Source organism: Lygodium microphyllum, chromosome 28 (assembly GCF_053477565.2).
Source record: "Lygodium microphyllum isolate KBCC chromosome 28, Lygodium_microphyllum_v1.1.10, whole genome shotgun sequence".
Lineage (NCBI taxonomy): Eukaryota > Viridiplantae > Streptophyta > Polypodiopsida > Schizaeales > Lygodiaceae > Lygodium > Lygodium microphyllum.
In genome coordinates, this window is record NC_141162.1 from 36,813,321 (window position 1) to 36,885,409 (window position 72,089).

The following is a 72,089-nucleotide window of genomic DNA, read 5'->3' on the forward strand; positions in this document are numbered from 1 at the left end:
ATTGAGCACCACAAGAGATAAATGTCGAGGCATCATTACCACATAGAGCTACATCTCTACCTAAGAGAGATAGTTCACTAAGGAGAAAAGCATTTTAACCATTTCTATTTTCTTCATTTCTTTTCTATTTCAGTACTATTATTTATGTTTGTAGTACTAGGATATTCTTTCTTCACAGAATACTACCTAATTTCTAGTTTCACATGCACATCGTTTACCTTTTAACATGAGAGATGCATGTCGTTGTATGTCTTGGTTTGGTCTCATTGGCCACATTGTCCTTTTAGAGACATTAATATATACTTCTTATTCGTATTCTTATTCCGAGAGAGAGAGAGAGAGAGAGAGAGAGAGAGAGAGAGACAGATAGAGCTGGTGGTAGGGTTCTTAGCCTACATATTTAATAAAGCCATGTGCAAAGGCCTCCTAGAGAGATAGAGCACAAACACTATTGTATCTATTCTCAAGTTAGGAGATCCTCCTCTACCCAATAACTATCAAACTATTATGTTTGAGCATAATTGACTAAGTTATATGCCTCCATTCTTGAGTAGGAGTTGAGCATATGGATGAAGATGTGGAGCCTCAGAGGTAGAAGGACTAGTTGGCAAAGGTTTCTCTACTTTGGATCACATCCTCACACTCAAAGTGATCATTGTTGTGGATATCTACAAAGCCTTTGATACAATGCTTAAAGACAATCTAATACATAGACTACATGCTATGAGAGTGCCTAAGGAGCTCAACTGGGAGATTTTGGCACTATATGAAAGGATTGTTGGTAGAATGTGGATACCTGAGGGCCTTTCAACACGTGTTTTACCATCGGAGTGAAGTAGGAATGCCCCCTCTCTTTGATGCTATTTGGCATGTACATTAATGGGATTGTTGATTACATATCTTGAGGAGACAAAGAAGCCTAGCTACCACTCAGATACCTCTCCTATTATATGCAAGCGATATTGTATTGATAAGAGTTAATTCTCCACAAGGACTATAGAGACATTTGGTTTAACTACACCCTTATGCACTCAACAATAGGCTATCAATGAACCTTGGCGAAACCAAGGTGATGATGTTTCACACTACATAGTGAGTTATGCTATCAACACCTAAACTCATATGAGCAAGTGTTGGAGTATGTGGATTCCTATACATATCTAGAGTATTGTTTACAAGTCCCACTTTCTCTATGAGAAAGGTAGCTAATACTAGATACATAACACTAGGTGGTTTGGAAAGGATATGCTCACAAGTGCAGTTTCAAGAATTGCACACTAAGATGTGGCTTTTTGATACACTAGTCACGTCCACACTACTCTATGGAGTACATGCATGGAGACCCAATCGTAATCATTGCAACTAATCTAGTTCTACCCAACTTGAGTCTTCTCAACATCTTGCCAAAGAGGGTGACACTTTGTGTTGGTATGCATAGATATTAGTCTAGTTAGAGATACATGGCTATAGCATGGACAAGCTACCCCCCTTCTAGTACTCCCTTGATGCAACATCTCTTGCCTTAAGCCATTTAGAGATATGTAGGGTTATCAAGATGGATCTCACCCAACTAGATACTAGGAAGACATGGTTGGCACTAGTACAAGAACTAGGACCATGATGGCTTTCTACAAAGAGCATCTTCTCCATACCATGGATAATGGTTTTATTAACCACCGAAGATACATGGACAGCTCTCACATGGGATTAGATGTGTTATTAGTCAATTGCATACTAGTTAGAGGTTGAGACTAGGAGGTAAAGATCCATACCACCAGAGAAGCTCATATGCCAAATATGTCAACTAGAACTGGAGACAAAGAGCGTTATAATTGCCACTACCTAGAATACTACAAGATCCAAGGCCATTTCCACTATCTAATTAGAGATGGAGTTGGACCACTATCTAAAGTCATGGATTTCACTAATCAACAATGCATGGGTCTCTTCCATCTTATGATACAAAGACATCAAGATACAATCCTCAAGAGTACATTAGCTCTAGGATATGGAGACTCTACCTAGAGATAGCTTGCAAATTTCTCCACAAGGGAAACTTAGGAGGTTTCAACACAATCACAACCTCAATCATTATACATACACATGGAATAGTAATTGATTGAGCAATCTAGCTTAATCAATTAAATGTCCTAAATCCCTACACAAGTATCAACAGCACTCCGATAGACAAATACAAGAGATTATTGGTTAAGTTAAAGCCAAGCCCTCTACATCTTCATGACATTGCATCAACTAGAGCTCTTTATTTATCGACTAAAGTACTCCATAATTATAGCTTTTAGATTTCTTGTACTATTTGTTACATTTTATTTATTATCATTTTCAAACAATTATATTGTCATACAAATAATTATAACTCATGGTCTCATAGGTCATTTTGGACTTTTGTAGACATTAATACATCATTTCATTTCATCTACGCTCACGCTTCCATGTACCAAGTGTAATATAAAATGCACAACTCAATATTGCATATTCTAAGCATTGTTAGTTTTGTATTACAATCACCAGTGTTTCCTCTTATGTCGTTGGCATTATAGCCACACCAAAAAAAGAAAACCAGATTTGACTCAAGTTGCAAGTAGTACCATGTTGATATTTTACAATGGGCATTCATTATGCTGAAAATTGTCCATTCTTGAGACATCTTCAAATTTTAATAACAATTGTAACCTTTCATCAAGGCTTTTGTTGTGAGAGATTATGTGTAATCTATCATAAACAAGGGAGAAAGCACAAAATTAAGCACTCAACTGACTTTAAAGAGTTGCAACATCCCTTACATGTGAAAGTTGTACCATTATCTACTCACAGTATGCACAAATGCTTTTTGGCTTGCCTTCAAGCTACTATTTTTTTACCATTTCAATAAATGTACAAAGGATTGAGCTTTGGTTTCAAGTCTGTGTTGGATGTTTACGTCATTGTTCTCATGTGTAAAAAGAGATGTGATATGAAAGATTGTATCAAGGTTGATAATGAATTATTAAAGAGGTGTATGTTTGAGTATGGACCACTAACCTAAATGCATTCTAGGTTTACCTATATAATAGATAGAAATTTACTTGTCTTCTACATACTAAACATTAAGTTCATTGTGCTAGGTGAAATGAACAAAGAGCCTTGTACCAACCTAACAAGCATGTTCACAAAGCTTATGCAAAGCAACTTCCCATAAGACCAAAAACAATGCACATGACCAATATTAACACGTCTATGTGATACTCTTCAAAGCTCATCCATGCAACATGGCACAAGCTATTTTTATTTACCCAAAGTCACTTTATTTTTTACATGCAATTTTGGAGAAACTTCCAAGGCCACCCCAATTCATTAATACTAGTTGCAAGGCCTATCTTCACCCTAAGCACTACACTTGGTTGTCTCCTTTTCTTGGGGTAAAAACAGAAGTCTTACTCCTCATTCATAAAAGAGGCATCAAATGTAAATCAAGTTATTTAGAAAGTGTAGACATCGGATATTTCATAACACACTTGGATCTTATTTTTAAGAATATGCCCAAAATTCTTATTTTAATACCTAGTGCTTATTATTAAGAATATGCTTTTCAAAGTTCCTTGTGACTTAAGACATTTTTATAAAACATACAAGATTAAACAAGTGTTACACGTGTGTACGGCATACATGTATTTTTTGTGAGCAAGTGTGTGCGCACACGTGCATGTGCATATGCGTGCACACGCATTTTAGGATGAGTATGATTGTTACAAAGCATGAGCCACTTTTCTTAAACCTTTAGTCAACACCCTACAAGGCTATAAGTGTCTAATAATATATTGCTAACATTAAACATGCAATACTTTAGCACATCAAACTAATGACCACAATGTAGCTCTACAATCAAGTTTCAATAGCCTACAACTATTGTAGGCCAATGCTACAACAAATAGGACTACAAAAAATTTTGTTGTTACTCATCCATCAATTTAAATTATGTGTTTCAATGGAACAATTGACAATCTTTAACTGCATGAGAGAGTGTGTGTTGTATTAACATCCTTTAAGACGCCTCAAATGCACGTAGGACAAAACAAAACACATCAAGATTTTAAATATGATCCACTTTTTAAGTGCCAATTACACAAATGAAGAAAACCCAACTAATAAAGCTACAAAAGTTATTGAACACAAAATTGACCTAAAGCAACTTAGTGCTTATGCTTTCTAAATTCTTCTATGATGGCTTCATTGCCTTGATAAAATGCCCACTTACCCTCTTTCCTAGCTACCTTCATCTTACCAATTTCATTTGGTCATGCTTTGTCTATAGGTTTAGCTATGATCCACATTTAGGTTTCCTTAAAAACATTTTAATTGCTTTAAAGCTTTAACCTTATTATTCATGTCTCCAAACACCAAAGTTGCTTGATTATTCATCTCTCGGTAATACTCCAAGGTAGCACCCAAACAACCCCTTACTTTTCCAACAATGGTCTTATTTGGTCTCTAGCATGTACAACTTTGAACATACTTGGGAGTCTTCATTATCTAGTTCCTCTTGTGTTTCTTCATTCCACATATCAAGGAGGCCTCTTAGACATGCATGGAATCCAATCTCCTTTTGCAATGTAGCCTCATTAACTCTAGGCAAGCTATAAAAAAGAACTGTGAATATGAGGACTCGTTGATAGATTAGGAATGAAGCTACAAAAGAAGGTTGAAGCTGGAGATAAGGGATTCATCCAAACTGTTGCAGGAGACAACTGATAGTTGAAGCTAGCAACTGGACGACCCTGAGCATGATTGTCTGTGCCAAGGGATGATTGACAGTTGAAGCTTTGTTACATTGATGGTTGAAGCTAGAGACTGGAGCACCAAGTATGGTGACTGCAGCTGTACTAGTCCATCTGGCTACAATGATTGGCTGCGACGTGTGTGTGTGTGTGTGTGTGTGTGGGAGGGAAGCTAGGGTGACTGAAAAAGGACGCCTCAACCAAAGGGTACTGTATTGGTCTGCTATCCTCTTCTTGATGTTTGAGGGACCTGCATCAAATCTAAATGACATAGATGCAGGGACAGGGTGGACGAAGATGAGAGTTTGATTAGGCTCTCCACAGTCATGTACATTACAAGAATCCCTCTCTTGTAAACCAACATGGCAACTGATATGAGATCCCCAACTATAAGATTCTAGGAAAAAGAACTGTACACCTACAAATGGTAAAAGAAGCCACACCTGTGGAAGAGTCTGGAGAAATTGGAAGACTACAATTGATTTTAAAAAATCAGTAGAGGCTTCCCATGTCATTTGGCAGCTATAAATGAGAGGCTTTTTGCCTACAAGCTTGCACTTGGAGTCTTGGCAACAGGCAATGAGAGTTGCATCTTGGCCAGGCGGCATTATACACAGTGTGTGTGTGTGTGTGTGTGTGTGTGTGAGGGAGACACATGGAAAGAATAGCGTAGAGCCTTTCTCATTTTCAAAACTGCTTCCTGGCATCCTCTTCTCTTTAGCTATGGCCAAAAACCCTCAATTAAGAAAAAAACTTCATGTGATAATCCAGAATTGCTTGCGGCAAACCAGCAGTTGCTCTTTGGGGTGCAGTTCCCCATTCACATATATGTTATGCACGCCTACATTCCACAGAAACTTAGGAGCCAGTGAGGCAGCTGCTTGCACAGCCGAAGAAGAATCCCGAATGATAACAAAACCCTGCCCACAGAATTAACAGATAAGCATCAGCCAAACCCACAAACCTCCCCCGACCCCTGCAGGTCATTGTAACAAGAATACTTTTCATCTTATAGTTGCCTGCACAGCTGAGGACATTAAAGACAGATATCTGTGACAGAAAATCTTGCTTCTTTTTTAGTATTCATAGACTTCATAAACATCCTTCAATTGCTCTACTAGCATCTTGTGAGGTCATAGTGCTTCACGAATTACAATTCATAAATTGTTGGAAAAAACAATGAAAAAGAGCCGACATGCTGATTCAGCTGCACTAAGATTGTGATATAGCTTGAGATTCATCTGTGTTTTACAGCAAATTCATGTTTCTAACATTATCAATTAACAAGCTCACAAAACTGTATGAGAGAAGTACAGGCATTTTTTAAGGCAAGAACAGAAAGCTCAATGGTGTCAGGAGCTGCAACAATGGAAAGACTATTGTGAGAGTGACTGCTATGAAGCCGAAGCTAAATGTGTCAAGCAGCTATGCATGGGTTAGCCTAACAAGAATTCAAGTTTATCTTTGACCAAAATTGACGTCTGACACGGGATTTTTCACCTGTGGGCAATGAAGCAATATTGTTTTCTAAATGGCGCTTGAAGAGTGCAACCAATACCATTGTGCCATAATTGGGCCGCAAAGTCACAATCTTTCAAGAAGTAGCATGGGTACTTCAGTAGCTATTACGCCATCAGCAAAATAACACACCCCCCTCCCCCCCCGCGTGGGGAAAAAAGAGAAGAAAAAACTCCAAAGCAATTATATTCGTGAATAGAAATCAACCACTATCGAAGGTCTATTCATTGAATATGACCTCCGCCATCTAGAGGACCATCACATCAAGCTGGTAACTCATGCAAAGCTAACAAGCAAAAGTTTCTGAGCAATGGAGGGCAAGCATCATAAGAGTTACTCAAGGATCCATGCATTAGAATCAGCCATTCTTTAGAATATTGCACCCATCCTTAGGTCCAAAAGAAAGCAAAGTCCGCAGGAATTAATTGCATATCAGAATGCTCAATGTGATTGCCTTTAATACCAATTCCTATGCCAAATGTAGGATGGATTTTGCAGAGGCTAATGTTGCCCAGTACTACTTCACTACTTAATATCACTTCATTTGAAGAAAGCTCATTTTTTCTGACTTGTCCCTACTATGTACATGCACCCTCTCCCAAAATTAATAAGGAAATCATGCTCATTTATCATAATTGTTTCCAATTATGTTTGATGTGTTTTGGACACCATCATATGTGATAAGTCTTTGGGATATAGTACAATGTCTCGACAGGCAGTGACTCTATAGCCAAAATTCCTCCTAATTCACCAAGCCACCAATAATTATGAAAGGTGAAAGTACCATTAGTAGCAGGAGTAAAGACTACTAGAATCCAAATGGAAAGCCCAATCATGAAAAGAGTAAGGAAGCACAACTTACACAAAGGCTTCTTATACAGCCCATACTAAGGATGCACAACAACCTGAGGATGATGTGGTCTGAAACTCATTATTTCTCAAAGCTATTCTTTCAATAGAAGAAGCCTCAACGAAGAGATAATCACTATAAATCCTGTATTTTCCAAAGATACAAAAGAGAGGCTAATAGTTCAAGATTTCTTAAAAGAGAAAACGTGCCAATTATAACTCCTTTCTAAGAGCATCGAAATCCTCTACTAGCCCACTCATTGAAGAGTTAACTATTAATATACAGGTTTACTTCAATTCCTGTAACTTCCTGAACACTCAAACTGCAGTTTTCAAGAAGTTTGGACCAGTCAACTAGGGGATTAAAATAGGTCAAAATGCTAGAATTTCTCTCTATGAGCAACCCAGCATTGCCAGATTGGACCCCTACTCTTTACCCTCATATCATACTAGGTCATACTTATAGTGAATCATTTTCTTAAGCTGTTTTGATCAGGGTTTAGGTGAAGGTTTTATTTTGTGAAGGCATCAGACTCTAAAGATATCAGATACTAAAACATGTCAAAACTCCTAGATACAAGCATTGGAAGACTTGTGCAGCTTGATGAGAGCATGATATAACACTTACCAAAGGACGCAGCATGCGATCCATTTCCAACAGAACATCCACCATTTGGCAGCCTCTTTTTTTTGCTGATAGTACTCGAAAAGCATGAAGAAGGTCATAGGTGCGAGGATATGTTGAAAAAGGCTCACACCTGCATTTATCAATCAATGACGTCTCTCCTTAGAAATTCAAAATAATCATCAGACCTGCAAAATGCAATTAACAGAGTCCCTCCCAAACATTCTCCTTAGACCATTGTAAAAGCAAGCAAACATTTCAGTCATGAAAGTTGAAAAACTTAGAAAATACATTTTGTCGAGTACATGTATAAAGGTACACTTGTATTGTCTTCAAGCGCTAGACCGGGTGGTTCCAACACTTCCTTGTGGAAGTTGAAAGCTGAGGCTAACCTTGACACCTACGACTGTTGGCAGTTCTTCACAAGCCTAAGCCCACGACCATTCATCTCCCCAATGATGTGCTTCCAAACATCAGGAAGAACTATGGGACAGGAAAGATACCCAAGCCAGGTCATTCCTTTACCTTCACTGTATTGATTCGGTTCTTGTTCACGTGAAGCAGATGAAACATGCATCGCAAGTTTAGGTAGTAAGGTTGCAAAGTTTCCCTATTGCTAATTGCAGGTGCACAAGAATCATTGTGTACTCTAATATATAGGCCAACAATGAAAAAACCAATAGTGCATAAAAACCATGAATGCAACCAGAACAGGAATCCACCATCAGAAAAACAACAGATAAGCACCAACTCACACACTCCAAACTATAAATCAGCAGGTACCCCTCATAACATGGTCATGGCTAGTATCAAACCATCACATACCATGCGCTCAACATTGATCCATAATGCCACCTAAATACCGATCTTCAATAAGGTCTTTCAATTAGCATCTTTGTATCTACTTTGTACCTAAATCAGCTCCTCAAAATAAGGTGCTCAAAGTACTTTCAGCAAGTGCAAACAACTAAACCTCCACTAATCAATGGCTCAGGTATAGGTACTAAACACGTGAAACCAAGCGTGTCAAACGACAACATCTGATGAAGCAAAAGAGAAATAGCTCAAGGACGAGTAGTAATCACACAAGGCTGCTCATCATTGAATAACATCTCAAAGCCCATAACAAAATAGAGTAGGCATCCATAAATCTCACTCACATTACCTAGTCCTGACTCCTAGATCCCCCTCTTAAGTCCGCATACTTCCAGGCTAGTAAAGAAGTCGACTAAAGACCCGCACAAAATAGGACTCGCATCTCCATGTTGCTAAATGAAGCCAATGTAAGAGCATCTGCTAAGGCATAGCATACACTTGCTATCTATGTCCAATACCAAGCTGAAGCCCCCGTCAAAGTGGAGAGTATATTCATCAAAATAAAGGAAAATCTAAACTCAAGCCATTTTAAGTGCCTAAAGGGATGTCTGGCCATGGACATTGTCCTCATAGAGTCCCCCAAAGCCATCAAGAATGAAAGCAAGAATAAATAGCCAAATATCCCCAAATCTGGCCAACCTAAATCTGGGGCCAAAAATATGGCCGACCAGCATTTGGTAAAAATGCCAAAAATGCTCAGAAAAAATCTCTGAACAAGTGGACAATGTCCGACAAGTGTAGGCAAGCTGTGGAAAGTAGTAACTACCCAAGAAATCCACACAATATTGAGTGTTCTAGAATAAGCTACCTCCTCCATCAAAACAAGTGACAGAAAGGTTAGAGCTCCGAAGTCCTCATCTAACTCAAACTAAGGCTCACACATAGGAGATGACAAGGCATAACAAACATGATTTCTCACATGCACATGGTAAAGGGAAATTGGAGTCTATAGGCAAGATCCTCGACTCTTTGTATCACTTGATAAGGACCATAGAATCTATACCTATTTGTTGTGACTGTGGTGGCCAATGCACAATGAGGTTCGATATTCAGCAATGGCAATGGCAATGGCAAAGAGAAAGAGAGAAAGAGTGAGCAGCAGTAGAGAGTGAGAGAGAGTGAGATGCACAATGTGTGGGTACAAAGAGTTGTACCTGTTTTAGGTTTTTATGATAGTTATATGTAAAGTACAAGTGCTAAGGGTGTGTTCACACCCCAGCACATATAAAAGGCACGGTGGCTCTTTATTCCCAACAACCTCCTACCTAAAAGATTGAGAAAAGAATCAGCTAAGTCTAAGTACAAAACCGAAATACATATACTATCCAACTCCCATCATTTATCGACGATGAGCAAACCGCTCTGCTAGAAGACCCTTCGTGAGAAGATCTACAAGATTATCATCTATATATACCTTGACAAGCTCAGTGTTTTTGCTATCAAGTACATCCTTGATGAAGTGATATTTCACCTATATGTGTTTCATCTTTGCATAAAAGACATGATTTTGTGCTAGCATGATAGCACTCTAACTGGCACAATGGAGGATAGGAGTCTCAATAATGCCAAGCTCTCCCAACGTGAAAGCCATGAAGCCTCTTTGCATGCCTCAAGGGAAGCCACATACTCTGCCTCTGTAGTAGACAATGCAACACACTTCTATAGCCTAGAGATCTAAGAAACCGCTCCCCCTCTGAAGGTGAATACATACCCTAAAGTAGACTTTCTGCAGTCAACATGACTAGCATAGTCTACATCCATACAGCCAACAGCAAATGCCTTCTACTTTCCAAAACATCCCAATGATTTCTACCAAGATATGCCATGTACCTGCTAACCACCCCACCTCAAATGCTATGTCAGGATGTGTACCAACCATAGCATACATCAAGCTACTCACAGCTAGTATATGGAAACTTGGCCATTTCAGCCTTTTCATCATTAGATATAGGGCTGCTGCATTGAGTTTCACATATGGATGCAATGTTACATCAATTGCTTTCCCCTCTCCCCCCCCCCCTCTCCATATTAAAACATTGCAAAATCTTGGATACATACTCTTGTTGTGATAGATAAAGAAGATCTTTCGATCTATTCCTGAGTATACGCATGACAATGATGTGATTTGCTTCACCAAGATTCTTCATATTAAAATTGCTATGTAGGTTCTGTTTCAATGTGTCGAACGCATAAACATCCCTACTACCAAAAAATATGTCATCCACATACAAAATCAATATAATAAGGCTGCCATCTACTACCTTTTGGGTATATAAGCAATGATTCACTTGACTTCTTTTAAACCCTTGAGACCATATGAATGTATCAAACTTATGATACCATTCACGCAATGCCAGTTTCAGCCCATACAAGCTTTTGTTGAGTTTACATACCATATTTTCTGGCCACATAGCCGCAAAACCTTCTGGCTATTGCATATATATATCCTCATGCAGATCAGCATGTAAGAAAGTAGTCTTTATATCTATCAATATGAGTTCCATATCTTCGCATGTAACCAAGCACAATATGGTTCACAAAGTAGTCATTTTGACTACAGCAGAAAATATTTCATCAAAGTCGACCCCATGTTCTTGCTTGTATCCTTTTGCAACAAGTCGTGCTTTGTACTTTGGCGAGGAACCATAAGTGACCTTTATCTTGTAAACCCATTTACATGGTAGGGCTTTCTACCCCTTGGGATTTGCCCCAAATCCCAAGTATCATTCTTCTTTAGAGATTCCATCTCTGACAGCATAGCTTTATGCCATTTCTTGTTGTCCTCTCTGTCCATTGCTTCCTTGAAGCATGAGTTTACCACAATCTATCAACATGACATAATCTACAACATAATTTGCACCAAGAACAAACCTATCTAGCTGTTTGGTATTTCAGATCGACATTCAAACCCAATGATCAATGTTTGCTAGCTGTTCAACCTGCCAATCTACATTAGCAACTTCTTGTTCAAACGGTTCAGCATGCTATCCTGCCTGTTCTAACTGTTCCAGTGGCACATTTTCTTGTTGAAACTATGATATATCATAGGCAACTTCTTACTAATCAATTTCACCATCATTCCCTACATTTATAGGGTCATTTACAAGAAGTATTTGCTGATGTACAGTGGGCACTCTTTGATGTTCTACTGGTATTTCTTCTCGGAACACAACCCTTCTCACTTCCTCAATCTTTTCGGGTTGTTTATACATGTCATCTTCCCAAAAGATAATATCATTGCTACATACAATTTTCCTTTTCTCGGGATCCCATAATTTATACTCCATTTCTCCCTCATCAGCATATCCTAGGAAAATGAATTTACAGGACTTCGGCTCCAATTTGCTATGTTGTTCCTTGCGTATGTGTACAAATACCTCACAGCCAAAGACTCTCAAATATATAGCAGCTAGAAACATCAGAAACGTATTTCTTAAGTTTCTTTCAAGAGGGAGTAAAATAAGAAAAGTGGGTTTTTTTTATATAGGGATTTTTAATAGATTTGATTGGAGAAATAGGTTCTAAACCTCTATGAAACTCTCTCTTAAACAAAGAATGGCTAATTGAGCTTGAGTCATAATAGAGTCAATTGAGAAAAATACATTATATGTTACATATCCATGATCCATTATTGACTTGTCACTTATGTCAAAGTTAGTCTTTGGACAAGCTATACTATGGTTTAGAACTCAAATATTATGATTCATACATATCATACAAAGAAAATTGAAATTAACATGTAAATAGCCTATCTATAATATGAATTGAGTCAAGTTGCAACATCATGATTCTCATTTCAAAACAAACTGACAAAATGTCAAAATCGAAAATGAATCGTAATATATCATAAATAACTTATAAATGAGACTAAGATCTTATAATATTCAAATCTCAATACAAGAATAGATACTAGATTGACAAAGTTCAATAACTAAACAAAATCACAAAATAATCAGTCTCTCATCCAAAATCTTGAGCCCTCACGAGTCATTACACATCATCATTATCATGTTTAACATTGTTCAATAGTTTTTGTCAAAAAAACCATGTTTTGGGTCCCAAATCACCAAAAAAACATTAAAAAATAAAAATGCCCACGTTTTTTACTCTCAGAAACGTTTCGTACTTTAAGAAACGTTTCGTAAGTTTCAAATTCAAAGAAACGTGTTTCTTAGCTGCTATGCTCAAATATGCATACAAAGGTGGCTTGCGCGACCACAATTCTTGAGGGATTCTCCCCCTCGAAGACCTGGTTGATAACCGATTTATCAAGTGTACGATTGTCATAATAGCCTCTACCCGAAATCCATGGGGTAATGCAACATGAGACAGCATGGTACGGACCTTCTCTTAAATAGTCCTATTCACACGCTTGGTGACACCAATTTGGGGCGAATCATAAGGGACAATGAGCTCCCTTTTTATCCCTTTGCTATCACAAAAGGCCTGAAAGGCTTTTGACACATATTCCCCACTATTATCAGAGCAAAGACACTTTCATATCTTGCTGGTTATATTTTCAGCAAGTGCCAAGAATTTTTTTAACTTATCCAAAGCCTCGTCTTTATGACAGATCGGATAAATCCACACTTTGCGTATGGCATCATCGACAAAAGTGATAAATATTTATTTTTCCCTAGAGAAAACCCTAGCATCTAACATACATTTGAATGTACGAACTCTAAGAGTGAAGATTTTAATGAAATAGACCTTTTATGTGATGTTCAAGTATGCTTGCCAAAAATACAATGATCACAATGGTCAAAATCAACATACCTCAAATACGGTAAATAACCCAAACGAGAAAGCACTTTCATTCCAATTTGACTCATATGCCCCAACCGGCTATGCCACAAAGACACACTTGGCTGCTCAATTATGGCAATAACATAATCAAGTATACTAGAAACATGTAATGGATACTAACATAATCACGCATACTAGAAACATGTAACGGATACATTGTATGACTTTTAGAGCCTTTAGCGAAAATCCTAGAGCCCTTACATATCTTCCATTTGTTATCCCCAAAATCGGTGTGATAGCCTTCATCATCTAGCTACCCTATGCTTATTGAGCTCTTCTTGAGCTGGGGTACATGCCTCACATTATGCAAAGTGAACATTGAACCATGCTAAAATACCAACTACACACTACCTATTCCTGCAATGTCACATGCATAGTTGTCTCCCAAGTGGACAACATATATACCACCACTATAATCAGAGAATCACTCACAATGTGGTGTTATATGGAATGAAGCACCTGAATCAAGAATCCAAGTGTACATGTCATTATCAGAATCTACAATCAATGATTATGCACTAAAAGAAGAAGCAAAGAGTACATCACTACGACTGTCACTCTTGTGGTGACTAACTACATTGACTTCCTCTATTTTCACACTGCTCTTCTTTGCATGTTGGCTGTCCTTTTTCTCATCTTTGTTATTTTGCCCTTGCCCTTCTCTTTCTTCCACTTAAAGCAATCCCGTTTGAAATGCCCTTTTTTGCCACAATGATAGTACTCTGCATTTTTTCCATGAGACTTATTGCGTGCTTTGTTGTCAGAGTTACCCTTCTACTGGAATCTGCCTCTAGTATATAGTGCATTGGAAGACTTGTTTGCTGAAATATATTGTCTATTGAGCTTCTCCATGAGTAAAGAGCTCTCCACATTTGAATATAGCAGCATAGCATTGGAGTTAATCTTTGCTGTCCTAAAAGTGTCCCAAATTTCAGGCAAAGTGCATAGAAAAAATGTTGCCTTGAACTCCTCATCAATGTGAAACTCCAAAGCAATCAACTGGCTGAAAATAGAGTTAAACTCATTCAAATGTACAGACATACTTGTACCTTTATACGAAAGTCCATCAATTTTTTATACCATAAACCTTGCTTGCTACACTTTTTTGAGCATATAAATCAAGTCTTTGCCACATATCATTAGCAAATTTCAATTTCTCTATGTAAAGAGCAAAGTGTTTGACAGTGAAAGCTCTATGGTAGAGTGTGCAAGCTCATCTAACTCATCCCACTCGTCTGGATCCATGGTTGCTGGTTTTATCCCTTTTCTCTTTATGGCTTCACCTATTTCTTTTGCACCAAGACATTATAGCACTGCTTCTGCCATATAGCAAAGTTGTGCACCCTTAAGCTTCTTAATGTGCAAAAGATTGCTGCTATCACTACTGCCAGTCATGATTTACAACTCAAAAGCGACTCAAAAGTCAACAAATATGAGCCCAATTGTCCACAAATGACCAAGGTACGAAGCAAGCACCAACCAACAATGAAAAATCAAGTAATTGCAAAAATTTTCAACCTACAACTCAATTTTCATAGGTATAAAATGTGCGCTACAGCACACCACAAGCAATTGCAGCCATGTCACCAGCTAACATCAATTTCATGAGAAAGCTTGAAATTTTAGCTATAATGCCTACTCCAAATGCATCCATGAGCACAAATTTGACTCCCATGGTCAAAAGCCCCAAAATTTGTCTACTCAAACGACTGACATCAAACATAACTCCCGAGTGGATTCACAAGCCAATTTGCTAAAATTTCACAAATTTTGCAAAAGCCCCAAATTTTTCCACAATCCAACATGCTCAATTTGCATAGAAATTGCACTGCAAGTACATACCAAGACCAAATTTGACCCAAATTTTGCAAAAGCCCCAAATTGTACAAGGTCCAATGTGTCAACATTTCAAGATTTTGTACCTATCCCACTGCAATTTCTGCAATTACATGGAAAGCCCCAATTTCTGAGACCCAAGACTGTGCAAGATTCCATAAATTTTACTCAACCAAGTAAAATCTTCAAACAAACACCAAAATCCCCAAATTCGAAGAGTAAATGCATACCAAATCTCTGAAATTTGTTAAACTATGCTTATACGCGCATGACAACCTGTAAAATTTCAGCAAAAGGATAAAGAAAATGATTTCTTTTTTTCTTTTTCTTTTATAAAAAGAGCCTATCAACAGGTCAGGGGCTGCACACGACTTGCGCTAACCTGTCGATGAATGTCTGAGTTGTTGCTTGAACCTGCACTACCTACTCCTGCTTGTCACCTGCCTGCCGTTGACATGGTCTACCTCGCCTGCCTGCATGTCACCTCCCTATCATGGCCCACCTATGCAAACTGTGACTTGCACTTGTTCTCGACCTACCGCCTACATTTGCACCTTGCATGGCTTGCAGCCTAACACAACTCAGGAGGCATGCTTGCGATAACCTTCAGCTATGATACCAATTTGTGGTGCCCAATGCATAGTGAGGTTCAATATTCAGCAATGGCAATAGCAAAGAGAAAGAAAGAGTGAGCAGCAATAGAGAGTGAGAGAGAGTGAGATGCACAATGTGTGGGTACAAATAATTGTACTTGTTTTAGGTTTTTGTGATAGTTATATGTAAAGTACAAGTGCTAAAGGTGTGTTCACACCCGAGCACGTATAAAAGGCATGGTGGCCCTTTATTCCCGACAATGACCTCCTTTAAAGGACGCATAACGAGATGTTGAGACCTTCAAAAATACCCAATCTCCCACTTGAAACACCACACGGCTTTCATCCACATAAGACTTCATGATCTCTTGTGCCTTGCGAATGTTTCCTTACATTCTTTCATGAGTGCTTCCATATACTCAAGTTCTTCTCTAGCTTGAGGATTGACAAGCAGAAGATACTTGGACCTTATATCAATAAAGAGCCTCAAAAGGAGACATCCAAATGCTCATGTGACAAGTAAGTTTTGTTATAACAAAATTCAGCAAGGTGAAGCCAATGATCCCAACATGTTTGCGTATCATGGCAATAATGTCTTAAGCATACCTCTAGCCATTTATGTACTCTCTCCATTTGACTGTCCATTTAAAAATATTAGGCGGTGCTGGGAGTTAAGACGATGCCCATAGAGTCAAAAAAACTTTTCCAAAAGCTGTCCATGAATTTTGAATCCCGATGGGAGACGATATTCATAGGTATACCATACAATTTGAAAACTCCTTCCATAAACTAATCCACCACATGTTTTGCTGAATATTGGTTCTTAGTAGGAAGAAAATGGGCTTATTTAGTTAGTCAACAATAACAAAGATTTCATTCCAACCATGCTTGGCACAATCAAAAGACGCATGATAAAATCCATAGAAATGTTCATGCATTTACTATAGGGAATAGACAATGGCTACAATAACCCATCATGTAGAAGAGAAGAATCCTTATTTTGTTGGCACTGTAAATATTGGGACACAAAATTCTTCACATCCTTCCATAGCCCTTTCCAATAAAAGCTCTAATGAACCTTAATAAATGTCTTAAAAAATCCCAAATACCCTAACATCAGAGAGAAATGCATCTCTTGTAATATTTCTTGCTTGAAATCAGATAAAGTATCAAGTAGACTCGAGCTTTGAACCACAAGAGACCATTGTACCACTTGAAGTTTAGAAATTCACCATCATCACCTTGCTATAATTTTTGCACAATCATGGTAGCATACTGGACCAATAAGTACTCCTCTTGGATGTCATTAATCCAATCCTTATAGATAGTAGACACAATCAATACAGGAATATTCCCACATACACGAAAGCACATCAACTACAACATTATCTTTTCCCACCATCTATGAAATTTCAAAGTTGTAACTTTGTAATGTGGCTAACCATCTTCATTGCTTTGGAGACAGAATGGGCTGCAAAACAATGTATTTCAAAACTTGGTGATCACTCTTCGCTTTGAAGTGACTGCCATAAAGGTAATGGTGTCATTTCTTAATGGCATATAGGATTAAAAGCATTTCTTATTTGTAAACATGAAGGCTCCATGCTTTCTCATCGAGTTTTCTATTTTCATATGCAATCACTCCATGATCTTGCACCAAAACAGCCCTAATTCCATGACCACTTGCATCTATGCAAATTGTGAACTCTTTAGTGAGATCCGAGCAAACCAATATGGGTGTTGAAATAAGAAGTGATTTCAACTCATTAAAGCTCTTATCCATTGTAGCATTTCAAAAGAAAATGTCTCTTTTTTTAACCAATCCGTAAGAGGAGTCTCTACATGTGCATAATCCTTAATGATCCCCTCAAAGAAGTTGTGTTAATTGGAGTAGGCTAATCCTTCACGCATTAAACCTTCTTTAGATCCACCATAATTCCTTTCTCACTTACTATATGGCCTAGGTACTCCACTTCTTTTGCCTTGAAAATATGATTAGACTCCTTTTGCAAATAACTTATGTTGCCTTCAGAGTTCAAACACTTACTTTACATGTTGCAAATGGTCTTCTTTGCTTTACTATAGATCAAAATGTCATCAAAAAACACAAGGACTATTTTGTGGAGGAAAGGCTAACGTATTTTGTTCATTAAGCTTGGAAAGTGGGGGGTGCATTGGATAGCCAAAATGGCATTACTAAAAAATGATAGAGCCCTCTCTCTATGCGAAATATTGTTTTGTATTCATTCTCTTTCTTCGTTCATTTTTTATAATAGCCCAAATAAAGATCAATCTTGGTAAACACCTTTGCATCTTTAAGCTCATCCAAGAGATCATCTATGCGAGGAATGGGATATCAATTCTTGATTGTACTCTTGTTGAGATCTCTATAGTCAATACGAATGCAGAAAGATCCATCCTTCTTCTTGACTAGAAGCATCGGAGAAGGAAAAGGAAACTGACTTGGCTGAATAAACCCAAATTCCAACAACTCTTTTACTTGTTTCTCTATCTCTTTCCATTTACACTTTAACAATCTATAGGGGGGCTTGTTGATGGGTTTAGTATCGGGTGCCAAGCCAATAGGATGATCCACTTCCTACTCGGTAGTAGAGAAGGAGGAGGCTCAAATATATCTTTATATTCTTCCAATAATTTGCATAAACAAGGATATTTCTTCTTGGAAGAAGTAGAGGGCTATTTCTCTTCCACTTTTGACAAGAAAAGTGTGAAAATACATGACATAGCATTAATCTCCTCCCAAATGGTCCTTTTTGGAAGAAGTAGAGGGCTGTTTCTCATCCACTTTTGACAAGAAAAGTGTGAAAATACATCGACATAGCATTTATCTCCTCCCAAATCTTCTTTGGGCTGATCAACTAAACTCTTTTCTTCTCAATCCCATGTAGTACTACTTGCTGTCCTTTCCACTATTACTCCATCCACTTCTTTTCTAAATCCATAGAAAACTTCCCAATGCATTGAAGTCAATCGTAGCTAAGCACAACATCAATGGGTCCCATTTCCAAAGCAATAAGGTTGACGAGAGTGGTACATGACAATGATAGAGCAATTGGAATGCGTGGATACACTTGTTTGCTAACTTCATGAACCTTATTAGCCACTTGCACACGCAATGAAGACTCTATTTCTTGTGGGAACAACCTTAGTCCATCAAGAGATTTAGAATTTACAAAGCTATGAGTGCTCCTTGAAACAAACCTTCCTTCCTAGATAAGGTGGTAATACATGATTAAGCACTTCATTATAGCAATTGATAATTAAATACAAACTGAAGTGCACAATTCACCTTAACACTCTTGGACATTGGACACCCTGTTGGCCCCAAAACTAGCACCCCTTTTTGTGCATTTCTTTAACTTTAATTGCTAATGGATTGTGTACAAGCTCAGATTCCACAATCTCCTTTGCTGATCCAAAAGCCCCTTACAGTACAAACAAACAATTCGGGCCAATTGTCCCTTGATTTTCACCCAAGACTTGCACAAATGGGATCCCAATTGGCCAAATGCTACCCCAAATTTACACAACCACAATATTCGCCATTGCCGTGCCATATGCCCCAAAACTAGCTGAAAATTTCCAGCTAGTATAAACATCAAATAAAACTAAAAAATAGTTCAAAATTGTTGCTAGGAACCCATTGGATGCATCCATAACTCATGTTTCTCAACTATTCTAACTTCACAACCATAGTAAAGCATAAATTCAGCACAAACCATGGCTGAAACTGTCAACGGTATTCACTCATATGCTTCTATGCATTGAACCAGCTAATAACGATTGAAAATTGAGCATAACTTGATTTGAAGACTGGTCGCTAACTATTGCAAATGTGATCCCAAGTTGATCACAAACTAAGTGCAAACACTAATCAGAAACTAATACAAAAACCGATGCAAAACTTATCCAAGTGACCATCATCTGATCTCTAACTGATCAAAAACAGAGCTGAAACTGATCAGAAATTGATCTCAAACTGATCATGAACGGATGCTAAACTCATGTGAAACTGATTACAAATTGATACAAATGTATAGTTTCAATGCCCGAGTGAAACTCATACTCATCTACTCTCATTGACCTGCAAATTTTTCTCTGCACCATGGAAAAGTCAACTCTCATAAGTCACAACTTGGCCATCCTGCATTAAAACAGCCTCAATGGTATTTCCACATACATCACACTGAACTACAAATTACTTCCTTAGATCAAGTAACACAAGCACAATATCTGAAGTATTCTTTTTCTTTAACTTTTTAAATGCTAAAATTTCCATTGCTATGCATTTAAATGGCACATTCTTCTCTTGCAAAGCATGCAATGGAGATACAATTTCAGCAAGTCCACGTATATACTTCCTATAGTAGTAAGAACATAAACCCAAGAAACTGTGGATCTCATATGCATTATTTAAAGGTGGTCATGATCATATTGTATCAACCTTTGCAAGGTCCATACGAATACCATCATCTGATACAATATGCTCCAAAAAGTGAATTTCATGCAAAAAGAATTCACTTTCTTATCATTAATGACCAGCCTATGCTTACGTAGCTCGTTGAACACAATGTCCAAGTGCTTTCTATGCTATGCCTTATTCTTTGAGTAGACAACCATGTTATCAAAGAAAGTGCCCACAAATTGTCTATGTGACCTCAAGATGAAATCCATCATCCAATTAAAAGTGACAGGAGCATTCATTAGTCCAAAAGGCATGACAAAAAACTTATACAACCCGAAAGATGCCCTGAAAGCTGTCTTAGGTACGCCCTCCAGTCTAATGTGTATAAGATGATACCTACTTTTCAAATCTATACGGCTCTAATATTTTGGGCTTCTTACCCTTAAAATCTCCCTAATTTTCTGATTTTTCAGCTTGCTACCTATTGGAACAATCCTTTGTAATGTGACCCTCCTATTCACAAATGAAACATTTATTTGCACCCATCGTATCCCTACGTTGTACCAATAATTTCCTACCCTTTCTTTGTTGTTTTCACCTCTTTTCACCCTGATTCAGCTTCTCCCACTCTTTTGGAAGCCTAAATTCTTCCCATGCAGCAAAGCATTCGCTGTAGCAACAATCACTTTGAGCTAAGACATGCTAGACACAGTGGATTTTATGCAAAAATCTCTTATTCCTTTGGGCAATCCACATACATATTTTTCCACTTGCTCATGAAGGGGTACAGGACGATAAGAAGTGACAGGCAACAATGTACCCCACAACATCTTCTTGTATTGCTCTAAATTATTGCATTCCTTTGCATCAAGCTTATTCCAAGCTGTCATGATGTCCACCTCAAAGGTACTTATCAACCAGTTCAATGCAAACATTTACATGAATTGTATTCATGTTGACAGTACTCTACCTTCTTGCATCGAGAGTATGGACCACCATTGCAATGCATTCCCCTTCAAGAAAGTAGCTACCTTCCAAATATTGAGGATTCATGAAGTTTCCCCTTGAGTAGACTGCATCGAACTACTGAATGAAAGTTAAAGTTTTCAGCCTATCTTGTGCACCACTAAAGGACTTAAAACTTCACTCCTTTTTTGCCCTCATTATAGTATTTTGCTACCCCTTTGGAAGTGAAGTCATCACACACTAGCTACTGCAAAAAGGGTGCTTTCCTTGAGCCCTATAAACATTCGAGGGTGCAAATGCATTACCAAACATGCCACTTTGTTTCTTGGGCATCAAACCAATGCTGCCATACATAGGGTTTTGCACATTTCCAGTCATACCAAATACATTGGGCCTTGCACACTAGACATTGGCTGTTGCATACCATAGGGAGTTGGGCCATACATTCCCCATGTGGTCCTTGTCCAACCATTGCAAGATAAATCGTGCTGCCACCAAAGTATCCTAGCTGCCCCATCATTGCATACATGCCCAATTGTCCAAAATCCATTGGATTGGCACTTTCATGATGGCCTTGCATTTGCACACCTTGCCCCATAGGTACCAACATAGGTACCAATTGTTTCTCTTCATTGTCTTCTTTGGGTGCTTCATGTAAAGGATTTGGCATTACCTTCAGTGCACCTTGCTATCCTGAAGATGTAAAAGATAACTTCTTTTTCTTGCCCTTGTTGTCCTTCTTTGAAGCATTCAAAAATCAAACGAACTCAAGATTCTTTGACAATTCGATAAAGAGATTTGTTACTGTCTTCATTCGGTCCTTGAAATGGTCATCAAATTCCTCTTCCTCTTGCTGGTCATCAGCCTGATTTTGCCTTGAAGGCCCTACATCTTGTCCAACAGCAACATTTTCAGCTTGGTGTCCATCATGTGAGCCTTATCCAAGATTAGGCAGTGCATTTCCTTCTTCACCATGTGAATGTTTATATTGAGAGTCACCATCACTGCTTGATTCCATCTCACTGTGTGAAGACATCTTGCTATAATTTCTCAGCTAAGCACATAAATCACACTAGCACACAGCTTTGGCTTGCAATCAAGTGCCTTAGGCCCACCAAATCAAAGATTGAGTGGTGTCTTAGCAATGGAACCATAAAACCAGCCTTCCTTCTCGAATAGTGGTAATAGCTGATTAAGCACTTAATTACAGCAATTAATAATTGAACATAAACTGAAATGCACAATTTACCTTACTAGTCTTGGACACTCAACACCCTCTGATTCCAAAATTGGCACCCCTTTCTATATTTCTTTAACTTTGATTGCATGGATTGAGTACAAGCTGAGATTCCACAATCTCCTTTGCTAATCCAAAAGCCCCTTGCTATACAAACAAATAGCAAACAATTCATGCCAATTGCTCCTTGATTTTCACCCAGGACTTGCACAAATGGAACACCAGCTAGCTAAATGTTCCCCCAAATTCACAATGGATGAGTGAGCATCTGAAATTCCTAACAATTCCGTAAATTTCAGATGTTGATTTCAATGTACAATGCCCTTGATTGGTGGAACGGGTCCCAAGGTGGCTACTAAACCCTAATTATTGTTGTAAATCAGGGTTTACAATAGAAATTCTTTTGTTATCCACCAGATTTGGGTGAGATATTCTAAGAATGTAGAGAAATGTTGAGATTTGTTGAGAGAAGGTGTGTGAGAGCTATAGAGAGAAATTCTTTGCAAAGACGCCCCAAAATTCCAAAAATTCTTCACAAAGAAACCCCAAAATTGGTTGTTGCCCTGCCCAAAGGTTGTCACCTACTGCCTGGAGAGGCCCGGAATGCTGTCACCTACCTCTAAAAGCTGTCGCCAATAGTTGGAAAGCTCATAAATGTTATCAATGCTCTTTCTGGCCTCCTAGCTGCTGTCTTCTACCTCAATGGCTGAAATCAGGGCTGAAAAACTTATCAACTACTCTCTCCCCCTCTTTTTCCAAGCTAAATCCATTGAAACAACCTCCACCAACCCCAACAAAGGTTTTTCTAAGTTACATGGATATTTATGCCAAGTGACACAGCCTTCTAATCCCATTTTCCAACAATTTCCAACCAATTTATTAATTTTCAAATTTAATTAATTCTGAAAATTAATTTCAGCCCTTCTAACCCTACCCAAAATTAAATGTACCCATCCATAAACAAATTGGCTAGGCCATTTGTAACCTAGAGTGGCCCTAGACTAGCATTAATTAATTAATTTGCCTAGTCCTTAGTGTCACCACTAGCACTTAATGGCCAAATAACTGTCCTAGGATCAAACTAGCATCCACTGACACCCAAAGTCCAGGTAGTATAACTTGTCACAACTTTTGCCTTTGATATCCACTCACTTCTTAGGGTCCTTAGCCATCAACCACAAAATAACTGCCACGTGCATCACATGTGCCTAGCAACCTTGCACATTTGATGATTAAATTAATCAAGTGTTACTAGCAAGATTAAAGCATCTAAAAATTTTCGCATTCCCATGACACTCCCCATATCTATAAATATGTGAACAACCCTTTTGATCCCTTGAGTCAAAGTTTGTTATCCCCTTTACAACCCATCCATACATCATGTGAAATGAAGTATGACTTTAGAGAACATATCTCATCCCAAGAATCATCTATGTAATAACCATTGAGGTCAAAGGGAAATCCATCCATGGGATCATAAAACTCTTCATTGCTATCTACTTCATTTTCATTTGTGTCTTCACAAGTGGGAAAAGCCTCTACTTGAAAGGCATTGCTATCATGTGTCTACTCATCCGAATCATCTTCAATTATCATGCTCACCCTAGCATTCTTTGCTTTGCACTTCTCTCCGCACTAAATGCACAAACCCTTAGCAAACATTTGCTTCATCTGGTCATTTGGAACATGCTTTCCTTGTGTATTATTTGCTAAAGCTTTGGCACCAAAATATGCCCTTTTATGCTCCATTTTTACTTCAATATTTGACCTGAATTTTGAATCCTGTCTGATCTATAGGCTATAGGAAACGTTGGTATCTTGCTACACGTGTTTTGTGGTCTTCCATCTTGCTTGAACCACCCCTTAGCTGTCACAAAGATGGTCTTGCCCTCATGGACTGATTAGGCTAAAATTTATGCCCTGTTTTAGACTAACAACTCTGGTATTTTTCACTAAACCTCTCTACATATTGAATGGCAGCATGGAAACAAAGTGGGTTGCATTGCATCAACTTCAAAAGCAAAAGAGAGGTCAAGTCCAAAAATATATTTGTTGAGTTTTGCTCCATCGGAGATACCATCCACATACAATGACAGGTTGAGATTTTAGTCAGAATAATCCCAAACTGATTGACCTCTTTGTTGGAGTGAATACCAACATTTTTTCAATTTCTCCTTCTCCAAAGGTGAAACAAAAACTTCAATCATTGCTTTCTTAAAAGATTCCCATGTTAAGAACACTTGCCCAAACTTTACTATATATCGCCACCAAGCATGGGCATATCCTTCCAAGTGAAGAGCTATGTAACAAATCTTGGCCTTTAATGCGTGGGTACAAAGTATTCATTTCTAGTTTGTCAAACCACTCCTCTAATTACGTAGGGGATGGATTGTCACCCTTAAAATTAGGAATGGTTATCTTTTCCTTGTACTCTTTATCATAATGATGTTGTTGTCCATTTATGATTGGTTGTGCATTATCTATCCAAAATAATTAGGTGGCATTGGTGGCTATCCAAAACGATTATGAGGGTTTCCTTTAACTTGGAGCTGACCCAAAAAAAATTTGACATAGGCTATTGCTGTCCATATGAATTAGGACCTCCATTTGCATGTTGTTACCAAAGGAATGTTGCTGCCTAAATGAAAGATGATCTCCACTTGATTGGCCATGTGAAAATCTTCTTTTCTCAAATCTTTCTTCATATGGAAGCTGATAAATCTCTACTCTCTTAGGCACATTTAGAGGTGGTTCCTAGAAGGATTTATAAATGGGATCACAACCATGGTTTTCTTTTCCTTACCTTGGACTCACATGCACTCCTTCAAACTAATCATGTGTCGTGGAATTGATTGGTTCTTTTTGTTCGTATGAAACCAATCTTCCTTCCATGGATGGGTGGTAAATCCTTGATTACGAAAATACAAATTTACCTACTAATCTTGGACAATGCATACTCGATTGGCCCCAAAATTGGCGCCCCTTTCGGTATTTCTTTAACTTTATTGAAGAAGTTGATTTACAATGGGATTCTCCCGATCCCCTTCGCAATCCAAACTCCCCTTGCTGTCCAAAGTGACTAGCTATTTTCTCCCTTGATTCAGGCACTTGATTGGCCTTCACCCACTTCATAGATGATGGGAATGCCCCAAATTCAATGGTTGGCTAGTCCTCCATCTGAATTTAGTTGAAATTCCCCTTCAGCCCTGAAAAATCCAAGTCTTGGAGCTTCCAATTTCTGGCACGCTTCCTGAGGCTATTGGTAAACCCTAATTTCTTCTGTAAATTAGAGTTTACAGCAAAGAAATTTGCAATTTCTCAGCCTCCAAGACTCCAAATGCTGAGATCTTTGAAGCGAGGCTGTGAAATGGCTGGGAGATGAGAGAGAAAGATCTAGAGAGAGAAAATTTTCTAACAATAAAACGTTTAATCATCGGCAAGGCCAAAGGCCATTCAAAGTTTTGTCACGAAGAATGACAGAAAATCAGTCAAATGCAGCTATTGCCCTGCTATAACAGCTTGTAGATGCAAAGAACTGAAGAAAATCAGTCATTTACTGTTGTTGCCCTGTCTCAACAATCTGTAGATGTTGTCACCTGCTGTTGATTGATCTTCTCCTGCCCCTGGCTGCCTCAGAAGGTCCTCCAATGGCTACAAATCAGACCAGTAACATCTCCTCCCTCTCTCTTGTAGGTTGAATACACTAAAAATGTCTCTCTCCAACCTCTAAAGACGTTTTTCAGTCTTTGCATGGGTATTTTTGATAAGTGGCAGCCTTTTCAAATAGTTTTTTCAGTATTATCCATAATTAAATATTAATTTTTAGTCTTTAAATACTGAAAACTAATCTAATAACTATTTCGGTGCCCTAAAAAATAATCCGACTGGCCAATAATTATATTGGCTAAGCATCTTTCACTCCTGAGTGTCTCTGGGACATCTTTGACCATCAGATTGGCGTTAGGTACCATTAAACGCCACTTCTCTAGTGTCACCAACTGACACTTATGGCCAAATGAATGACCTAGGCCAACAACTGGCACTAGATACCACCAAGTACCTGTGCGGCATAACTTATAGCAACTTTTTCCTTTGACATCCCATGATTTCCTCAAGTGTCGGGCTCATAAATTTACTCTAACCCCAATTACACCTCTCATAACATTGTACTTGGCTTGAAAATGTTGATTATATTCCCTTGCTCTTGAAGGCTCCCCAACCTCAAAATTCGCACCATTTTGTTGATTGGTAGTCCTGGGGACGAGATTTTCAAGAATAGGAGAACTTTGCAAGTTAGGGGCTACTGTGGGAATCATCTTCTCACCAAGTAAGGCTATAAGCTTGTCTAGTTTAGTGTCTAGACTTATGCTTGATTGTTGTATTACATCCTTCATGCCTTTAATGTCATTGGACAACTATTGATAGTTGTTAGAATTGATAGATACATAAGATGCACTAGTCTCTTCAACCCGATTAGCATCATTAGCATTGTGGCCATTGGTTGCACTCGTCTCTACTTCATCGTGTTTTTGATTCAAAGCTTCTTGAGAAAGTTCACGCTCATTGCAGTATACCCTTAATTCCTCTTGGATGGCTTCCAATATGAGATATTCTTAGCCATAGTAAACTGTGCTATCCTAGTGGCATGCAATCAATAATTTGCCAATATCTTTTGATCATAATACCTGAATAAAGAGATTTTTGGCTCAAAATGTCAATGATGATGCCCTCTATCAACTTATAACCTTTAACTTACGTTAGAATGATTGTACTCTATTTTGGAACCAATTTTTCAAACCTGTCCAAAATAGTACAGATCTCTGTTTTGACCCTATTTCAACGTCTAAACCCCCTGTGACCTACAAATAACCTGTAATAACCTGAGATACCTATAGGGGAGGGTTGTGGGAAAGGGTTAATAACCTGCAAGTACAAAAAGACTGTTATAATACCCCTACAAAGCTTCTGAAATACTTGTAATTGGCATAAACCTATAATAACCTGCTTTTTGGCCCTATTTATGCTTGTAATCCCTGTGGGTAAATGAATCATCACTGAAATGCTGATTGAATTAGCCCCAACCTTCAACCAAATGATATCCCTACATCTACAATTATGTTTTTGTGCTCCGGATCACCAAGGGTGTGCAAAGTTCCTCTTAGGCTGAGATTATGCACCCCTTCAGGGTCATAATCAGTAAGGGAGAATTACCTCTCTTTTGTCTTACCAACTCACCTGCATTCGCTTTTCCTCGCAGATATCGAACATGGCAAAGATCATAATAGGCTAAGCAAACTCGCCTAGTACGATCTTCACCTGCATTCGCTTTTCCTCGTGCATATCGAACATGGCAAGGATCATACTAGGCTAAGCAAACATTTATGAGATGCATGTGGTGGAAATAGCCTGTTCAATCTTTCATGAAGTGCAATGGAGCTGAAATTAAAGAGATTAATGCTTGGGTGTAAGAGGGATTTACTAGGAAATCAATGACTCACTGATTTATCCCTTACCTCTTTTACAATGGATAATATCTCTCCAATTTTTCAAGCAATCCAATGAAGGTTAGAAGTAAAGCAAATGGATCAATGATGATAATTTTTTAGATCAGCAAGCACTCAATTAGAAGCTATGAAAAAGGCCTTTTGGCCACTATTTTTCATAAATCAAGCATTTGAATGATAGAGTTTTCTTTCAAGCATGAAGAAGATCAAATTCTTGAGCCCCCAAGCAATTGGATTATGGCTCAACAATTGGATAGGAAGGAGGAATCAAGAATTTGAAGGTTACCTCTACCAATATTTGTCGATGACTTGAAGCTTCGATTTCAATGAAATCTCGCACAATGAGTGATCCATGCTAATGTAGACTTCCTTTCAAGCAGTCCTTAATACTTCAAGATGCTTAGATTCAAAAGATCAAGCTTCAAATATCAAAATCTCCAAATTGAAAAGAAATTTCACCCCATAATGTTCCTCGGCTTAAGTCTTGCTTGACGCTTGTAAGTGACTGCTGTAGGAGGCTTCCCATAACAAGATTGAATGCCCTTCTTCAAAATTTCTCCAAGATTCAAGCAAGGCTTGAAAGTACCCAGCTGTCCATAGAATGCATGACTAATGGTTAATCCATGACTAATGGCCTCCCTTAAGTATAGAGAGTAAAGATAAGAGTAAAAGATTCAGAAATCTTCAAGATCTTTGAAGCTTTCACCGAGAATCAATGGCTGCCATGTTATTACAGCAGTGAATAATACCCCTTTTACTCCAAGAGTGAGCAATAGCCTTCAATGTTGGACATAGAAGTCTCCATTGATCATTGCCAAGGTATTAATCCCCAAAAGGAAGAGAAAAGTGAGCAGATCTGTAAGGAATGGTTGCTATTCTGTTTGTTTCAGCATGAAACTTAAAGCTTGTGGCTCATAGACAATGTCATTGCCTTCAATGCTTGCTATGGAAACCTCAAATGTCCAAAAGCACTTGGTAGAAAGACTGTAGAGCTGGAAACCTTAATTATATCTGAGTTGTACTGCTGCTGTCCTACTGTTTCAGCTTCAACATTGCCAAGAATAGCTCATAGCTGATTTAATCTTGTAATGGAATGACTAACAAGGCCCTTTTATAAAGCCTTATGTGAGCTCTTAAGCTCTACAAATCTTGTTGATCTCCAGCAAACTTGTCACATCTTCTCCCTGAATTTTCAGCCCAGCCTGCGCAAAGACATCCTCAAGTACTGTGTGAACTCCGGTTTGCAAGGCAGGGCTTATTGGTTATGGCTTTGATCCTCATGATGTAAAGAGTCATAAGCAAGGTATATTGAATGCTTAGGAAGCCGAGAGAGAGAGAGAGAGAGAGAGAGAGAGAGAGAGATTTCTTCCATGAAAACTTGAACAAGAGCTCGGGAAAGGAAAGAGAACCTTGCTTCTTGAAAAGTAGTCAAGCCTTTAGTCTCCACTAAAGTCTATGAGCCCCATTTTTGTCCAAGAACTTGCAGAATGGCTTGAAAAAAAGGTCACAACCTGCTAAAATGGCAAGGACTCCACCATTTTGCTCTAGATCTTGTCCATGTCCTTCAAGAGTGGTCACAATTTGTTGTGGAAGAGCCTATTTAGTCACCGTCAAGTTGTAACCGAGTCCTATGACCAAGTATCTAACTTCAATACCCTATCTTGATGGTGGTAACTAGATTGTGACATGAAAACGACTCCATTAACAAGATCTAAATCAAGTTCTGATACCAATGTAAAAGAGGCCTACTCTAACTAGAATTAATCTGACAGCTTAGTCCTAGAAAATAGAAAATTACACAAAAAAATGCTAAATCATGACCATGCCATGGATAATCTTTCCATTAAATCCACAGCACAAGGAAGCCATGGTTGTTGCAAGAAAGTACAAGAATATTAAGCTAATGCTAATGCTAAGCTGAGAATTAGATGTTTGTGAAATGATCCAAAAGTTCTTTACAATGGCACCTTGTGCTCTTTTATACTCCATCCTAAGTCCCAACTATTGTCCACTAGAAATTCTTTACCCCCATTGCTACCGCTCTATTTAGAATTTCTTGTTCAAGGGATGGAAAGGCGAAGCAAGGAATGTTCTTTGCTTGCTAGAAGGAGCTGCCCCATAGAAATATCCGAAGGTATGCTAAAGCACCTTTCACTAGAATCAACGTGGTTGTGTGTAAACCCAAAGCAATAGCGTGGTGAGCAAGGCTCATATAACAATTTACATAGGCAACTTGTCCTTTATTACACTGACTGAGATGGGGCTTAATCATCCCACCACGATATGAAGAAAGGGTGGGCTATGATGGAACCAGAGGATGTTGATGCCAAGGACAAATTGCAAGGGGAAAATGTGGTGTCGATGTGCAGCAAAAGGAAAAGTGAACATGGAGCGAATAGAGGAGACTGAAAGAAACACAAAATAGAGAAGGAACAAACTGACTGAAGGCTCAATGCTACAAGGCTGCAACAATCAGCCTCAACATGCAACATTGAGCATCAGTATGGACCCCAAATGGGAGCAGAGATGAGAGCAAAATGAGGAGGGCTGGCTGAATAATGGATGAACAGACTGAGAGGGCAGGCTGCCTAAAAATAGGCCAACAAAGGCCACAATTGCTATACAAACAAACCAGGCCAAAAACATGAGTGCCCGGGTTAGCTCACTCAAATGACCAAAACAACCACCAAGCTAGAAACAAAATGCAATGGTGTCACCTCCACCTGAAGTTTCTAGGACACATAAAATGACAAACACTCACTATGTCAAAGCTCCAAATGTCCTCATCTGAATTAGATGAGGCTTACAGACACAAGATGACCAAATATGACACCCATGACTACTAACACCCCCTCTCACAGCCTAGATGTGGCAAAAAGCCAAAGGAAATGGAACAAATCCGAGTGTGGCAAAAGGAGTGCCACTACCGATGAAATCCATCAATGTTGAGCGCCGGCCAAGGAATGAGACGCCCACTCTAGATGAAAACCAGTCCAACGGGAGGCCACCATAGGCTAATGGGAGCGGGGGGCCTTGAACGAATCACTCCAGAAAAATCTAGTCAAAATTGTGCAAGCCAAGCCTCTAACCCAATAGAGAGACAATAGCAGGGAGCTAGATGAAAACCCAATCCAACGGGAGGCCACCATAGGCCAATGGGAGCAGAGGGCCTTGAACGAATCACTCCAGAAAAATCTAGTCAAAATTGCGCGAGCCAATAGAGAGACAATAGGAAGGAGCTATTGAAGGAGCCAAAACCTGCCAAGAAACAACAAGGACCAAGGGCCATGGGGTGGGTATGCAAGCAGCAGGGGATGGTGGCTCAAGGACGAAGGAAAGAGGCCACCACATGAAAGCAAGGCCCATAGAAGAAGCTCTTCTCAATCCTGGGAATCCCTCTGAAACAGAAAGGGTCCATCAATCCATACTTGCATCTCCAATATCATCCCCCTTTGAAAGGAATGGTAGGTATGAGGGAACCACTAGAGGTGATGGTGGGGAATGGGATGGATCCTTAGAGAGAATGCAGAAAGAAAGAATGCTGACCACTGAAATAAATCGGGGCAGAACAGTACAAAAGGTTGTGCATGTATGCACTCAGCCAAAGGGGCCTCACACTCTGTACAAAACTGAAGTAATCATGTCCACAAGGGCAGCACCTATAAATAGGCAAAAAGAGAGGGGAGAGAATGATGCAGTCAGCCAGGCTGATCTGGTCCCGCTGGTGCGATCAGCCAGATCTGCCACATGGCAGTCCAACCTGCCTGGCCAACTGCCCCAAACCTGCCAACTGCTGCCTGTGCTGCCTGTGCACCTGCCTGTGCACCTCCCTGTGCTGCTTGCACTGCCCACGCCTGTCCACTGCTCTGCCTACCCACCCATCCAGGAGGTGACCTCTAACAGCCATATGATGGTGACAGCCACTAAGGCAAGAAGACAATCGCACTAGGGTCTATCTATAGAAGACCTTAAATGTGAACTAAAGTTATTTGGCCACAACATAGCTGGTCACTGTTAACTAAAATGACCAAACCTACCATAAACAAAAACTGTCAGAGCTCCATAATGTCCCCCACTGTCTCGATGATAGGGCTCACAACCAAGAGATCGTATAAGCATGTACTACTACCATTTCAACCAAAAAGCCTTTGAAGTTTAAAAGAATGTTCTTTTATTCCCACCAGTTACAAAAGATAAAGAAACCAAGAAACCAGTCAACATTTCAGCTATAAAGTCTGGAGTTTAAGAATGCCCTTTTACCAGTTATGGAAAGTCCCCATTAAACCTCGATCATAAATCACAGGCAATGTGTTCTTTCCACTTGAGGGTACTACATTCATCACCCATAGGGGTTTTGGCACTAAAGCTGCTGCAAAACCTCCATAATAGGCATTCATATCCATCACATTGTGGATAAAATTATCTGGAACTTTCATTAGACGCCAATAAAGCATAACTTGTTCTTTCCAAAATACTGTATCTGCTTCAAATTGAGCTGAGCTGCCTCCTAAAGCTGCATTCCAAGAACTCATTTCTTTCAGCATTATTACATCAAAGGAAGCGAAGGAACAGTTGCATATCTTCATGTTGTTACCTGTAAGGCGTTGCGGAGCAGTCCACAAACGATCTGGCCACGAAGGAAGTGGCCTGATATCTTCAGCTTCTTCAGAAAGATGGATGCAATTTTTCATGGGCCGATTCCAAGACTTATCTGGATCATCGTTTTCATCACAAACAAGTGCAAAACGTTTTGCATTCTCCAACTGGCAAGACCGGTTTGATGTCTTCTGCCAAATGGCTGTCTGAACCTCACGTGCAATGAGTTTCCAACACATAAGACTCGTGAAGTTTAGAATAGACACCCATTCCTGAGGGAAATTCTTATCTGATCTATAGGCTGGGGGAGCAGAGTACACAAAATATCCCTTTGGTCTCAAAATCCGATCGACTTCTTTGAGTAAAACTCCATCTACATGGAACAACAGCATCTAACAAGCAGAGTCAATTCATCGCTATACAAATTTAGGGCTTCATATTCTACTCTTTCAAATCATTGAAATTCAAACTGTGGAAGGCTAAAAATGGAGGTGCACATTCAAAAAACCATTTACCAAATTCATGCCAATCAACTCGACAACGAGAGCAGTGGACTAAGTCAAAAGACTTGCTCGGGTAAGGGAGTTGAGTTGTAGCAAGAACTGACAGCATAGCAAGAATTCCGCGTTCTAACGCAAACTGAAGCTGATTTTCATGTTCATCTCTGGGTGCAAATGACATGGTGGTAATCCCTAGTGGAAGAAGATAAGCAGAGAAACTTCCAACACCACACCCAACGTCGAGCACTTGACTCACACCTGCTGTCTTCAAGGTACCTTGATCATTGGTTATCATATTTCCTAATCTGCAGTAAGATACAGTTAACTTGTGTCACACCAAACTGGATTTTTATGCCTTGAGCAGTCTTGTTAGGATCAGATTTTTGCACTTAAAGATATTTCAGCCATGACATCAAACTGAGATTAAAGATAATTCAGCTGTGATGTTAAACTGAGATTAAAATGTAATGTGAAAGTCATTCCAAATCACTTTGCCTCAGTTTCCCAATTTGTGAGAGCTTGTTATAACATATGCCTAGGTGCTCTTCCATTTGTTTCCTGGTTTTGGCATTCAAACTACTATTCCACCATTTCAGACCATTTGATGAGCAAAATGTTTCAAGGGACTGCATACAATGTGCATAGGTGTTCTGGTGTATGTATCGAATGCTATGGGCCTATTGTCCAAGTCCAACACTTTGTTGGCATGACAAGTTTTCTAAATGTTCTTCATATGGTTTCAGGATATGCTTTGATTTAGACTGTCTCTAAATGGCTCTTGAGCCAAAATACGAATTGTCGGAAAAGCTCAGGGGAAACAGCCAGAATGGATGGTGAAACTCCAAGTCGAGATTACCTTGGCCCTCAGTGAAGAAAGAGTCACATGACTGATTAGACAGTAAGGCTGCTGATCATGACCACATTGTCCTAAGTATCCATTCCATTACTTTAAAAGGGACACACATTTTTTATTTTGCTGAACCACTAGATTATAGTATACTAATGTGCAACGAAGGTGATATTCAGTGTGAACATAGTCTAATATCACAAACATTGAAAAAAGGGAGAATACTAATCATAATCAATATCAGGAGTCTTGGAAAAGATGTGAAATCCAGTTCACATGAAAGGAAAGTTGCTCTTTGAAGTTCGTTGTCCATAAAACTGCAACTAATGCAAAGTAAAGAGCAATGAACAGCATGAACTGTGATGAGCAAGACATCCATCACTCCACTTTAATCTCACCCCGAGATGTTTGAAGGCACCAAATCTAATATAATGTTGAGTGTCGCACACTGTTAGCATTCATCGTATTTCTGCTCTCATCTCCTGCTTGTGAGCTAATGTCACAAGCAAGAGCCTGCCCGAAGCTCTAATATGATGTTGAATGTCATGCACTATTAGCATTCATTGTATTTTTGCTCTCATCTCCTACTTGTGAGCTAATGTCACAAGCTAGCTCGTGTTCCTATGTAGCTCCGGTGTGAATGCTCCCTTATCCACGGGCACTTTTTACCTTCTCACTGGAAAAGGGTTATTCTCTAATGTGAACACCCGTTAGTAGGTGTGGTACTTAAGTACCTTAGGGATTGCCCTTTCATTATCATTCTCACTTAACAGTGGTATCAGAGCCATACCTCTTATCAGCCACCACTTTGCTCACGAGCCGTTGTCGCCTCAGCCACCATTGAGTCTTGAACTTGGCCACTGCTGTTTGTGATCTATCTGCACTGGAAATCCACTTGAGCATTTTGTCCCTGAAGCTTCCCACCTTGTGCAACCTGTTTGTGCTTGCTTCAGCCTTCTCGCCAACTGCCCAACAGTCTACGTCGGTCAGCCCAGGCAACCTACAATTCACATCAACAGGTTCAACAACGTTGACCTACAGCCTGACAATCACGTCTTGCCTGCAGCTGCTGCTCAACAATTCCTGCCTCTGCACTGTTGTCCAACAGTCTGTTCTTCAATCACCCTGTCATGCAGCCTAGCTGTTGATGTTTGTTTCTCTGGACAATCTCCTTGTCATCACAAACATGTCCTACCTAACTATCACCTGTAGGAAACACCGCTTAACCATTATCTAAACTGTCGCTGTCTGTCCTGACACATAGCGTGTTTAACATGACAGTTTGGACCATGTCGACTCAGCCCTAACAGTCTAAATTATTACTTATTGCTATTTTATCAGCCTTAATCAACATAATTTCCACAATATAAAGCCTCTTCTCGTGCACCAGCCTCTCCACAGGCATAGAATTTGGGTATTTTTGCAACAAACTTCAATTTCCACTCAATTTCTTCAAAAAAATTGGGGCTTTTGCCTAAAACCCTCAAATTTCACCAAATTTTTGGGGATCCTATGTTCAATGCCCAATATTGCCAGTTTTCCGTCAAATATTTGGGCCTTTTCACAGTCAAGCCCAAATTTCACCAAATTTCATCAAATAAATTTGGGTATTTTATGAAATTTGTCCAAATTCATCGACATTGAGGCCACTTACACCTACACTAACATTGACAAACATTAGAGCCTTGTCGGCTGCAAATTTTTCTTTGACATCATCAATTGTGTGCCAAACTAAAAGTTTTTAGGCTTTTCCTCACTTTTCATATTGTTGGACCTACATGTACACATTTGGCAACCGTTATTGTGAAAAACCAATTGTATGCAGCAAGCAATGGCAAGCCAAAATGACTTGTTGAATATGTTTGGGGACTCCGATAAATTGGATGGCATGAATTATCCAATGTGGGCATACATGATGAAGAATGTTTTGGTTGCCAAACAACTTTGGGGATATGTATCTAATTCAGATGTTAGGCCTAGCCTACAAGCCCCACTACACAAAATGTTGCAAGCTCATCTTGTTCATCCACTGTCACGAGTGGGTCTTCCACTCCAGCTCCTCTTGCACCTCCCATTGTTGATTACTTGAGATGGGATCGGTGAGATGCCCAAGCACATACTTTGATTACACTCTATGCAAAAGACAAGTTATCCTGCATATTCGATCATGCACATCAGCCAAGGATGCTCGGTATAAACTTGCCTTGTTGTATCAAGTGCACAATGAGGCTCGTGTAGCCTATTTGCACAAACAACTTGAGGTGGAGCACATCATAGAAGGTGATTCAATGGATGCCTATATTACATGTGGCAAGGATATAATAAAGCAACTTGCAAATATTGATGAGATAATTCCCAATGCTTCTGTTGTTTCTACAATCTTGGCTAGCCTACCTAACACTTACCAGAGTTTTGCCACTACACTTCACTTACTTGCAAAAGGAGATGTTGATGCGTACACATTTGATGTGTTAGTGTCATTGTTATTGCAAGAAGAGCAATCACGGGTGCCTTACTCTAATATAAGTATAGAAAATCAAGCATTTGCAGCCAGCCATAGAAACAAAGGGGAGCCATGGCAGCCACCAAACTCAAAGGGCAAAGGCAAATCAGCTTTCTCTACAACTCTTTGAGCACCGAGGATGAGGTTGCTAAGAAAAAGAGATACAGTTATTGCAAGGAAAAAGGGGCATATCATTGAGGAATGCAAAAAGAGGATTGCAAATATCAAGCATGACTGTTGCTGAAAATTCAGCAAGTGCAAAGGATGCAATAGCACATTTAGCAAGTTGGATATTGATCAATCTTATGCTTTTGTCGTGCGTTGTTCATATGATCCCTCTTTCATGTACATGGCTTTTCAATGGCTGAAAGCAGCAATACGTGGTATTTTGACAATGGTATCCAAGCACATAACATCCTTTCATGACTTGTTTGTATCATATGCAAATGTACAAAAGGATGGATCAATTGTATGTGCAAATAATGCTTCATATGCAATCCAAGGCATTGGACAAATTCTCATTGTTGCACTAGATGGAAAAAATTATCATGCTTGAAAAGGTTTTATATGTGCTTGGCATAAAGAAAAACTTGCTTTTAGTTTCAGCCATTGCATATACTGGTTTTTGGTTAAATTCCGTATGGATGGATGCGATATCTATGACTATCGCGAGGTGGATCCTCTCGTTGTCGCTGGTGCATTGTACAATGGCCCATATCAGTTTGATTTATGTGAGAGAAGAGCATCAAAGGATGCATTACAAGTTGAAGCCACCATTATGGATGACACTGAGTTATGGCGTACTCGATTTGGTCATCTTAATTATAGAGTTTGTTTGCTTGAGAAGTAAAAATATCGTGCTAGATCTCCCTCCGTTGAAAGCAACTACCCATAATGTATGTGAGAGTTGTATACTTGGCAAAATGCATCATGCTTTATTTCCCTAGGCTTAATCTATGAATACTAATCAGAAATTACAGCTTGTCGATAGTGCTATTTGTGGGCCCATGAATGTCAAATCCATCAAAGGATACTTGTACTTTGTTACCTTCATTAATGACATGACCCATCATTCTTGGGCATATACTTTGATTCACAAATCAAAAGCGTTTGCATACTTTAAAACCTTCTTGGCCTTGGCTGAAAATAGCAGTGGATGTAAGTTGATTACACTCTGTACAAATCGAGAGGGGAAATACAAGTCACAAGAGTTTAACTCCTTTTTGGTTGAAAGGGGTATTACACATCAGTATACTACGCCTTACACACCTCAACAAAATGGTGTGGCTAAAAGAAAGAATCACACTTTGATGGAAATGGCACGTTGTATACTTTCACACGATAAGCTACCCCTAAGGTTTTGGCTTGATGCTATCATGTGTGCAATATATGTGCTGAATTGTAGCCCCACTAAAGCATTGGCTGAATGTACACCTTATGAGGCTTGGAATGGTCAGAAACTAGTGGTATCACACATACGTGCCTTTGGTTGTTTGGCATAAAGTTTACCACTTGCATAAGGCTCTTTATGGTTTGAAGCATGCAACTAGGGCATGGTACGAAAATATACATCCATATTTGATTGCTCTTGGCTTCAATAATTCATACACTAAAAGCACGCTTTATGTCCACAAAGATGGGGATAACCTTTTAATTATCATTCTTTATGTAGATAATATGTTGTTGATTGGACCTCATGAGACATAGATTGCAAGCTTAAAAGCTGAATTGCAGCATGTTTTTGATATCATAGAAATTGGCCACTTACACTACTATCTTGGCATACACCTTGAGCATTTTCAGATGCAAGACTACAAGATAACTCTACTCCAATTGAGACAAACCACAAGTTTACACTTGAAGATGCAGAAGATCCATTTTATGCTTCTCTTTACTAGTAGGTTGTTGGCTGTCTATTGTATTTGTGTAATACATGGCTGGATATTCAGTTTGGGGTCTCTCAGTCGGCACACTTTATGCACAGTCTTGGTACTACACATTGGCAATCAAACGTGTCTTTTGCCATCTTAAAGGCACTTCTCTTTGCTTGCATGCATTCCCATACAGTGATTGGGCTAGTTGTTTTGACATACAAGTGTCCACTAGTGGTAATTGTTTCATACTTAGTGATTCATGTATCTCTTGGTTGACCAAGAAGCAATCTACAGAGGCTACATCTAGCTATGAAGTTGAATCTTAGTGACAGCAATCACCTATTCCTATCTATACTAACAATCAAGAGTGCCATGGCAGTTGTGAGGAATCCAGTATTTCATACTCACACTAAGCACATTGAGGTACATTATCATTTGTCAGAGAGAGGCTCCATGCAAAGGAGATTGACTTGGTTTATGTCCCTACACAAAACAACTTGGTAGATGTGTTTACAAAAGCTCTCTCTAAAGAGATGTTTGAAGCCTTTCGCAAGGCCTTAGGCTTACTACCATTTTGATCTACCAATTTCCTATCCCTAGTCTTGGTGTGAACGCTCCTTTATCCATGGGCACTTTTTAACTTCTAGCTACTACAAAAAGGGTTTTTTCCCATGCGGACAACCATCAATGGGTGTGGTACTTTAGTACATTAAGGATTATACTTTCATCATCATTCTCCTATAGCGGATGTGACCTTCTAAAACTCTCCTCTCGTTGCTCCTACTATGAGTGTGTGAGTGAGTGTGTGTGTGTGCGCTGCTGAATCCTAACCAGGATAGCATTCATTATATTTCTACTCTCATGTCCTATTTGTGAGCTCCATCAAAGCCTAACAAAGATATTGGAGCTCTACCATTGTGTCATCATCATGCATTTTTGTATGCTATTATTACTGCAATTTCCAGCCAGGCTCCCTCAGCATTTCCAGCCATTTTCAGGTGCATTTCACAAGTGTATAGCTGGATGGCCTTTTGACCGTCAGGTTTGTCAGTGTGTGGCACAAGCATGGCAATCAGCCCATTTAGGACCTGCCCCATCAGGGCAGCAGGTCAGCCAGTTTTTGCCACCACCACCTATATTGGTGGCTGCCCTTGTGCCTCCAACACATCATCATAAACATCACCCTCTTGTTCCTCATCTTCATCTCCTCATCATTGCCTGCATTCTACTCTCCTTGCTCATCAGTCCGATGGCCTCACTGATGCGGGCAGTCCACACAAACTTGTATTCAGCCTTCTTTATTTGAATCAGACTCTTCTTCCTTCATCTATCATTGTGCTCTCTCTCTCTCTCTCTCTCTCTCTCTCTCTCTTGAAGAAGCTTAAATTAAATAAATAAAAGTATCTACATCAGGCCTTCTAGCCAACCATAACAATCCCTTCAATCACAAGTCAAGCCAAAAGACTACCAAAACATATCACATAAATAACGTGCAGGCGGCACAATAGGAGTAGAGCAAGCAATATGAAACCAAGGATAAGCCACATCAAGAAGAACCAGGTCCACTAAAACCATGGAAGAGATCTCCCATAACAGTAATCCTTGAACATGGGCCACAAGACTGAATGCCTGCTGAATCAAAAATGAAGCCATTATGGATATCCCAAATGTGTCAAAGAGCTGTCCATCTGAGAAAATGGAAGAGGCAAAGATGATCTAATTGTAAGGTGGACAAAGAAGGCATCTTTCCCAAGACCCAAGAACAAAATGGCGTCTGCTTGCAATATAAGTAAGGGAAAGAACGTGAGAATGACAATACTTTGAACTTAGCCAACTTGATCAATTATCACCGTGAAAATTTAGAAAAGAGAGAGAGAGAGAGAGAAAAGTCAACACCACACTGAGAGGGGAACCGGCCCCTCCCCCTTTTCAAGAATTTATTGAAACAAAGCCATGGGCACCAAGTACTTGAACCATATACAAGAGGGCTGATTTGTTGCAATTCTCAAGACTAGGGTTTTAAAGCCCTAATTTCTGCAAACTCCGGATGGCAAGTTGATTCTCTTCTTTAGTGTTTGAATTAGATCAAGCTAAGTAAAAAGTGTTTCCTAGATGAGAGATATGTCACAACTCTATAGAAACAGAATTTGTATCCTTTTTCATTAATTTGTCTATATAATGATTTATTAAATTTGTTTCCTTTGCACTAATTAGATATAAAGAAAAGTGCATTGGAGCTAGCCACTGATGAGTGGTCACAAGTTATGGTGGACCCACGCGGTGGGTTAGAGAAAAGATAGTTCACACTTCCACCTATATGGCCCGATTGGGCGCCTGTGACCAGAACTCACGCATATCAGGGTTAGACTCGCACACAGAAAGGATTGATGCCTTGAAGTGTGGGCTAGATCCACCAGAACAGACAATTACAATCAACAAGATGACATGATCATGAAATGCTTGTACAATGTGCATGTGTGAGCTCACAACTCTAGAAATAGAATTTGTATCCTTTTTCATTAATTTGTCTATATAATGATTTATTAAATTTGTTTCCTTTGAACTAATTAGATATAAAGAAAAGTACATTGAAGTTGGCCACTGATGAGTGGTCACAAGTTATAATGGACCCACACGGTGGGTTAGAGAAAAGATAGTTCACACTTCCACCTATATGGCCCGATTGGGCACCTGTGACCAGAACTCACGCATATCAGGGTTAAACTCGCACACAGAAAGGATTGATGCCTTGAAGTGTGGGCTAGATCCACCAGAACAGACAGTTACAATCAACAAGATGGCATGATCATGAAATGCTTGTACAATGTGCATGTGTGGACTGAAAGCTTGAAATGCACATTTCTTTGCATAGGAAAGTCACATGAAGATTCTGATACCGTTTTTGCGATGTACACGAAAAAAGCTTTCATATGACACCCATATTGGGGAGTCTCTAAATTTTAGAATATCCCTAAATTTTAGGAGCCTCGAATTAGCCTAAAAATGCTAGTCCTAAAAAATAGAGATGTCATTCTAAAAATAGTAAATTCTGTACTCTGACTGTACTTACTAAATTTGATTGTTTCTATTCTTGACAGTATTCAACCCAAAAAGGAAGGCCATAGAGAAGAGACAAGTGTCAAGACACTTGTTACACAAGTTTCAAGTGTCCCACCACTTGTCACATCTCATGACATGTGGCTGGACACTTGTCTTATGCTACTCCACTTTCCCCTTTTGTACTAGCTCTTCCCTCTCCTATAAATAAGAGCTCGTTTTTCTTCATTCAGCATCATTTTTCTTTGCTGTAAACTCATGTACAGCACCCATAGATAGCCAGAAACTGGCCCCATCCATTCCCATCATCATCCCCCGCTTCTCCATTATCAAATTCCTCCATATTCCCTCTTCTATCACTACTATTTTACAGGACAGCAAGCCTATAAATTCATTACAGCACCTCCTTCTTGAGCTCTTTCTTCCATTTTAGCAACAAGAAGCAAGCCCTATCCATGTACTGTTGATCAACAATGGAGAAAGGTTGATTTCCCCTCTTTCTTCACTCATACTGTAAAGAAATCAGTTCTTATCATTGCATAATAGATAATGCATGTGTGTTTGTACATCTTTACATGATCTTGTGAGAGTGAGAATTACTTCTCCTCACTCTCAGGTTGATTGTAACTGAGCTCTTCCCTAAGGGACTTGGGTTGAGCAGAAATACATTCCTTCGGGGGGGAGGGGGGGGAGATTTTGCCCATCTTCAACCCTCAATCTTGTCTCCATTACTTTTACATTTTCATGGCTGTAATTTTGTGAGTAATTTTCATTTTCAGCTTTAAGTGTTCATTCTCTTTTATATTAAATCTCGAAAACAAGCGAATTTCATAATTGTTAAGCATACTACGTTATTCGGGGTGCTTACAGTGGTATCAAAGCTTTGGCTCGGTCCTCACCCCAACACTGGTAGTGTTTACAATTATAAGTTTGTTTGTTTTCAGCCCTTGCATTGAGTGCTTGAGCATATTTTTCTTAGAGTCTCAATGGATCAGTCTAGTGCTATCCTTCAAGCCATTCAAAGTCTTAGAGAGGAGAATCAGCAAATTCGTGAGCAACTTCTCAAACTAGAAAAAGTTGAGAATTCCAAAGAATTCAAGGAAAGAAGCCCATCTACTTCAAGGAGACAAAGCCATACCAATGAAAGGAGCCGATCAAGAAGTCCAACTACTTCTAAGAGGCAGTCCCATTCTACTTCGAGACAAAGAAAGAGATCACGTCGAAGCTCATCCTCTTCTTCAAAGTCATCCGGCGCCTACTCTGATGGACCCTCTTCTAGTGACGAAGAGTCAGACCCTTCTCGTGGAAGACCTCATCATCGTCAAAGGTGTCGACATTCTTCACCCTCGTCTCCATCTTCATCCCCATCAAGCACTTCACCATCTTCAACCTCAAGATCCGGGCATGGACAAAGGCATAAGAAGAAGAAGAAGACTAAGTCACTATCTCAACTTGAAAAGAAGATTAAGTTCAGTATGTATGATGGTTCCCGAAATCCTGATCTTCTTCTCAAGTTTATTCGTCAATTTCAAATTTTGTATGGTCGTGATAAGTATAAAGAAAAAGAAAAGATTAAGTTTGCAGCTTTACATTTGACCGACTTAGCCCACACTTGGTGGACGGGGTTGGAATATGATCATGCTGCCCCAAAATCATGGCGGTCCTTTGTTCCCATGATACAAAGTCAATTTCTTCCTGTTCATTTCAAAAGAGATGTAAAAATGGAATGGGATTGGCTTTGGCAAAGGAAAAATGAGTCTCTTGGTGACTATACCAAGAGATTTTGGGAGCTACTTTTGAAGGTCCAACATTTCAAGAAGATCAGCAATTCGGAAAAGCTTAGAAAGTTTCAAGGAGGTTTGCATTTTAAACTTCGTACTGCTCTTAATCATTATCATTGTTCTAGTCTCAGGGAACTCATTGACCACGCTGAGACATGGGAAATGGAGCACAATGGCAACAAATCATTTCAAAAGAATGATAAGAAGAGAGTAGCTGATGATGAGGAGTATTCAGCCCCAAATGAAGGACAAAAACAGCGGCAAAAGCAGCCATCAAATCAAAAGAAGATGAAGCTCTATGCACCTCCTAATGCTCCTCAATTTCGCTCCAATATATATCCACAAGCAAAGCAACTTTCCGAAGAAGAAAAGCAGCGCTTCATGAAAGAAGGGAAGTGCTTTAAATGTGGACAAACAGGCCACATAGCGAAGCAATGTCCAAACAAAGGACAAAGCAAGGTTTCTGACAACAAGCCTAAGTCGCTAGTGAAAATCAATGCTATCAATGATGTAGTTGCAAACACAACTCACACTCCAGAGATGCGCAAATTATTAAAAGCTTGGGGACAGTTGCAAGGTAAGCAAGCACTATTCTTGATAGATCTTGGGACGAATGAAAATGTCATTTCCTTGCAATTAGCTAAAGAGCTTGGATTAAAGAATGAAGAGATAGACACTCTGGCAGAAGTTTGCCAAGCTTTAAATGCCGATGAAGGTGACACAATGAAGACTGTGACACCCTACATTGGCAAGCTCAAGTTTCAAATTCAAGGCTCCTGGAATCATAGAGTAGATTCAACCATCTTCTCTCAGAAAAAGAAGGTAAAACTCACCAACAAAGGCAAGAAGTACGAGATTCAAGCTGGAGTTTCTGGAGACACCATACCTATGATAATATGAATGCTGAAAACCAAGAGCGACTTCAGCTCTTGGAAAAATATAAAGATTGTTTTTCGGAAGATCTTCCTTATCAGCTTCCCCCAGAAAGGCCAGAAGACCATCATATTGATATTATTCCGGGCAGCTCTCCTCCTAATATAGCACCATACCATGTGAGCCGTCCTCAATAAGAAGAAATCAGAAAGCAAGTCAAAGACCTACTCAACCGTGGGCTAACTAGGCCAAGTAGCTCACCATTTTGTTCACCGGTTCTTCTTGTTCAAAAGAAAGATGGCACATTCAGGATGTGCATTGATTATCGAGCCCTCAACAAAATCACTGTGAAGAATCGGTTTCCTATTCCCAGAATTGACGATATTTTGGATCGTCTAGGAGGCTCAAAGGTTTTCAGTCGCATTGATCTAAAGAGTGGTTATCATCAAATTAGGGTAATACCACAAGATGTACACAAAACTGCTTTCCGCACATCATACGGTCTTTATGAATTCTTGGTGGTTCCTTTCGGATTAACCAATGCACCAGCTACCTTTAATCGAATGATGGAGTGCATCTTTAGAGAGCATCGACAATATGTCGGTACTTTCTTTGATGATATTCTTGTCTTTAGCAAGAATGAAGAGGAGCATCATCAGCACTTGGAGATTGTTCTACAATTACTTCAACAAAATCAACTCTTGGTAAATGGTAAAAAGAGTGAATTTTTCATGCATAAAATAAATTACCTTGGGCATATCATCTCTTCTGAAGGGATTCAGATGGATCCTTAAAAGATCAGGATAATCCAAGAATGGCCTCATCTTCATGATGTACATGAGGTGCAATCGTTTCTTGGCTTATGCTCTGATTACCGCCGCTTCATCAAGCATTTTGCACATATGGCTTCTCCACTTCATGACCTTACAAAGAAGAAGACCTCTTTCCAATGGAAGGAAAAAGAGAAGGTAGCCTTCACAAGGCTGAAAACAACTCTTACTTCTGGACCTGTTCTTATCATTCCAGATTTGGTAAAACCATTTATGGTGGAAGCAGATGCTTCCGGTGATTGTATTGATGCAGTGCTAAATCAAGAAGGCCATGCCGTAGCCTTTGAAAGCCACCGTCTAAATGATGTGGAGAAAAGCAATTTGGTCAAATTTACAGCAAGGAGGTTCTCATCCAGATTATTCCATCAAAGACATTTACCTTCTCATGAACAATTGCCTTTGTGTCACTCTTCCTGTTCGACAAAAGGTGCTTAAAGAAAAGTCATGAACCCCCTTATGCAGGGCATAGAGGGAGGGCAGCCACTCTAAGTGCAATTGAGCGCTACTTTTATTGGCCAACATTACAAAGAGATGCACATAACTTCATTGAGGCTTGTCTAGTATGCCAAAAATCCAAGTATGATAGGCAGAAGACTCCAGGATTGTTGCAACCTCTTCCAGTGCCCAAAGATCCATGGAAATCTATCACAATGGATTTCATCTCAGGTATTCTAAGAACACCTCAAGGTCATGATATGATTTGGGTCATAATTGATCGATTCAGCAAGCAATCACATTTTATTCCATGTCATAAAACATTGAAATCCGCACAAGCTGCAAGACTTTGCATTCAACATATCTTCAGATTACATGGTATGCCTTCTGAGATCATTTCAGATAGAGACTCCAAATTCACAAGTAACTTTTGGCGTGCTTTATTTGAGAATTTAGGAACCACTTTAAAGTTCTCCTCAGCTTTCCATCCTCAAACTGACGGCCAAACAGAGGTGATGAATCTCACTCTTTTGGATATATTGAAAGCTTATGTTAGTGAACATAAGTCACAATGGGAGAAATATCTTCCATTATTGGAGTTTTCTTACAACAATACAGTGCACTCATCCACAGGGAAAGCTCCAAATGAAATAGTACAGGGTAAAGTGATTCCTCCTCCAATTATTCGCACTAAAGATAAGATTTTTGCTGATGATGAGTTTGCTTCAAATTTAAAAACAGCAATGGATCAAGTTCAAGCCACTATCAGAGTTACCCAAGAGCGACAAAAAAAGCAAGCAGATAAACGAAGAAGACCTTTGGCTTTTGAAAAAGATCAATATGTCTTGCTAAAGTTTGATAAAAGCAGGCTCAAACAAGGTTCCGATCAAAATTCAAATTTTCCAAAGCTCTCCAGTAGATACTTTGGACCCTTCAAAGTGATTGAGAAAATAAATGAAGTTTCTTATCGACTTGAGCTTCCTGCTCATTGGAAAATACACAATGCTTTTCATGCAAGTTTGCTAAAACCTTACATAGGACCAGAACCAAAGGAACCCATTACTGAAGATCCCCCAGAAGTTGAAGAAACAGAGCAACTCTTGGAACCTGAACAGATTTTGTTTCACAAGGATCGAACCACGAGAAGTGGCCTTGTGACACGAAAATTCTTACTAAAATTCAAGAATCTACCCACAACAGATCCACAGTGGGTAGAAGAAAAATTCATGAAGAATTACCCAGACATTCTTCAGCCATATCAAGAAGCTTTTCAGCTGAGGACAGCTGAATAAAAGCCAAAGGGCTGTCACAACTCTATAGAAACAGAATTTGTATCCTTTTTCATTAATTTGTCTATATAATGATTTATTAAATTTGTTTCCTTTGCACTAATTAGATATAAAGAAAAGTGCATTGGAGCTGGCCACTGATGAGTGGTCACAAGTTATGGTAGACCCACGCGGTGGGTTAGAGAAAAGATAGTTCACACTTTCACCTATATGGCCCGATTGAGCGCCTGTGACCAAAACTCACACATATCAGGGTTAGACTCGCATACAAAAAGGATTGATGCCTTGAAGTGTGGGCTAGATCCACCAGAACAGACAGTTACAATCAACAAGATGGCATGATCATGAAATGCTTATACAATGTGCTGTGTGGGCTGAAAGCTTGAAATGCACATTTCTTTGCATAGGAAAGTCACATGAAGATTCTGATACCGTTTTTGCGATGTACACGAAAAAAGCTTTCATATGACACCCATATTGGGGGGTCCCTAAATTTTAGGAGATCCCTAAATTTTAGGAGCCTCGAATTAGCCTAAAAATGCTAGTCCTAAAAAATAGGGATGTCATTCTAAAAATAGTAAATTCTGTACTCTGACTGTGCTTACTAAATTTGGTTGTTTCTATTCTTGACAGTATTCAGCCCAAAAAGGAAGGCCATAGAGAAGAGACAGGTGTCAAGACACTTGTGTCACAAGTTTCCAAGTGTCCCACCACTTGTCACATCTCATGACATGTGGCTGGACACTTGTCTTGTGCTACTCCACTTTCCCCTTTTGTACTAGCTCTTCCCTCTCCTATAAATAAGAGCTCGTTTTTCTTCATTCAGCATCATTTTTCTTTGTTGTAAACTCATGTACAGCACCCACAGATAGCCAGAAACTGACCCCATCCATTCCCATCATCATCCCCCGCTTCTCCATTATCAAATTCCTCCATATTCCCTCTTCTATCACTACTATTTTACAGGACAGCAAGCCTGTAAATTCATTACAGCACCTCCTTCTAGAGCTCTTTCTTCCATTTTAGCAACAAGAAGCAAGCCCTATCCATGTACTGTTGATCAAAAATGGAGAAAGGTTGATTTCCCCTCTTTCTTCACTCATACTATAAAGAAATCAGTTCTTATCATTGCATAATAGATAATACATGTGTGTTTGTATATCTTTACATGATCTTGTGAGAGTGAGAATTACTTCTCCTTACTCTCAGGTTGATTGTAACTGAGCTCTTTCCTAAGGGACTTGGGTTAAGCAGAAATACATTCCTTCGGGGGGGGGGGGGGAGATTTTGCCCATCTTCAACCCTCAATCTTGTCTCCATTACTTTTACATTTTCATGGCTGTAATTTTGTGAGTAATTTTCATTTTCAGCTTTTAAGTGTTCATTCTCTTTTATATTAAATCTCGAAAACAAGCGAATTTCATAATTGTTAAGCATACTACGTTGTTCGGGGTACTTACAAGATAGATAGGAGAGTACAAAGCATGCGGCTAAAATTTCAACATGAGAGCTTGTTTCAAATGAAGAGAGAGACCTCCAATATATAGGTGTGGGGCTTGGATGCTCAATAGTAAAAAGTAGAGGTCACAAATGACAAGTGTTTGTTAAAAATGACAAGTGTAACACTTGTCTCTTCAAAATGACATATGTCCTCTTCTAGATGCCACATGTCACTTTTTTAGAGAAAGAAGCCTCCAAACCTTCTACTCTAAAAATCTCTCAAACGGTTAAGAATTTAAGATAGTTGCTGAAGACAAAATTGTTCCTTGTGAAATTGTGGAGCCTTTGATGTGAACAAAATTTCCGTGTGAACAACTTTCAAAAATAGTAATCTCCTAAATTTTAGGAGTTGCCCGCTTTTGGAGAGCTTCATTATATAGGTTCACCGATTCATGGTTTGTTTCTTCAATCATGGGCATTTAGTTTCACTTTCTAAAACCACTCATTATATAGGCTTTTAGTCAATGTGACTATCTGAGTATAAAAGTCTAAGTCATCTAAGCTTTCTGGTCAATCTGACAGCTCGACTAAAACTTTGCATCTCATCAATGACGACACAAGTATAATTATAGGGCGTTTCTTAACTAGAAATATGAACATTTATTCAACTTAAATAATACAAATCGCCTTTTAAAGTACATGAGTATCAAATTGATTTGGAATCATTGAGCCAGTATGTCTTGGTAATAATTGATATACAAAAGGTTTGTTACATGAAAAGTCACCAGGGTCCACACACATGAAACAAAGCTCCAAACCTGTCTTGCGAGAGGGCACGAGATGAAGAGATGAATCGGTATCTCATTAGCAATCTAGTCAACGCATGTGTGAGTCTGGGCCATGCTTGACATTACTGGGTAATTTAGGCATTTTATAGTGGTTATTTTAGTGATTATTTAGCCATTTATTGCTGGCTAACCAGCTACCATATTTGGCATATTTTGGGCCTATTTATTCAATGGCTCCTCCTCCTCTCATTCAATCATCATCATTCTTCAAGTGGTCTTTCTATTGGAGAGAGAAGCCACTGCCAATGCCAATGCTCATGCAACCAATGACTCACTGTTGTACACGTCATTCTGGTGTTTTGGTATATAGATTCCATTTTTCGAGCACATTTTTTGAGTTCTCTTCCTTTGCAATATTCATTTGTTTTTTTTGTTCTTTTGTTTTCTTTCTATTCTATCTTGTGTTCACTTGTTTATTTCAGCACTTATTTATGCTTCCATTGATGCACCACTTCTGACATGGTATCAAAGTGCAGAATCTCGGTTCCTGCTGCAATTGTTCTGCTGATTACAAGTCTTTCTTTCCCCAACTAATCAGACCTACGTTTTTCAGACCAGCAACCTACGTTTTCAATTTGCACCTGGATTTCAGCTTGCAATTGTCAATTTGCTGCATTCAATGCTCCACTAGCTTGCGTTTTTGGCTTTCTACCCCCTAACTATGGCTGTATACATGTCGTTTTTGCTGTTTTTGGTAGGTTTTGTCGAATTTTTCTTCATTTTGCAGCTATTGGCTTTCATTTTCAATCAAATTTTTTGTTACACTACATGTGAACTCTCATTTTGTGAAGTCTTTGCTATTGGTTTGGTTGTATTCCCTCTCCATATACCCTTTATCCTCTCTCTTCTCTTCTTCTCCTCTCCAAATGGCTCCTCCATGCACTTCTACAAGCGAATGCTTACATGGGATTCAAACAATGCACTTGTGTATTCTGCACTACTTCTGTGTATTTCTAAAGTTCTACCGACATTTACCTCCTATAGGACATCACTAGAAATATGGTCGAAGCTTCAGATGTACGAGGCACCTTCCCCTATGCATATTGTGACCCTTTATGGACAGCTTTAGTAGATGAAGTTTGAGTCCAAGGACACCATTCAATCATTTTGGCTCCATGTTACACAGGTACGAGACCAGCTTCAACACATGCAATCTGCCCTTCCAGAGGCACATCTTGTGGGTACGGTACTCTACAAGCCCCCCTCCCCCCCCCCCCGGAGTTTGATGGATTGGTGAATGCTTTGAGGCCACATACATTCTCTACACCTGTGAGCTTTACACATGTCCTCAATGCTGCTTGAGCATGAGACATCTGTGTTTATACGTGAGGCTCTTATCTCATTATGGTGGTTCCAGTGAGGCCTTCACAACTACAGAGAGGGGTGATAGGAAGAAGAAGTCGAAGGCCCAATGTTATCATTGCGGTAAGAAGGGTCACTTGCAGAAGGACTACAAGGAGTTAGCAACCTCACGGAAGCAGAAGGAGAAGTAGAAGAAGCGGAATGCATACTACTCCGACATGTCATCCTCTTCCTCAGACTCCAACTCCGATCCTCCAACCAAGGAGAAGTCCGCAGTGCGGAAGGAACCCACTTCTTCAAATCGCAAGAATGGCTTGATTGCCCCTTCCTCAATTGCTTTCTAGTCCTCCAAGTGATGCAATCATCGCTCACAACTCTCCAATGCCAAAGATGGAGTGTGAGAGGGTGGTGAGCCGGGGCAGCCGAGCCTCATCTACACAGGTATACAAGTGCACAGGTTCTCAAGAGGGACATTCCTGATGCATTGACCGAAGTCTAGCAAATTCAAATCCTAGAGTTGCAATTGACATCCAAGTTCATGATGAGCTATTTATTTGACAGAGCACGAGCTTGGCTCCTAGTCTTAAGCTCACATGCGAGGACACTTTAGTGGCCTTGGCCAAAGGCGGAGAATCCATGGTAACATGTATTCAAAGGCATTTTTAACAAGATAGTCTTGCACGCTACCACAAGACATTGTTGACAAACACGGAAATCTGTTATGCTGACCTCAGGTTCTCTCTGAGGCACCTTGGTGGTGGCTTGATCACCCACTACTTGGGTGTCCATGGTTCTACTCTAGTGGTTCTTTGTTGTATGTAATTATCCTTATATCATTGTATTGTATCAAATTCCCTGTGATCTGAGAGAGGGTATTAGCAGTCTAGTCAACTCATATGTGAGTCTGGGATATGCTTGATATTATTGGGTAATTTAGGCACTTTATAGCGGTCATTTTAATGATTATTTAGGCATTTATTGCTGGCCGACCAGCTACCATATTTGGCATATTTTGGGCATATTTATTCAGTGGCTCCTCCTCCTCTCATTCAGTCATTCATCATTCTTCAAGTGGTCTTCCTCTTGGAGAGAGGCAATGCCAATACCCACGCAACCAATGGCTCACTGTTGTACGCGTCATTCTTGTGTTTTGGTATATGGATTCCATTTCCATCTCTGAATTCTCTTCCTTTGCAATATTCTTTTGTTCTTTTGTTCTTTTGTTTCCTTTCGCTTCTGTCTTGTGTTTAGCAATTTATTTCACACTTGTCTATGCTTCCATCACTACACCACTTCTAACAAAAGGTACATCTACCACACGATCTTGCAGGCACGTAGCGCATCCCCAATAGGGAGACATCTGATAAGCAGTCTCCATATAAAAACTTTCCCATGATAAGGAATCTTGGACCTCCACAATTAAAGAAATCTATCCTACCACTTCACTCTACTATTGTGAGCACACCAAACTTTACTGGCTTTCTCAATGACCCATCTCTTATCCTCTACCATCTAATGGTAGATCTAATTAGTTGAACTTTTCTAAAAATCATCAAGTTTCACAAATATCTAGTCATGCCAAGGGGAACTAGGTTGAAAAGCAAGTAATGAATTATACTATTGAACCTACTCCTGCAAGGTGGACCAAATGCAACTATAGCCTCTAGGAACCCAAAAGTACTGGCGTATGCGACAAAAAGAATCAAGACAGGACTACCCAAGAATGACACTATCATGTACTGTCTATAGCCCCAATCTAGCCATCTGATTAAATTTATCTCACTATAAAGCTTTATCTAGCCAATTAAGCAGCTTGGAAGTGGCCAATACTTCTGCCTATAATGAATTAGCCTCCTTTTGGAGATCAAGAGGACGCCAAACTATAAAGTGAAGAATCTCTTGCCAAGAGGCAATCAAATGAGTAAGGAGAAACGACTATAAGAGGCCATGTAGAATTCAACACATGCCACCAAGACATCCAGATAATCGTGCAACCATGGAAGATACCAATCTCCTCAATAAAGAATTTTGTAACATCAATTCAAAGATGACTCTACCCACATAGGGCTTGCAAAAGGGCCATTCTCAAAGCTATCATATGAAGATCAAAGCAGGTCCCTCCAACCGTTTTGGAGTGATAATATGCTACCAAGATATCCACACCTGACCCAAATGATTGCCTTCCTTTATCCATAACGTAAAGCGGATGGGCTGCACTGATTCCAAGAGAGACTTCTTGGTCCAAGGAAGTAAGGGTAAAACATAAAATACCATACTAATCATGATAGATTGAGTCACACATGAAGAGAATGGCCCTAAGATTTCCTGAACATAAACCTATCATGAATATGGAAGGACATCCAATCAAGCAATGCTCTAGGAGGCACATCTACACCAACCGGATATCCCAAGTGTGAAATAATATCTCCTTTAGAAACAACTCCCTACCAGCCCAATACTTGCAAATTGGTCTCTGTACAAGAAATCAATGTAGATTTTTGAGCATTAATATGAAGGCCTGAGGCTTAACCAAATAGACTCCAAATAGCCATTGCTTGATTCACATTGGTCCAATCAGCCTCAAGAAACATAAAGGAATCATCTACCAAAGATTGACCTAAAAGTTGAGTACCACTAGGAAGAGATAAACCAACAATCTTCCCATCATCAACCATTTTATCTAGCAAAGCGAGCATCGGGCGAGTGACCAATGCAAACAATAAAGGATTGAGAGGGTATCCTTGACAATGAGAATGAGATAAGGCAATCTCATCAGTGACTCCCTCATTAAGTGCAACATGTGCCACTAGATCCCGACTAGTAGTGTCTATAAGAGAACTCATGTCACAACCAAAGCCCATGGTAGACATCAATTGCTACATGAAAGACCAACTAACATTATCAACAGCTTTTTCAATATCTAGTTGGATCATCCCAACTTGTTGGCCAAAGGCTTTGGCATAATCAACCCCCATCTGACCATTCAAAATATAATGCATGATGTTTCTTCCCGTAATGAAACCATACTGACATGGATGAATCAACTGTAGAAATACTTTCCACAATCTATTGGCAATGACTTTGGAAAATATTTTATACAAGAAACCCATGATAGAAATGGGTCTCCACTGTGTTAAAGTGCGCAGGGAAGGAACCTTGGGCAGCAAACAAATAATTGCAATCTTCCAATCCGACAGCATTAATCTAGATCTCCACACATGCTCGGTTATCTTCCTTATACCACATCAACACCTTTACTCATCTAATGCTTGGGTTTGATGCAAAGCTCACAAGCACACATAGTATATACTATACATACATAGTTTTTTTGTGTGTGTGTGTGTGTGTGTGTGTGTGTGTGAGAGAGAGAGAGAATTTGCTTGTATGTTACCATTACTAATGCAAGAGTGAAAAGGAAGGTACAAACCTAAAAGGTATATGACTTGCAAATGGGGTGTTCACATAGGGAAAAAGCCCTCTCATGCAAGCGGCTAAAAACTGTTTGATGATAGGGTGTGTTCACACCAAAACAACTCAAAGGAATACAAAGTATTGAATAGAGCCTCCCAGAGGACAAAAGGCGAGACAGGTCATGGCATGACTTGTAGATGGTGTGCAACTGATAATGGGCAGCAGATCATGCCAAAAAGATTGTGGGCAGCAAGTCATGAATACCTTGTGAAGGGTGGTCAATGTTTTCCCTAAGGCAGAGCCTTCAAACTGCTGATGATGTGGCACAAATATTAAGAGATTAAGTGCTTAATTAATGAAAAATAGTGACAAACAATAGTGTTGGGCCAAATGATGAATCTTGCACGATCTTCCAAGGTGGATAAAAACAGGTTGATAGCAACTTGTGGGGAGCGTCATGGCGATCGACCATTGCATCTTCTTCTTCTTCTGTTCGTGTCAAGTTATGAGGAGCAGCAGAGAGTGAGTCTACACACGAGCTCGATTGCAAGTCATATTGAGGCGAGCTAGAGTGTTTGTGGCTTGATTGAGGAGAAGATTGTTCAAGGCAGATCAAGGCAGAATAAACTCTCCAATAGGATGCAGTGTGCTCATATCAATGAATGATGTGCAGGAGAGGAGAGACAGCCTATGAATAGGCTGTGGAAGTACAAAACAATAAGCAGATCTGCCAGCATTAAATGTGGCCATAAATTCAGGTTGGCCAACATTATATACACCTCCACAGAAGTGCAATGCACTGTGGCTATGAGCCCTGTCAACCAAGATATGTGCAACGCTAACACTTGCTGCCTGGAGAACTGTGCTTCATTCCCTCCTTTGCTTCGCACATCATCATCTTTCTTGCTGACTGTTGCTACTGTGTTTTGGGATCCATCTCAAATACAAAACACTCTCAAAGCTCTTTTGGCCATCTCCAATACCACTCTCAGCTCACCTCTGCCCCGGTCCTTGAGACAAGTGGGTTCAAGGCTTCTTGGATCATCTTTCATCTGTATACACCTTCATCTTCATCGAGCATTTGTCAAATTGTGTTTATCATGTGTCATACATTTGTATTTCTCTGTGTTTCTCCTAGCATTTCCTTACAAGTGCAATCCCATCTTCACAAAGATCAAGTAAGTACTCTTGAGGCCCTAGGATCCAAAGTGGAAGAAGGGTTGATAGAGCTATAACCTGTCTCTTCTTCCACGATCGCACTGTATTCTAAGCCACCTTCAGTGTTATGGAAAAAAAGATTGCAAAGTATGGCCCTGCCTAGATGCCTCCATTATCAAACACCTTGTGCACCATTTTGCTTCAGCAAGCAGCAAAAAACACAATGCAAGAAAGACGTTAAGTTGTTTCTTCCACTTCTTCCTCTTACTATTAGAAATTTTGTATAAGGAAAGTTGGTTACACTTCACTACAGCTGGCAAAGTTGACATAGAGTATACACCTCAACCAAATGGAGAAGAGCCCTTGGCATGAACGGCACTCAGCTTCATTATTCATAATTCAGTATCATTTGCGTGGCTTGAATGACTGAAACATTTTGAATATCTTTTCCTAGAGTCAACATTCCTAGAAAGACCAGAAATTCATGATAGTAGAAGTAAATTACCACCTTTCAATGTACTCAGAAGCACCATGCTTAAAATGAGTACCTCCACCTGGGAACCACCACTTTGTCCCATTCTCATGCACCCAATTCTGACCTCCCTTAACCTCTGCAAGCTTGGAATGATTCACATTGCTTCTCCAAACAAAGTCTCTACTTTCAGGCCACCTGATAGGACACTTGTAACCTTGCGGTGGGGGCACTAGGCAGAAAGGCCGAGCTTCAGGAGGCGGACAGTGTCTCTCTAGATCCTGTTTGCGCTGAAGGTCCAAGCTTTTGGAAAGCATCCTAGCATATGACCTGTTGTGGCAAGGGACAAACTCCGAGTATTGGAGAGGGCACACTGTCATCTGGCCATGTTCAAGCATCTGCACAGGATCCACAGGGCGCATGGTGGCAGAGATCTGCACTGGCAGTTGAGGTTCAGCATCTGTGGCGGTCCCTGCAACATGCACTACTGATCTTCAATTTAGATGGCCACTGAGAATTACTCAAGAACTGCATGCAAATTTGAGTTGTAAATGTAGAAACTGGTTTGTTATCCATTGAAGTGCTGAGTGCTGCTGGATGCATCATCAGAAGAATACCTTGCAATAGAAGTTTATACTACTTGCAGTAAGATTTGGTGCTTGCAACAGAGCTGTATACTACTTTTGCAGTAAGATTTGGTACTTGCAACAGAATGTTATGCTACTTGCAGTAAAATTCGGTACTGCATACCTTGTGGATCAAGCCTGTATACTAGGCGCCTTCCTCCAAAGAGCGTCCCAGAGTAGAAGGATATAATCACCAGAGCAAAAATGCCGATGAGAAGCTTGCCAGCGGAGAGGCTGGTAAGGTGATGTGTGATGGAGTCTATCCCCATTGTTTGGGTTAAATGCGGGTGTGAAAGAGATGCATCTCAGGGGAAGACAGTTCACAGAAATGGCACGCTAGACAAACCTTCTCGTTATGGCACAGACAAACCTTCTCACTGGACTGAACTGGGAAAGCCTGAACTGGGAAAGCCTCCCTCCCCCTCTCTGACGTTGATTTGTTTTCTAAAAACGGTAAGTCCTTGCATTATGGATAGTATAGCTTTGAACATTGTTAATGATTTTGATTATTGTTTTCACTTTGAACATTATGGATAGTATAACTTTGAACATTGTTAATGATTTTGATTATTGTTTTCACTTTATTTCTTATGTTTTATGTTTTACTATACTTTAGATGCGAGTATATATTTTCTTTTAATAAATAATGGCCCTCGTTTATAAAATGGGGAATGTCAAGCTAAAAGCCCCTAAGATAGCTCTGTTAAGTCCCCACGCTCTATTTTTCCTAGCATAACTTGCCATATTAAGCTACCATTTTACTTTGGATATTATGAGTTCCCAACTAACTTCTATGCTAGTGCCCTCAAATAGTCTTTTTACTCTAGCAATCCATTAGGCACGTAGATTAAAAATCCGAGCAACTTGTAGGCCGAGCAACAGTGGCCCTTATGACTTCCATACTAGCCAAAAATAGCAAACATAATGCCTTGCCTTTCATCTTCATCTATGCCCAATCAACCCACTCTTTAGATCCAAATAGTGGACACCACATAACCATCCCAAAAGACATGATGAGTTGACTCTTCTACCCTCATAACTGCATGCACCATCCAAGAGCCCTCTCCTTTTGACTTATCAATAGAGAAGAATGCACCTAGAACTACTTTCCATACAAAAATTCTATCTCTTAATGGTAGGTAGAGCATCTGTAGCTCCTTTAAAGCCTTTTTGAACTATTCCTATTTGATACCAATTTTCCAAATTATGTTGGCTCTATAGACTTCCAATGCTTGAATGACTTAATGTAGCCTCAAACTTTGTCGCCAATACATCTTCAATCACCTTGCACACTAGAAGGTTGTGCACTCTTGCATTTCTATTGAGATAAACTATGACAAACTTCATGCTACCTTACAAGGAGGAGGCTACTAGATCATATCTTCTCTTTCCTTCCTTGTATATTATAATCTAACCTCCTAATCCTCCAATGTGAGGTTCCACAAACCCCTTTTCTAGCCAAAGAGTTTCCCTCTTCTACTCGGAGTTAGTGCCTATAGGGGTTTATATGCACAAGACCAAACAAATGTTCTCATTGCCCTTAATGGAGGTGTTGACCAAATCTATTGTTACACATTCTAGGATATTTGACCAATCCTTTATCATGCCTTGATAGGCTCCTATAGTTTTGATGACCCTCACTACTTGTGCACAAATGGCTTCATTACTACTTAGGTCCCAATTCCTAGAAAACACTTTATTCTCCTTGTAGAATACCTTTACTAACATTTCAATCCATTGCTCATCTTACTACCAACATTTTAAAGTAAGTTTACTCTCATCTTCATTGATCTTTAGTCCTCCCATTTCCTCACCTTTCTTCACATATCATAGTTATCAGCAGCAGCAGGTACCTATCCTTGATAGGCATTCCCCATATAAATTTACCTACCAAGGAGTCCCATGCCTTTTACATTCCAATGTTCCATGTCAACAATGGGAGATAAAAGCCAATGTGCAAGATAGACAAAGAACTTGAAAATCTTTAACCTTATGGGCAATGCCCAAGTCATAGTGTTCCAACTACTAATTTTCTTTCTGACTCTTTCCATAACCCATTTTGCCTTGCTTGATTCAATGATGCCCACACCCACGAGGAAACCTAAGTGCCTAAAGACATTACCCTACTTCCTATTTGCCCTTCCAATCCAAGCTTGCCAAGTCTTCCTCTGTAATGCTAATCAGAGAAGGCTTACTCATATTGATTTATGTTACTTTCCCATAAAACTCTAGTACTTGCATTGCCTTTCCTAGTTTGGCCTTGTCCACCTTTAGGATCTTAAAGAGGTTGTCTACAAAGCCTTGTACCATCAGTGTTTAAATTAGATATGCCAAAATAGTTGTTTCTCCATTTAATGAACTAGAGAAAAAAGGCAGTTACAAGCTTGTAGCCTTGCAATCTACATCATGCTAATGACTTGAACCTCTCTCTCTCTCTCTCTCTCTCTCTCTCTCTCTCTCTCTCTCTCTCTCTCTCTCTCTCTCTCTCTCTCTCTCTCTCTCTCTCTCTCTCTCTCTCTCTCTCTCTCTCTCTCTCTCTCTCTCTCTCTCTCTCTCTCTCTCCACACACACACACATCATGCTCTCTCTAAGAGCTAAACCATATGCTCTCTCTATACATGTGTGTATGCATGGTGTTCATTGACTCCTATAGATGTAGACGCACTATCCTCTGCTCTTTAAGCTTTCTCTCATGGTGTTCCTCCTCTTCCTCCTATGGAAGATTGACCTATGAGATAAGCTTGTGGAAGCACCACAAGACACACACAAACACACACTATAATGTAGTCCTGGCATGTGCTCTCTCAGCTCCTCTTTGATGTCATCCTTGAGGTAATGTCAATTGACTCCTATATGTAGTATTTCAAAATTAGATGGATAAGACAAGGATGTACCCCAACAAAAAGGATGTTTGGGTAAGAGACTTGCTAGATGTTCATATGCAATACATCAAATCCACCTTTTAGAGGAGCCTCAAGTGTTGATTTCTTTTGTCCATACCACTGTTTATTGGTACTATAACTTTTTTTTTGTACTAGATATGCTAGTCATGCTACAGTGCTAATAACAAACTTTAAAACATCTACTATACTAGTCTCTAGCAAATTTAGATGTAAATTTGCTTTAGTATTTCTCTTGTTTTGAAGTAATGATGTTGGTGAATGGTGAAAGCTTGGAGCAAAGCTCAAATACAAGCATAATGCAAGCTACCAAGCTTGTGGGAATCTATGAAAGAAATATATATATAGTTAAACATCACTTATTAATGGCAAGTGAAGCTAATGGTTTGTTACCTACATTTGACAATTTAGTATATTGGTCTATAATAATTTTCAATATTGTTTTGATTTTATATTTCTAAAGGATTGTATCCTTGTGCTTATATGCTACTCTTTTCTATCATTGAACCATTTTTTCATTCTATTGGAGCTTGTTATAAGTGGTGTGCTACAACTCCTTTCAGTCTCTGAACCAATATTTATTTTCCACACCACTCCTTTTTTGTCTCTAAACTAATTTTTCATTTTATTGGAGTTAGGTATAAGTGGTGTGATATGATTCATAGGTGGTTGCTAGCATTAATACCATTGTGCTATCACCAGCAACAACAAGGGGTGTGTGGGGGAAGGGCAAAAAGCGAGCTTTTTGAGCGAGCATTTAAGCGAGCTTTTCTGGGAAACCTCCATTTCTTGTTCCACATATTCCACTTATTCCTCCTATTCTCTTGTGCACATATCAAGCACCATTACCGCCCCTACTGCCACCACCATCGCCACCACCACCACCACCACCTCCACCACCGTTTTCACTACCACCTCCATTGCTTCACTACCGTCCCCTCCCATGTTTCTCCCCCCATATTAATTACCTCAAGTACATCTCTCTCTCTCTCTCTCTCTCTCTCTCTCTCTCTCTCTCTCTCTCTCTCCCCCATCTTCCACCAATTATTATCTCTCTATTTTCCCTCCTCCCCATCTCTCTCCCTCTCCCTCTCCCTCTCCCTCTCCCTCTCCCTCTCCCTCTCCCTCTCTCTCTCTCTCTCTCTCTCTCTCTCTCTCTCTCTCTCTCTCTCTCTCTCTCTCTCTCTCTCTCTCTCTCTCTCAGCAACTTCTCACTTCTCCCTCTCTTACACTCACCTCTCTTGCTTGCTCTCTCTCTCTCCTTGTGCTACTCACAAATACATGTATACCCACTCTCTCTCTCTCTCTCTCTCTCTCTCTCTCTCGTGCGCTCACAAAGACACACACACACACTCTCTCTCTCTCAAATAGCAACCTCTCTCTCTCCCCCTCTCTCACTCACTCACTCTCTAAATTAGCAACTTCTCTCTCCTCCCCCTCTTAATTTTGCAAGGGTCATCCATCCGTTTTTCACAACCCTCTTATTTTTACAAGGGTCAAGGGTTTGCATGAGGTAAAACTGTCTTAGACACTTTTAGCTATTAATATCAGGACAAAAATAATATCACATTGTTATCCCACATGCATATATACATTCACATACATCTCACTTTTATGTGCATGATTTGATATTATATTGTGATATATCACTTTCATTGTGCACACATAAGCGAAACTACATCGCACATATTTTCACTACTTTCAATTGAGCATTATTGTGTGGACTTACTACAAAAGGATAAGGTATCAAATAGTTTATTACACTCACTGCAATAATGTGCAATACCTATTGTTTTTCACTTTGTTTGACTAGTTGATATTGAGACAACAATGTTACCTCATTGTTACTCAATACACTGTGCACATATAAATTCATATGCATGCATGTTTCTACACTCCACCCTTCCCTAGATATTTTGTATGTGCTTTGTTTATACATCTTGTAGTATTACAATTAAGCAAATGCCTATATACAATCTCCCTCACTTGCACATTCCTCTCTCTTTCTCCTCTTCCCTCTCATCCTCATTTCATTGCGCTTGTAAATAAATACGATCTAATAATTCTAAAAGTACATATTCATCATGCATATCAAATATCAATCAAGTTCCATTGTGCTGGGGGGTGGAATTGGTGATCCCTAACAAAGTCTAGGACTGAACCATGAAAGCATGCTAGCTCGGTCAAGTAGAGAAGCATGTGCACCAGAAGGATAGTGTCCATGAGGTTTTTCTCAAATGGGGGTGGGCATATAAAGGTGCTGGGTGGGTTCATCTGCATCTTCTCCATGCTATCATCCACAAATAGTGTTGTTGTTGGGATGAAGTGCGTGGCCAATCAATGTTGTCAAAACATTTCATGAAAAGGGGCTTTGTATAACTCCTTCTTCTAACAAAAGTTGTTGTGGGAGTTGCTCTGCACTTGCCTTGTCCATATTAGAATACAAAGGTTGGTGCTTACTTTAACAACTTCACACATTCACTTTTAACCAATTGGAGTAGCTCACTTAAGTTGTCTTCCTTCATAGAGCTCCAGATGGCAATGTCAAACAATGTAGATATTTCCTTCAAAAACCTTGCGAGCCCTGGCCGCAAAATCACCCAATACATGTCCACTTCTAGGGGCTTCATTGGTAACAATCCCTTTTGCTTTGGCCAGGTACAAGCACCCCATTCATATTGAACATGATTAAAATTTGGGTTGTGGGAGGTAGCTATACATGCACACATGGAAGGGTGAGCACTCATGTATTGGTATGACAAAAAAGAACACTACATTACAATAAGATATTGTACAAGTTTATGTAAACATGTTACCTTTGCTCTTAGATATCTTCCATATTTGGAAAAGCGATACAGACATGCAATCTATCTATTGGAATTTAGCGCTACTGATGCAAAGTCACCACATCCCGCATTGCAATCTAAAATGGTGTCCCCTTCTTTTGTGTATGTTTGCAAGAATGAGCTTCAAAAAGCCTTACCACGTTGTATGCCATCTACAGTATTTGCCAGTCATATAACGGATTAGGAATCTACTAAATGTTTACAAAACATCTCTACAATACTTTAATAACATTGGATCTCATATTGACCTCTCATTGGGGATCTTGATGTATCTCGCACCCACTCATTCACAGTAATGTCGTCATTTGTGAACTCCAAAGGGATGATTCCATTGTAAGCAATATTTGAACACATGTACGCTAGAATATATAGCACATGTACCTGCATTTAAAGCTTGAAATACTAATTTTAGTAATTGCATTCACTAAATGGAGCCAACAAGTGTGATACATAAATAGTATCTTGCATGACCATATCATGACTTTAAAACTCTCACCTCTCTACCTCCAATGACACAGACATGCATCTCACAATATAAACAAGCTATGCCATGCGTAAGGCCCAACACTTTTTCCTTGACTCCATCCGTCGGTGTCCATCCTCCACAACGTACTCGACAAGCTCTACCATGGAGTGTGTTGTGACAAGGAAATGTAACATGTCTGTGTTCTTGAGAACACGATAAGCTAGATACATAGCATCGACTAACTCTGCCTCAGTATGGGAGTTCCATGACAGAATTCCATCTCCCAATCCATGCACGGCACTATCTTCAAGGAGACAAACCACCATGATATCGCATGTTGTGTTTGTGGTTTCTTCGTCAACCTCAACCATCTTGTGTTGGTTGACCTCCTCCAATGCCTCTACCAATCAAGAGAATGCCTCACTTGGTTGGTCATTTCACAATGCATCTCCAATCTCCAAATGGGTTGCACAAAACAGTATGCCACTCCACCTTCACCAACATAACAGCATGGGAGACAGTGACTCGCAACGGGTCTTCCATAGGGCTTTCAATGTTGTGGACCTCTGCACATTGACTCCTCGATTAATAACATATTCTTCTTATTAAATGTTAACAATAGATAATATTCTTATTACGCGTTTGTTTACTTGCATGTGTGGTTGGAACATCTTGCACCATTGTAGCTTCGTGGGAGACGATGTCTTGCAAGGGGACTTCCATGTGACTTTCAATATGGCCCTCTTGCACGATAAATTCATAATTAACAACATATTTTTCGTTCAAAATGTTATTGTAGAGAGTATTATTGAGACACCTTAGTTCACTAGTGTCTGTGGTGGTGGCTAGCACATCCTCCAGCATTATAGGTTGAAAATCAAAGATTTTATCCCCCTCTGTAAAAAATACAAACAATTCTTATCGGCATTGTATTGTGGGAAAAAAAAAACCACGAGTCACGCTTATTTATCGATAGCTGCCACCTCCCCTAGCACAGCTGCTAGTCCATGTTCTTGCATTCTTTCCTTCCCTACACAAGGATGCACATCACTATTAACATCATATAATGGTAGAATATGTGATAAGAACTCCCACTTGTTCAAGGGAGCAAGCTCGGTGAGGGGAACGTTTGTTGGATTAAACCTTATGCAATCCTTTCATCGCTCTCGAAAAGGGTGACATGATCTTGTCTTTTGAAATCAGATTTGGCCATGATAGAGGGGCTTACTGTTACTTCTTATAGATATATTGCTTCCTCTATTTCTTGCCAATGAAATACCAATTGAGAGAGAGAGAGAGAGAGAGAGAGAGAGAGAGAGAGAGAGAGAGAGAGAGAGAGAGAGAGAGAGAGAGAGAGAGAGAGAGAGAGAGAGAGAGGAGGGAGGAAGGAGGAGATAGGAAGAGGGAGGAAGGTGGGGATAGATTAAGAGAGAGAGTGTGAGTGAGTGACTGAGAGAGAGAGGGAGAGAGTGAGAGTGAGAGTGAGAGGTGGAGAGAGAGAGAGAAAAATCCTGGGATAGAAAGGTGAGATAGAGTATGTGTGACTGTGTTAGAGAGAGAGGTGTGGAGAGAGAGAGAGGGGGAGAGAGGGACAAAACTGTGCCGGCGTAGGGGACAAAAAACACAAACTTGAATTGCAAGGGAAGGGGAGTCCTTTTAAAGACAAAGGAGAGAGAGTGAGGGAAGGATAGAGAGAGAGAGAGAGAGTCACATACCTAGAGTCATGGGGGAATGATTAGCAATGTGAAAAGGGGGGATGGATACCTTTATAGGTAAAAGAGAGAGAAAATAGGGAAAAGAGAAAGAGAGCATGTGATATGTGTAATTTTTTCTCACCAGAAAGGGTTCAATGGTAGCCCCTTATTGAACAATTTGTTTTTTCAATGACCCATTCTTGAAGAGAGTAAATTTTGGCCTACCTAGATTTTTGGTTTTTTTTTCGCCCAATTAGGGGCTACCGGCGATCCTTTTTGGCAAAAAAACAAACCATAGTTTCGAGAATAGACATCATGGGGAGAAGAGAGGGCAACAGAGTGTTTTTTTTTCGCCCAAGAAGGGGTTGCCAGTTTCACCCAAGAAGGGGTTGTCGGCAGCCCCTTCTTGGGTGAAAAAAAAAATAGATCGGCGTATCTAACACAAAATGCGACACGAAACACAACATGCTCACTTGTTTGTAAAATGGCCCATCTTGAGGGCAAAAAGTTATATTCATATCAAGAAAGTATGTACAATGCTGGAGGCACAGCAAGGGACCTTGTCATGGATGGAGGGTGGAGCTATCAACGCGTATCAACACGACTCAACACCATGGGGTGAGGGAGCTACATGAGGTACTCCCTCATACATACACTCTATTTTTATTTCACCCAATAAGGGGCTGCTGGCAACCCCTTCTTGGTAAAAACAAAAACACTCTATTGCTCTCTCTTCTCCCCATGATGTCTATTCTCGGAACTATGGTTTGTTTTTTTGCCAAAAAGGAGTCATCGGCAGCCCCTTATTGGGTGAATAAAACTCACAAATCCAGTTTGGCGAAAAGTTACTCTCACCAGCAGGAATGGGTCGCTAGAAATAATTTTTGTCCGATAAGGGGTTGCCGACGACCCCTTTTTGGTGAGAAAAAATTACACATTACATGTCTTCTCTCTCATCACCCTTTCTCTCTCTCTCCCCATCTTGGGTATCCTTCAAAGGGAAAATTGTAATAGCTCTTTAGGATTAGAGAAACCCATTCTTTTTATTTATGTTAGAAGGTTTGGACAATCTCTTTGGCTACCATTTTTTCTAATAGTTTGAGTAGGTTGGGTAATCCTAGGCCACCCTTTTGTTTGTTCTATTTAGTCCTCCAAAGCTACCTTGGGAAGTTTTAATATTTCATTGTTCCATGACTAGAGAAAATTCTAGATATGTGTGTGTGTGTGCGTGTGTGTGTTATTAAGCATATTGATTCCATGACATGTATTTAGGATTTAAGAGAAGTTTTAATGTTTACATGAGATGGAGTGCTATTTAATTGAGTGTGCTAGAAAGAGAAAAATAGAATATACACATAGCTGGAGAAACAGAGAGAGAGAGAGAGAGAGAGGTACATAGAGTGAAGGTAGTGGTGGCAATCATGGAGGTGGTGGGAATAATGGTAGTGGTAGTGGAGGTGGCGACACTGGCAGTGGTGGCATAGATGGTGGTAGTAGCGGTGGAGGTAGTCATGGTGACAGTGGCGGCAACAACGGCGGCAGTGGTGGTGGTGGAGGAAGCTATGGTGGTAGTGGTGGTGGTGGATGTAAAAAAAAAAATCAAGGGGTGGAATAAGTGGACTATGTGGAACAAGAAATGGAGGTTGCCGAGAAAAGCTCACTCAAAAGCTCACTCAAAAAGCTCACTTCTCGTATGCACTCGGGTGTGTGACCATTTACAATGAATATTTTTACCACTTGTAATTATGCTATGACTCATAGGTGGTTGCTAGCACTAATACGATTATGTTGTCACCAACAAGAGGTGTGTGACCATTTACAAGTAATATTTTGCCACTTACAAGTGTTGTGTTACCAATAACGGGTTTTGTGCTTCACTTAAATCACTTATAAATGATTTGATACCATGTGCTATCACTTACAAGTTGTGTACTTCCCATTGCAAAGGTGTGCTACAATGTGCAGCTGGTCATTACTATTTATACACGATGCATCACCACTTGTAAGTGATCCCCTCTACAACTTGCAAAATTGGAATGCTACCCCTTAAAAGTGGGATACTACCATTCATAATAACTAGTGTGTCACTCTATTTAAGTGGTCCAATAACACTCGAAAGTGTTGGATAAAACTTTCAAGTGGTTTGCTACCACTTATAGGTCCAAGACCACTACCAAGCAGTATATCACTTATTAACTTTTCCTTGGAAACCATCTAAAAGTGATTCCTTATCACTTACAATTGCTTCTCTACTATTTACAAGTGGTGTTAGCCACCATTTAAAAGTGGTCCCTTGCCACTTGTAACTAGTCACCTACTACTTATAAGTGGTACATGACTATTCCAAAGTGGATCCCTATGGCTTGTACTTGGAGTATTACTAGTTCTAAGTGGTGAGCTACCATTCCCAAGTGATCTACTACTCCTTACAAATAGTCTCCTACCACTTAAAAGTGTCAAGTTACCACTTTCAAGTGGATTGCCTACCACTTAAAAAAGCTTTATTCCCATCATATAAGTATCTCTACTACTCACATGTGGTACGCCACATTTGAAAGTGGTTCCCTACCATTTACAATTGGAGCCTTACCACTCACACACAACGCACCACTATTCCCTAGTGGTTTGCCTCCTTCCAAGTGGTACTTTGTTACTTAAAAGTGGTGCATACCACTTTCTAGAGGTCTGTTATGACTAATAAAAGATCAATCACCACTAACAAATAGCATACCACTTGCAAATATTTATTGGCTAAACTCATGTTGTTGAAGATCACCTATTTATACCCACCACTTGTTTGTGGAGGTGAATTGCTTGTTTATGGCCACTACTTTTACTTTTTGTGCTATCACCAATAAGCAACCATAGAAAATGAGTAACTTAGTCACATGAATGTAGTGATGGTTCGCCTCTTGCTAGTGTGATTGCTTGCTCACCACTTACAAGTGGTAGCAGCCACTCAAAAGTCATTTCTTTTTCTTAACAAGAGTGGTTTGCCACCACTTGCAATTAGTTGAAAGGCCTAAGCATGAGTGAGAGAGAAGAGCACAAGTGAAAGCAAGAGTAAGAGCTATTGAGGTTTGAACAAAAGAGAGCAAATCTAGAGTGTGGGAACTTCCAACAGTCACAATGTGTGACATGCTTTCCCTTTATTATTCAATCATAATAAAGAATAAGCAATAAAGATAATAGTGTGAGCGGCCACCACCTATAGTGTATAAGTGTATGGGCAAGGAATAAAGATCACATTGATGGGCAACCACCACTTGCAATGTATAGGTGTGTAGGCATTGAGTATATATAAGCAACTCAGTAGAGGTATCCTTTAACCCCCAACAACCTCCCACTTAAAGGCAAATGTGTTTGTAGTGAGGAGAAAAGTGCAATATGTACATATGAGTACAATTGGATGAGGGAAGAGATCATCTCATCCTATGTTGATTGACATCCTAAGGAAGGCATAATGTTCTATTGGGAAACTTTTAGTAAGCAGACTAGTAGGATTCTCATCCATATAGATCTTGACAAGATCTATGTGCTTGTCCTCAACATCTCTTTGATGAAGTGCTAAGGTATCTTAATGTGCTTGGTCTTCACATAAAAGATTGGATTGCATGCAACTAGATGGGATTCATACAATTCGAATGCAAGATAGGAGTTGTACAAGGAATATCAAGGTTTGTAACTAGATGGCCTAACCATATGGCATCCTTGTAAGACTTAATTGGCTACAATATATTAGCCTCGATACAAGAGAATGCATTTAACGGGCTACAACTCCCACTACAAATGCTATGTTAGGTTCATTGGCTATCATGCCATACATCAAGCTACCCATTGCGAGACACATATGGAATCTTGTCCATATTTGTCTTCTCATCATCTAATTAGGGACAATTTGCCTAACTGACCTTCACATGAGATGGTAAAGGGGTGCCAATAGGTTTACCACCTTGCATATTGAACCGCTCAAGTATTCTATGAATCTACTCCTTCTATGAAAAGTAGAGGAGTCCCTTAGAGTGATTGCGTATCATATACATATTTACAATGAGAAGCATGCTCCATGTTCTTCATCTCAAAGCTTCTCTTGAGCTAAGTCTTTAAAGCATCCAACTTATCATAAGCACTCCCAACAATCAACATCTTGTCAATATAGAGTATTAGAATAATAAGGCTACCATCATGGGGCTTTTTCTTGTAGATACATCCATAGTATTGCATAAATAAGATTGTGAATGCATAAAGGCATCAAATTTATAATACCATTCCCTAGGTGTTTATTTAAGTCCATGTAGGCTCTTCCTCAACTTATACACTAGGTATTCCCTGCCCTTTTTCACAAAGCCCTTAGGCTATTACATATAAATGTCCTCATGTAGATCCCTATGTAGAAAAGTCATATAAGTCTAGATCTAATTGTGCAACCAAAGCCAAAACCAAGTAAAGGGTAGTCATTTTGACCATGGCACATCAAAATGGTGCACAACATCTCCATAACATTTAGTGAATGATATCTTTGTAAAATTTACCCTCAACTTTAGATCCTAAAACATACTCCTAGCTTTAGAAAAAGAGGACCTTGGCAAGATGCTTGGTCATGTAAAAAGGGGACGGGTGCCCAAAAGTTTTAGGGCTTGTATATAAACCCAACAAGTGAAGGAGAAGCTCATTATTTGGTGTGTGGCTAAAGTGGTCTCTTTTCCTCCTCTTGTCTTCTCTTCTTCTTGCTTGCTTGTGCTTGTGCTTGAGAGAGGGAGTGTGAGAGGGTGAGGGAGTGAGTGAATGAGGGTGAGGGACCGTGGTGGAGAAGCTCTCCATCTTCTTCTCTCATTTCACGTGCACGGCTATGGAGGATGGAGCAAGGTGGAGGATTGAGGATGTTTGAGCTTGCATCTTGAATTGTGGAGCTATTGGAGGGCTTGAGAGAGGAGGCTACTCCATTGAGCATCAAGGTAAGCTCACTACACTTGTAGGATCAAAGGTGCGTCAGCTAAGTGAGAGATGACCATTTGTGCTTGCTTGAAATGCTTGAATAATAAGCGGTCAGTGGGTCTTAGCAGTTCTTGCCTCTACATTTTGGTTTCATTGTCGGGACAAATGGATTCAAGCTTGAGCACTTGTGCACTTCAAATTGAGCATTGATGTAGGGTTTCGGGTGCTCTTTGTAGGTAGGAGATTTGGGAGTTAAATCTTCGAAGAAGGTAAGTATTTTGTGTTTTAAATGATTTGGAAAGTAGGAGGAATCATTTCAGTGCTTTGGTTGTGATTTTTGTTGCATTTAGAGTAGCCTAAGATTTGGAAATCAAGACATACTGTTGTAGGGTTGTTATTGTAAACAAGCCCCAAATAGGGACAAAAAGTGGGCAAAAAGGGGTAAAAAATCTGTCGGAAAAGCAGCAACCCTCGGGTGTTGGCCCAGGGGTATAAGACCCAAGGAAGGGTGAAGGAAGGCTTATTTTCAGTACATTAGAGAGAGAGAGAGAGAGAGAGAGAGAGAGAGAGAGAGAGAGAGAGAGAGAGAGAGAGAGAGAGAGAGAGAGTCAGGTTTTGTGACAGGGCACTACTGGAGTCGACTCCTTGATCCTCGCGTACAGGCGTTTCCATCATCCTAGGTGAGCTAGATTTGACCCTTGTTTGTTGTTTAACATTTTTGTGAAGTTTGATAGGAGGTGCTTGCCGCCTTGGATCGAATCGGGCAAATGTATGCCTTGTCTGTGAGCTCGTCATGCAGAATTGGCTCATCCGATTCGAATGCAAAAATTGGATCATTCGATTGGAAAAATTGGCCCATCGTCGGCCCGTCTGATTTGACCGATCCAATTTTGAGAATCGAATGGAACCAAAATCAGACGAAGCCCAGAATTGAACGAACCCAAAATAGGCCGAAAGTTGAGAATTGGCACATCTGATTCTGAGAATCGGACGACAGAGAATTGACAAAGCCTATAGCAAAGAAAAAAAACACACACACAACTAATTGACCCTGCCAATCAACGCATAAACCGTAGCCCAACTGAGTGAATGTGATAACTATTTCTTTGCATTCACATACCACTCTAATATGAATAATTGAATCGCATGGAAGAAAGCTGAAATTTTGCACTGTGCACAGAAAAAAGACACCACACACGTAGTGAGTGAATAAAAGTTGAGGATTGGTTGCAATAAAAAGGAATGGACTCAAAGATGATAACAAAATGAACCCACTAGTAGGAGACGACCCCAAACATAGAATGGAACCTTGGACCACGAGACCACCGAGAAGGGCAAGAAGCGAGCACCATTGGAACCGAAAGTGTCCTCGACCTGCTCAACCTCATAGGCAGCCTAGCTGACCAACATGCATGAAATTCAGAAACAATGAGCTAGACATGAGGGACTTCTCGATCGAGATCCAACAAACAATAGGGCAATATGACCTACAAGCAAAGGTAGACCATCAAGGTAGGCCAGTCCAAGAGATCATAGCCAACCTTGAGGAAGAGAGAAAGCTAGCACGACAAGTATTATAGCGCATGGCGGCATACAATCAAGAGCAGTGAGACATGGAGATGCGAGAGGCCCATCAAATACTAGCTCTAGCCAATAGGAACTGAACATGGCCAAACACAGAGAGGGAGAGAACGCTAGAAGCAAATCTTACATTGAGCGAGCTTCTCACGAAGCGACTCCTCCTAGACAACATCACTATAGAGCAGAGTGAAGCAGCTTTGGCAACCTCATTGCAGGATTAGGAATCAACCAAGGCTCTAAGAGCCAGTCGAAAATACTCGTAATTGCGAAGCAGCTAGATAAGTATCAGCCTAGTGACGACCTGTATAGCTTTGTAGAGCGGTTCGAGCAAGTCTACAAGGCAAATGGCCTCACTAACCTCGCTCAACATGCACAAGCTTTTGTCTTATGCCTAGGCAATAAGGGCAGAACATGGTATACTAGCTTAAATGTGGCGGATAGGACCAACTTCAACAACCTCAAGAGTCTCTTCATCAAGAGATTCTCTAAGGCAGGATATTTTAGCAATCTCATAGTCAGACTAATGAACGTCAAGTAGAGGGACAAGAAGGACATTAGGGACTACGTTACTCACGTGGGGAGTCTCTTTAAGAGGATCCCCAATGAATGACCAATGGAGAGAGCTATATCCACGGTGTTTATCAATGGAATCCATAGCAAAGAGCTCTATAAGGCCTTAATAGGCAACTCAAGTTTGTAGAGAGATGCACTGGCTAGATTCTTTGAAGAAGCTATATGAGTGGACGATCAGCTAAAGGAGAGAAGCTCCAGGAGTACGAATCAAGATGAGGATAGGTCTAGAAATTTAGAGAGAGCCACTATGTCTAGTGAATGATCAAGCCACACCACTCAAGACAAGGGAAAGGCCATTGACTAGAGCTAAGAGCTGGTCGAGATGAAAATGGAGCTAGCTAGATTATAAGAATTAGTGAGGAGATCTACACGGTCTCATGTCCAATATGTGTATTGTGGCAAAAACCACCTTCCAGCCGAGTGTCAAGACCCTAAGTCTTGACCTTGTGCTAATTGCGGTATGTTTGGCTATGATGCCATGAATTGCAGGCTACCAAGGAGAATCCCATACCCACAAGCCTATAACCGGCCGCTAAACTTCTTTGGGAGGGGAGTCCCATTGGCTCTTCCGGCACCTAATAATGCTAAACCAACCATTCCTAGAATGGAGATCAATCCCACAGGTATACCTAGGCCACCAGGACGTGGAGGAGCCAAGTGAAGAGGAAGCCTATGTGAATCCTTACGTCTCGTACAACGAAGAGGGCAACCCAATCCTTATGGATTATACACCGGTGTCAGTGATGGTGTTAGGAAGAGGTAGGGGTAGAGGCTTGGGTCAGCAATCCCAAGACTCGATTACCTATTGGACATGTGGACACCCAGGCCACATCTCTTCGCCTAGCTAACCAAGAGAAGCTAGACCTTAGATGTGTGGAGTAGTGTGGAATCACTCACTTTTTCGTAGATTGCCCTAAGCGAACTCCAACCACTAGCTCAGCAATCATACCATCAGTACCATTGGGGCTATTTGGAGTTGAAACACTCGATGGGGAGGCTATGCCCATCCCATTGCACACGATGACTCGAGCACAAACAAAACATGTCGGCATATCACTTCTAGGACCTAGTAACTTAGATGTTGCCTCAATAGGGAAAAAGAGCCATAGGCAAAGAAGGAAGAAGACTGAAGCAAAAGTCACACTCAAGAGTGAGAGTGCTACAACATTGCCCTAGGGCAAGAAAGTTAAGGATGTAGAAGCGGAGACATTTGCTCCAAAGATAGCACAGAAGGGGAGTGC

General features: G+C 39.9%; 1 protein-coding gene across 3 annotated transcripts; it reads right to left on the reverse strand.

Annotated features, from left to right (window-relative positions):
* Positions 1-5,516: 5,516 nt before the first annotated feature.
* Positions 5,517-56,267, reverse strand: LOC148011356 (putative methyltransferase PMT6). 3 transcript variants are annotated; one of them, XM_087670227.1, is made up of 7 exons: positions 55,978-56,267; positions 55,264-55,711; positions 33,123-33,412; positions 32,606-32,980; positions 32,272-32,524; positions 7,771-7,900; positions 5,517-5,695 (listed from the first exon to the last, which is right to left on the reverse strand). In XM_087670227.1, exons 1-7 carry the CDS (start codon positions 56,120-56,122, stop codon positions 5,531-5,533), a joined length of 1,806 nt encoding a protein of 601 aa, XP_087526353.1. In that variant the 5' UTR covers positions 56,123-56,267; the 3' UTR covers positions 5,517-5,530. The 3 variants fall into 3 exon arrangements, with proteins under 3 accessions (XP_087526353.1, XP_087526352.1, XP_087526354.1); XM_087670226.1 differs by having other exon boundaries at positions 55,264-55,714; XM_087670228.1 differs by having other exon boundaries at positions 55,264-55,699; positions 55,978-56,265.
* Between the last annotated feature and the right edge of the window lie 15,822 nt (positions 56,268-72,089).

What these genes read in the sequence shown, in the direction of transcription:
- LOC148011356 (XM_087670226.1), bottom strand. Translation starts at nt 56,122, where the DNA reads ATGGGGATAGACTCCATCACACATCACCTTACCAGCCTCTCCGCTGGC. An exon ending in ATACAGGCTTGATCCACAAG is followed by an intron (nt 55,715 to 55,977) that starts GTATGCAGTACC and finishes ATTGAAGATCAG; the next exon opens with TAGTGCATGTTGCAGGGACC. An exon ending in AGTTGATTGGCATGAATTTG is followed by an intron (nt 32,981 to 33,122) that starts GTAAATGGTTTT and finishes TGTTCCATGTAG; the next exon opens with ATGGAGTTTTACTCAAAGAA.